The 72,089-nt window shown below is 41.5% G+C and overlaps 1 protein-coding gene across 1 annotated transcript; it reads right to left on the bottom strand.

Moving 5' to 3' along the window:
• Window positions 1–35,107: 35,107 nt before the first annotated feature.
• On the bottom strand, window positions 35,108–68,196 carry SLC25A24 (solute carrier family 25 member 24). The gene is made up of 10 exons (XM_054980194.1): window positions 67,877–68,196; window positions 62,491–62,617; window positions 60,920–61,007; window positions 57,684–57,795; window positions 49,646–49,804; window positions 48,260–48,409; window positions 46,260–46,367; window positions 43,186–43,353; window positions 40,507–40,657; window positions 35,108–38,855 (listed from the first exon to the last, which is right to left on the bottom strand). The coding sequence occupies exons 1-10, from the start codon at window positions 68,057–68,059 to the stop codon at window positions 38,677–38,679; spliced, it is 1,425 nt and encodes a 474-aa protein (XP_054836169.1). The 5' UTR covers window positions 68,060–68,196; the 3' UTR covers window positions 35,108–38,676.
• Between the last annotated feature and the right edge of the window lie 3,893 nt (window positions 68,197–72,089).

Here is a 72,089-nt window from a genome sequence, read left to right as displayed (position 1 = left end):
ATACACCCACTCATCCCACATAAGAATTAAGACAACACTGAATGAGTAATTCAAGCAAGAGCCAATTGGTAACCAGTTGTGGACAGGATAACATGGCATATAGATTGATTGCAGGAAATGGAAAAGCCATATGGTACTGATAAATTGCTTTTCATCACATGGATATGTGTAGTTGTCCCATTTCAGCATGGAAACAGTTAGGTAGACACTGCTGGTTGAGTACAGATAAAGAGGAAATTGTAAGGCAAAAAAGTACTTGATACAGTGGCAACAGTGATGATAAATTCATGACTGCTTCAGTTATAGAGATCCAGTTTGGTGTAGTGGTTAAGAGCATGGGACTCTAATCTGGAGAACCAGTTTTGATTCCCCACTCCTCTGCTTGAAGCCAGCTGGGTGACCTTGGGTCAGTCACAGCTCTCTGGAGCTCTCTCAGCCCCACCCACCTCACAGGATGATTGTTGTTGTGGGGATAATAATGACATATTTTGTAAACCGCTCAGAGAGGGTATTAAGTCATCCTGAAGGGTTGTATATAAATTGAATGTTATTATTGTAAAGGTTACTGTCAGATTAAGATAAGATTAACTGATCTAATGCTAAACCAAGTACTCTAAGCAACCTATACTCTTAAAAAAGCAGTTTAACAACCCATTTTCTTCTCCTCACGAGTGTGAAATTTATCAGGCCTTTTCTGACAAAAATGTAAAGTTCTCCAAAGAAAGAACTTTGTGCATTCTGTGAATATCAGCTTGTTTTCACAAAAAAATGTCAAATTTTGGTTACTATGTTAGATTAGGATATGGAACCTGGTTCAAATCCTCACTGTATCATGGAAGCTTGCTGGATGACCTTAGGTCAATCGCTCTCTCTCTCTCTCTCTGCCTAATGTACCTCACAGAGCTGTTGTAAGGCTAAAATGATGGATGAGAGAATGATATTGTAAGCGACTTTGGGTCTCCATTAGGGAGAAAATTGGATTGTGTATGTATGAATGAATGAAGATTGGCTTATTTCTGTTCTTGTTCTTAGGATGTGAATACATTTTTTTTTTGTAAAATTTTTATTGTTATTATTGTATTCCAAGAAGAAGAAAAAAGAAAACCCGTCACCACAACACCCGTGTAGGGACATCCAGGCAGTAGCTACATAAATATTATTCCATACCATATTGTATCATATTCACAATTTATGGTTGTTGTGGGTTTTCCGGGCTGTATTGCCGTGGTCTTGGCATTGTAGTTCCTGACGTTTTGCCAGCAGCTGTGGCTGGCATCTTCAGAGGTGTAGCACCAAAAGCACCATATGCAAAAGAACCTCCTCAGGATACAGTGAAGCCTCCCGCCATTAGCATTCCACATCCTGGGAAACTCTTACAGGATTACTCAGCTCAACCCCACCCCTCCTGAGTAGATACAAATGACCTGCCAACATCTTTTCCACACTGTGACACTGAGAGATCTCTGTCTTTTGGTGCTACACCTCTGAAGATGCCAGCCACAGCTGCTGGCAAAACGTCAGGAACTACAATGCCAAGACCACGGCAATACAGCCCAGAAAACCCACGACAACCATCGTTCTCCGGCCGTGAAAGCCTTCAACAATACATATTCACAATTACTCCCAATACAACTCTATTGCTCTATAAATCATTCCACTTAACCTTACAATCAAATATACGTCTCAATTTCCTATTAACCGACTAATCATCCCAAATTGTTTAAATGATTCTAAATACCTCGCTATCCTTCTAAACCAATTCTCTTCTTGTTCACTAACTTTTACCCCATTCATTCTACGTATCTTCATCATAAGGTACTCTAAAACTATTATATTGTTCATTTTATCCCTCCAGTGATTAATCATCAATTCCTCAGCTTCTTTCCAATTCCTTGCTATCACCTGTCTTGCTGCTACTAACATCAAATTTATCCACTTAGATTCCTCTCTTGACCTTAACCCTATTCCATCCAGATTAATAAGTGCCATTGCTTTAGATATTCTTACCCTTCCTCCCACTATCCTCGACATTTCTAACCCAATCTGATCCCAGAACTTCTTTACTAAAGGACAATCCCACCACATGTGACTGAACGTTCCCAATTCTCCACACTTCCTCCAACAATTTTTACTCCCCGATTTTGAAATATAATATAACTTGACCGGTGTATAGTGCCATTTCTGTATCATCTTCAAACCTTGCTCCTTCATTAACCTAGAAGTAGTAACAAAGGGAGGTAGCCTAAAGATCTTTTCCCACTCTTCATCCCTAATTTTACTTTGAATATCTGTTTCCCAATACTCCTTCAAATATTCTCTCAGTGATTCCCCTATACCTAATAAGACCTTATACAGTTTTGAAACTATTTTTGCCTTATCTTCTCCATACTCTTTCACCAATTTTTCAAAGGGAGTAGTTTATCTTTTACCAATATTGTTAATTTCTTCCTCCTTCAACAATGAGGAAATTTGGGTTTTTTGCAACCAATTAATCCTATTCAAAATATTCTTCTCTTCTTCCACCCTCCCTTCTGCTCCCCACACCTTTTTCAGCTCTATAATCGTCATCTTCTTTAATTTATCTCCTACCTCCTTTGACATTGATCCCCTCAACAGGGCAAATTTATCATAATACCACATTTTGGTAATAGGTGATATCCCCTGGGCAAGCTCTTTTTTCCACTTCTCCCATACCCAACAGGGTCCCTGAAAGGTTGATAATTTATTCCCTAACTTCTTCCTCTTTTTCCTCCTATCAAACAAACTTTCCTTTCCCCCTACTACTTCAAAATTTTCCCGTTCTATCCAACCAAGATCTTCTCCCGACTCTCCCTCCAACCAAATCATTAGATGCCTTAATTGATATGCATCGTAATAAAGACTAATATTGGGAATCCCTCATCCCCTATCTTTAATTCCATGATATCTATACCTACCAGCTGTCCTTGGTTTATTGGATGCAAACACAAATCTATCTATAGCTCCTTGCCACTTCTTCAATATATGTCCTGGTAGATGCCAAGGTAGTACATAGAAAAGGTAAGTCAACCTAGGAACCAAAAACATTTTAACCATCGCATTCTAATACTAATTGAATCTTTCCTCCTTCCCCAAGTTCTCATTTTATCTTGAATTCCACTCCAAACTCTTTTAAAATTATACTCAAATACTTATTTTATCATTCCTAGGAATGTTAACCCCTAAATACTTCACCATTTTATTTGCTATGGGAATCCCCAAAGTTTTAGAAGCTGCTAATTGTATTTTCAGTTTAACATTAAAACACATCATTGAAGATTTTGAAAAATTCACTTTCAACCCTGACACCTCTTCAAATTTGTTAGGATGTGAATACATTTTTTAAACTGGAGAAACCCAAATGAGTACCGCATATCCACCCTGGTATTCATACATGTTGCCAATTAATAACCCAGGCCAACTCTGCTTAACTTCTGAGATCTGATGAGATCAGGCTTGCCTGGACTATCCAGGTGAGTGCCTCAACCTATTTGCTAGCACCTAAACTGGTGGCACACTGACACCAGTAACCAGTGACCCAGAAGGAAGCCCCATTGGGGTACAAATGCTCCACACGTAGGAGCTGGTACTTGGGCCGAATGCTTTAAACGAAACTCAGGTTCCCAAAACCCAATAGGAATATATGCTTTAGCTACATGTACACATCTTGTTTAAACTGAGCTGACTTGTGTTGGGAGGTACTGAGGGGAGGAATGGAAAGAACAGCAGACCTGTCTTAACTGAGGGTTGTTGAGTCCGTATCAGATCATATCACTAAGGGTGGGAGGAAGTTAGCCCCAGATGAGAGTGAGATAAAATTCTATCATTCCTTCATCTGGCTGCTTTCCGGAGTGTGGTACTCTATTATGAGTTACACCCCTCGAGTCCTTTTCTAGCCCTGCATGTCTGCTAATCCCCCTTCAAGCAATATTGAAGGGAATCCTTCTATCAGCATAGCAACACACCCAGCCATGAATTACTGGGGCATGAAGCCAAGCCAACCCCTGGACCCAGGGAGCACTGCAGAAACTGCAGGGGAAGGGACAGATGTTTTATGCAGCCCAGGTGTTAACACAGAAAAACCAGAGGGAGAAGCAAGCAGTCACCAGTGACGGAAGTAGAGTTGTCTTCCTTTACCTTTGTCCTTCCTTTTAATTTCTCCCCCTCATACAGACATTCCTTCTCATTCTAAACAAGTGACAGAGGTAATGCCTTTTGCATGTTAGGGAGAGCCAGTTAGACCCTGAAGTGCTGGGAATCACTTTCATCCAACAGCAGGAGGCATCCCAGGTTCTCTTCTGCCCCGGGGATTGGGGGAGTCCACTTTTGCCTAGAAGGCACAGTCCAGAGTGGGCTTGCTCATAGGCAACAGTGAATAGCTGTGCCTTTGGATGTCCAGGGTGCACCATCAACTATGGCCACCTTCACCCATTATTTTGAACCAATTATTTTTGCTGCTAGACGTAGCAGGCAGACCAGGCAGATAATCAAGGAGCATGGCCATTTCCACACATCTTACCTTCTGCCAGAACATCGCAGAAGACAGCGTCTTCGCGCACGATATCACACCAGGAAGACACTGTCATCCAGGATTTTTGCAAGAAATTGTGTCTTCCTGGCGCGATTTCGTGCATGAAGATGCTGTCTTCCATGATGTTCCGGCAGAAGGTAAGACATGTGGAAATGGTCCTTGTGTGCTTCTAGTATCTATATTTATGCTCATTTCTCACACACTGCCCTGAACCTCAAAGCCATTTCTCATTGATGGTCACCATGTCAGTGGTTGCAGATACAGGCCTCTCCCACTAAGGAACAACAAGTTCCATTTCCTTTGGTTTTTAGGTCACAACACAGTAGAAAGATTTCCAGCAGTGCACCATCAGCTTTTGCATCACTAGTCAGCCCTCGTGGGCTAGCTGTGCTCAACAAAGATGGATCTTCCTGAAGTCATTGGGCAATGAGTATTTGAAAGATCCTTCCCCAGGGTTCTCTCCAATGATTTGCCCTACTTCTGTGGAGTCAATATATTCTCATAGAATAATACAAGACCATAGGAGTCAAGGAAGAAATCATGACATAAAATGGGATTAAAAAAATACAGAAAGTCACAAGATCAGATGAACTTTGGTCCGGATGGTTTCTCTATCTTTCAGTACTGTAGATTAATGTCACTGTGAGGCCACATCCTTATTGCAACAGAACACTGTAAATGGATATCACAGAGCTGTAAAAAGTACAGAGGAGACTCTTCAGATTATCAAGGACTTGGACCACTTCCCCTGCAAGCGAAGGCTGAAGTGCGTAGGATGATTTTGGCAGGGCCAGCTAATCACCCAAGCAGTGCAAGCAACCACTTGGGTCTCCACAATTAGCACTGTTACTGCCGCCCTGGACTGCTCTCATCCTTCCCTTGTGATTCTTCTCACTTCTGAATCGGCCTGTGTTCTTTCAGCATGCGACTTCTAGTCTTTTTCAGATACCCGGTGGGTATTTCATACATTTGGGGCGCTACTGCATCCTGCTTCAGTTGAAAACAAATGTTTACCTTGTTGCAGACTTCTAGCATCACTCAGACCACGCAATACGTAGTTCCAGTTGGGGAGAGAGGTGTCATAAAGAAAAGCCATGGCAAGCTCTTGAGAGTACCTGAAAATCTAGAACTACCCATCAATGTAGCTGAACATGAGAAGAAATTTTAGAAACTTCAAGTGCTACATGATAGAGCTATCAAAAATTAACCTCCACAGAAACTATCCCACTTTTAAATATATGTTTCAATAGGAACAGCTCTCGGAAGCCCAAAAAAATAAGGAAAAAGGGTACTTTGAAGAGTACTGCATTCCAGAAATAAATGTTATATTTCTTTTGAAAGATTAGAACTTTCATATGAGAAAGCAGAGAGAGAGAAACTACAGAGGGTATTTGTGGCTGATTTCATGTTGCGCAACCAGATGCAGTTATGGATAGTTGACCAGAGTCTATGATAAGAGATCATACTGTTCTTGGTATCAAGAGACACCATGCTAAAGAAAAGATGAGTGATCCCGAGCTGCTTCAGTATCTGCCAGACTTCTGAAGTCAATCTTAAAGGACAACAGGTAAGGAAAAGCCTAAAGTGGATAGGTTTGCAAGGTTGCAACTAGAATAGTACAAAATTAAATCAGAACAAAAAGCATCAGCAGAAAACAAAAGGAAATGCAAAAAGAAAGCCTATGGAATTCCAAGTGATATGGTAGCCATCGTAACAACTTGTGCAAGGCCAGGCATATGGAAAGAGCTAAAGTGAAAGGTTGGCCTGCCTCCCCTCCCCCAACTGTAACAGCTCTTTTTGTAACTTCTGCACAACATACTTCAGCAACAGAATAAAGAGAGAGGGAATATTTTCCATGATAAGAAAGATGACTACGGAAATGATGGTGAAGAACTGTCACTGGGATGATGCAAAAAGAAAATGTAACAGTGAACTGAACTGTGTGCCCTGAAACCCACCTTTATACTAGATCAGGGCTCAAGCTAATGTCATGCCTGATTTCATAGTGCTTAAAAATTAATATGAAACCTGTGCATTTTGATCATAAAGTTGACCTAAAATCTTAAATGGCAAATTCACTCCAACTATTCATGTATGAGTATTAGAAATTAGACATGGGAAATATTGTACATGTGCTCTCTATATTTGTTCCAGAAAAATTAAGAGCTATGATTGGAAAAAGCTCAGTTTAGGACAAAAAGCAGATACTGCTGATCATCAAACATATCACTGGCAACACAGAGGAACAGTTTTCAAGTGAACATCAAACATACCTAATCAAAAGTAAGAGTTCACATCTTGGTACATGTAATTATTCCACAAGGTCAAAACCCCCTTCTGCATGGGCCAATTTTGCCAGTTCAGTTCCCAAATATATATATATATATATATATATATATATATATATATATATATATATATATATATATATATATATATATATATATATATATATATATATATATATATATAATCCGTTTTCCAGCCTGCTATTTCCCCATGCACTCTTTTTCCTGTCTTTAGTGTTCTTCCCCCCTCCCACTCTCTGCCAGCCCACTTCATTGTAATTGGCCACTGTTGTCTATCCAGCCTCTCCCTCCCCCTCCTTTCCATTCCTCCCCGCTCCCCTCTTTCCTCTCCATTTTCCTTTCCACTCATTTTTATTTATTTTTTAAATCCAGAGTAGGATCAATGCACTGATTGGTTGAGAAGGAGAAATCCAGGAAATAGATTGATCCAGTGTTCCAGCGATGCATTGATTAATCATGTGTGCAAAGGAAAGGAAAGGAAAGGAAAGGAAAGGAAAGGAAAGGAAAGGAAAGGAAAGGAAAGGAAAGGAAAGGAAAGGAAAGGAAAGGAAAGGGCTGGTACTGTGACATCACCGATGATGGCATCAGTGAGGAAAGCGCCAGCACTCATCAATTCCAGTGCATTTTGAAATGGTACACCACACTGACAAAACATGAGAGGTGCAAAAGGGCCTAGACAAGCCGATTCCATGTTTTTTGTCTTGACTTCTGGGATGGTGAGGAGTTATGTCCCCAGTGCAAAGGGGCTAAATGCTCAGAAGAAAGAAAAGCAAGAGTGGTTCAAGGGATCTGATTGACCCGCTGCTGGCCAGGACCAAGCCAAGCTTCTACAATGTTGCCAAGGGGGCTCAAGTCAGTTCCAGCCAGCAAAAAATAATACTAGTTGACAGGGCTTTTTTTCAGCAGGAACGCGGTGGAACGGAGTTCAGGAACCTCTTGAAAATGGTCACATGACTGGTGGCCCCACCCCCTGATCTCCAGACAGAGGGGAGTTGAGATTGCCCTCCGCGCCGCCGTCTGGAGATCAGGGGGCGGGGCCACCAGCCATGTGACCGTTTTCTCCGAGGGCAACCCACTGAGTTCCACCACCTCTTTTCCCAGAAAAAAGCCCTGCTAGTTGGCACCATTGCCACTCAACTGACAAGCACAAAAAGCCTAGCTTAAAACTACCCCTTGGAATCCAATTATTATTTCCCTTGCCTTCTTTCTGGTTTACCTACCTCATTTAAGAACTTGCATCTGTTACGACAAATCATAGTAGTTTTTGGAAACCACCAGGTTTGATACATAAGTTACTAGATATGAAGTGCCTCCAGCATTTGTCTCAAATTTATACACACAGGTATAGCACACATTTGTATTGGTATTACGATATTTGGGGAGAAAATTGAGATATAAATGAATGAACCTGACAGAGTTGCTAAGCCCTGTTAGGAGTTATGCATACTCCTTTCTTTCTTCTTTGCTTGTAAACTCTCGAAGACATCCATTGATGACATCAAAAATTTGTGCCTAGGTACACTTTGATTTGAGCCAGTAAAGCTATCCTATCCATAGCAGAAGTTCTCAAAAGTAAGTTGTCCTGGCCATTTCTTCCACTCCACAGAAGCTGAACTCATGCTATTGACAATGTTTAATTCCGTTTAGGCATAGGGTTAAGATAGACCTAATAAAACTTTCAGCAGAAAAGAATAACAGTGAATTCTGGTACAGAGTGGAGTTGAAAGTATTTAAGGTAATCAATCAAGCTGAAGGTTTTATAACTGAATTTCATTCTTTTCAGCATACTTTATACTTCTCCCACTCAAATCTTGGAAATTATTAAGAACAGTGAGAAACCAGCCAACAGCAAAAAGCACAAGACAATCTGACGACAAAATGAAATAAGTGCAACTAGAACACATACAGTATTTATGGCTTAAAATATACTGAAGATGTGCAGATAAGTGTATGCCAGAAAGGTTAAGGAGCTCTTTCATGTATATTTCCATTTATTTAGTTCATAGCTTAAATGGGAAAATCAGGAGGGAAAAGACACAGAAAGGATGAATTTGATCAGGGTAACTCAGTATCACTGGCCTTTTCATAAGTGGACCCACATTCATAAAGAGAATATGTGCCACGGCAAGACTAAAGTTTATGTAGAACAAAACTTATTTTTCACATTATTATTGAAGGATGGAGGACAAGCAGTATGACATAGAAGCCTCCTGCCCAATGGGAGAAGCTTATGCTGTAGCTCATTTACATAACAGCATCATCACTCCCGGAATTTAGCAATCAATCTCTATTCAGGATGGAAACAGACATTAAGAGACACTTCATGACTCTCACACCTTCCTCATAATGTCTAGTTTAATGATTATATGACTTAACCATGCTCTGCATTGCACAATCCCCACCAGCCAATGATGACAGTAGAGGAGAACAGTATAATACATAGCACGATAATGTCATGGCAAGTGTTAGACGTTGGCCAAACTAGATGTGAAGAAAAGTTACAGATTTCCATTCGCCTATGACAAGTAAATTGTGCATATGCATAGCTATCTCAAGACTGTGTGAGAAGAGGGGATTTAGCTACCCTATCCTTGAAACTGGGCTTCGTCTGCTGTTAGAGTTTTAAAACCCTCCCCCCCTTAAAATAATAGTAACAATACAGGAAAATTTGCTTGTACCCTCAGAGCTGTCCATACTATATCTCGTTCTACTTTATAACCCAGAAGTTGCCTCATATTAAGTTCATATCCCAGGATTCAGAGAATTAGTAAATAAAACAGGCAATGATTGTACCAGCAAAATTTTAAAGGATAAATTTGACCATTGCCTCAGACAGAGGTCAATAACCTTTTTATATGTTTGCATCACTGGACAAAGTAAAGTGCTCAATGAATGGACCTTGGGGATATTTTCATTATACCACTTAACGGCCAGTTTCTTAAGAATTAGTATTAAAGCTTCTATCAAATGAAATGCCTAATGACTGACTGGTCCAAAAAGGGATTGAGATCAGGTCCAAATGAGATCAGAACCAAAGGATAGAAATGCAGAGAGTTTAATATATTTTCTTGCTGAAACCAATGCAACCTTTGTAGTGCAATCCTAAACAGTTATACCTTTCTCAGCCCACTGACATCAGTTGACTTAAATGGGTATAACTCTACTTAAGATTGCACTGCTGGTAGCTGTCAGACTTAGGGAACGCTAAGTAGGAAACATGGGGATATGCTATTTCTCACTAACTACCTCATCATCTTTCTTAGCAATACATACTATTTTTGTTCCTTTTGCTTGCATCTGTTTAGTTTCTCAAATTTGCATTTTTAATTTTAAATCAGGTTTTTTTGTCCATCTATCTGCCTACCCACTAGTTCACAAAAGGCCTGAGGCTGGGGATCGGGCAAATCCAGCAACCAATTCTTCTACTATAATTTATAGGGATTTTGATGTGCCTATGGAGAAGGGCAACTGTTTGAACAAAACTCACAGGAGGTTTTTAGTGAACTGATTTATGGCATCTGTCAGGGTTATGCTACACAGAAACGTGACAGTAGTCCAGAAATGCTTCAAGAAAAATCCAGTATGGAAAGTCTCGTCAAAACAAAGAATATTGATCTTTATATCTAGTTCAGAACCTGGCTCAAGTTTGCAGATCAAAATCTCCACACTATGGTGCCAGATGTAACGGACGCCCGACTTACCGGGTGGAAGGTTTGCTGCCGGCGGCTCGGAGTCAGGGACGGTGTCGTCTGCTGGGCCTTCGTCCTCCCCGGCTTGCCTCGGATTGGGCGGCCAATCAGTTTGAACCTGGGCCGCCCAATCACGGGTGGCCGGGGAGGGGTTGGGGGGCGTGGCCAGGCTCTGGACCAGAGGGGCAAAGTCTTCCCTCTGGTCCGCCGGCTGGGCATATATGTGCAAGCCTGCCCGCTTCCCCGCACTTCGCTTCTGGACGCGATTCCCCACCCTCCGCTCCCTGTTCTATGTTGTAATCTGTTCCTTTTGTCACAACTTTGGTGGGTAGCATTGGATCGGATCTCTTGTCGGGGATCCAGGGCCCGGCCCTGGTACCCCGGGAGGGGGTTCCCATATGGAATCTTGGGGGTCAGTTGAGTGGCATGCCCAGCTCGGGGGCTGCCAGGGTTCTGCCACTCCCAGGTGGCAGGGGGATCATACAGGGGTATACACCCATACACCCAATGCCACTCCTTGTTCCCCCCCTTCAGCGGGGGTCCTGTAGGGGGGAGGTCTCTGGGGCTGGCTGGTGGCCCAGCCGAGACCTGAGATCCGATCCTTATGCTTGCCAATGCTCCTTGTTCTGTTCAATAAAGTTGTGGCCGTTTTTCCTCCAGCATGTGTGTGGGTCTGTGTTTGTCAACGCGCTGTCCCCTTCCTCTGTGCCTCAGCATAGGCTGCAAATAGATTGAAGAGAAGTTTCTTCAAATTTGATTAAATTCCCAGGTTTGCAGAAAAATCTTAACCTAACAGGTGGAGGAGAGAAAACAAACAAAATAGTTTTAATTGTGACTATCTCTCAGCAATCATTTTGTTCACCTGGGCAACCAAAGCCAACAATGAAAGATGGTCAATTGGAGGAGAGAAGAAGCGGGCATGCATGAAGCTTAAAAGGGCAAAAATTGGAGGGAGCATAACCAGTAGGAGAAAAAATGGAGCTAAAGGGTAACAAGCATATTGCTTGCAGGTTCCCCTTCTTGTGATTTTCTAAACACCATAACTTAGTAATATAGAAGATCCCTAAAGATCTTCCTATCAGCTAATTCCTCATTTGGATATAGCTGGTAGAACCTAGACCCAGTTCTTAGACACTAAAATTCCCCACAAAGAACAGTTCTATGGCAAAAACCACGTGAAGAAAATGTCATATAATCTGATGTTTTAAGGCAACAAAACTGACTGTGAGGAAGTTGAGAACTTATTCGGTGAAGGATTATTTGAGAATACAGCAATTATTAATGAAACTCCACAAGATAAATTAAACTGACAATTCATCCTAGAAAGCGTGCTTTAGATCTGAGCTCCAAAGTCCCTTTGAACTCACTCAAAATCCACTGAAATAAATTCAAACAATATCCACTCTCTTTATTATTATTATTTTTTAAAGAATCACTGCTGGAACACTCTTGCATCTTCACTCTGACAGGAAGTTATTCCTGATGACCCAGTTTAATCCCATTACTGTAGCTGGGACAACAATATTCTATTTTTTTTCCTTAAAGCAAGTTTTATTTTAAGCTAAAGGAACTAGGGTACCAGCAAAAGATAGAAAAGATCTGTAACCTGAAAAAAAAAGTGGGACAGAGAGAAATAACTTCTGTAACTTAAATATTTTCTGTTGTAAGGAATGTCTTGCATTTTATGCTTTTAATTACCTATTTCGGAAGGAAAACAATATTGAAAGTTAAAAACTAAATTTATGTATTCACTAGAAAGCTCAAATAGAGATATACTGCAAACCTATCAAAACTGCAACAGTTGGATTGTACGCGTTGCATCCATGCCCAGCAGCCTCTCTTGGTTGGTTTTATAGCGCCAGGGCTAAGGGCCATGCATGCAGCCCATTACTTGGGAAAGGGTCCTGCAACTACTGCTTCTCATCATCAGAGAGCAACTGGCACCGGCCCAGGAGGTGTGCACTTTGCCTCCTTGCCTGCAATTCAGTTTTCAGCTGTCTATGGTGCTCTAAGAGTAGAGGTGAAGCTGGAGGACCAGGGCCAGCTAACTGGGTTTCACCTGCTGGATCAGAGCTAGAGGGTGTTGGCTCTGCCCCAGCTGTTGGTTGCATCTGCTGATCAGCTGGAATTCCCTGCCGGTCAGCTTCTGTTAGCTCCCCTTCTCCTAAAGAGTCCTCAGCGTCTGGGAGTTCACGGCTGGCTACACAGGGCTCCTCTTCCCCTGAGGAATCCTCACTATCGCTGAGCCCTGGCTGACTCACGACGGTCTGCCTGGACCCTTTGCACTAGAACCAGTGTATATGTGTGAAGACTCTCTTCGTCTAAGAGTCTTTCTACACAAGACATCTGACACGTGAAGAACACATGTCAGGAGATGCAATGTTAGCCGGGAAGGGTAGTTTAAAAAGAAAGAGCTGGTGGCAGAGCAAAGGCTTTGCTATACACTGGAGGTGTGTGATGGGGCTGTCAAGTGCCAGAAGGGAAACTTCAGCCCATTATAACCTCTCTAGGTACATGCCCAGCTCTGGAAGGCCTCTCCAGCCCATTTCCATTCCTCGATCTGGTTGCAATCCCACACAGTTTAAGACTGGAGAGGTGAAATTGACAGAGCCTTCAGGGGAGACAAAGATAAAATTAACAAATCCTTTGAGGAGTGATATCTGCCAGCTCTGTCTTTTTAAACCATGCTTCTTGGCTAAAATTGCATCTCCCAACATTTGATGAACATGCACTGAGGCATCTCGTGTAGAGAGACTCTTAACTAGAAGCTTTTCTCTGACTCCTCCTCTTTCTATATGTTTTTGCCCTCTTTCTTGCAAGAAACACAGCTCTCCTGTACACACACCCATAATCATACTCTGACACACATACAGCTGGATTAGCTAGGAATAGTGTTATTTAGATTGGGATTTTCATTTTTCCTTTGCTACTACAAAAATGCAAGTGAATGTAAATCAGCTCCAATAAGAGGAAATTTTATCTGTTGCAAGATACACTAGCTTGAAGAGTGTTTCCCCACATGTGATTCCACATTTTCTTGACGGTGCACCTTTGTTTCATCAACTAACAAATATACCCAACAGTTTCCACCTAAGAAACTGTAGCTGGTTAGTTGTGCAGAGAATTCACCCAAACACCAATAACGTACAAAACTGTTTAACTTTCTGTTAGTTCTTTGCTGCTAAATGGAGGTGTGTAATGTATTTACTCTCTTCCGCAGAGATATTGACCAATTAATCCTTACAAATTGTTCTCCAATGATAAAAGCATTACACTGAAGGCCAAAAATTATTAACTAAGACAGGACTAACGCTCTAGATAGAAAACATCCATTTTCATCATTGGTATCCAGGCTAATCCTGGGATTTACGACACAGATGTGTGCAGTCTAGCAAAAAATTAACATGAATGGAAAAACAGAGGAGAGATAAAGTGAGTTCCTTCCCACTGGCTTGTCAGTAAAAGAAAGAAAGAGTGTTGAAGTAGCTGGAATTTGTTTTACCTGCTGAAGCCACTAGCTCATTACTTACTAGGGGGGTTGTGCCCTCTAAATGTAAGGAAGAACTTGAGTAATGAATACTCTCCTGCTCCAATGATGGGAGAAATCATCAGCATCAGAGGAAGTATGATAGCTGAACAGGGAAGAGTTAAGATGACAAACAAGGCTGGCTTAAAGGGCTAACCAACCACACACAGCAAATATCTAAGTGGGTATTATTTAAAGAAAAAAAGCTTTAGGAGGCAGGAATTTGAATGGAGAACTGGTAGGGAAAGGGGGGCTTAACCCTCGCCTTCTCCCACTCCAAGTCATTCCCATTCCTGAGCTATTTGATCTTTTCCGCTGGTTCTGGCCCCATACTGCATCAATTTCTCTCCGAAGTTCTGCATACATGGTTAAAATATCCTGATTCAGTTGCCAAAATGTCTCCCAGCCTTTTTTGAGTTCCACACAGAGAAAGGCTATGTCTGCTGCAGAACTGACCTTTCCTCGGCTTTTCTCCCTGTGCACGACCCATTTCACATGGCACACTTTAAGCGAGCGCTTCTGAGTATTCACACCGATCAGTGCTGAACTGGGTTGGGCTCCTGGCATTCTGCATTGCACAACCTCAAGATGATTTAGTGTTTGCTTTTTTATTCCAGATGAGTTGAGATGTGTCTGTTTGAAACCACTTTTTGTGGGGGCTGGAGCCAACATCACGTTTTAAAAAAAATTCTATGACTATAAGCTGCTTGGCATAATCTTGACAGGAAAACTTAAAAGTATCCTACAGGACATTTATTCACGAAGACCAAAGTGGATGTTTACCTAAGAGGCAGCTGAAGGACAATGTAAGAATAGTATTGGATATTTTGGAGTACTTGGAAAAACATAATGAAAAACAAGCTGCTTTGATCTTCCTAGGTGCCAAGAAGGCCTTTGATAATTTAAATTGGAAATTTTTGTTTAAGATCTTAGAAGATATGGATTTTGGAGACAATTTTATAAAATGGACTAAGTCAATTTATACATCCCAGACAGCATGGAAGTCATTAATGGAGAGTTAATTAAACCATGTAGAATACAAAGAGGTACAAGACAAGGTTGCCCATTGTCACCCTTGTTATTTATACTGGTACTTGAAGTTCTGAACAGGGGCATAAGACAAGATGAGAGGATTCAAGGTTTAAAGGTGAAACAGGAGAATTATAAGTTAAGAGCCTTTGCGGATGATTTGGTGTTGGTTTTGGAGGACGCTTTAAAGGGAATTGAACCCTTAATGACAAGATTGAAAGAATTTGGTGTAGTGGCTGGTTTTAAGGTTAATAAACAGAAGACCAAAGTGTTAACTAAAAATATGAAAATACAGGACCAAATGAAACTGGAGAGCAAAACAGGTTTAAAATTGAGAAAAGGGTAAATTACTTGGGTATTACTTTGTCAAATATGAATTGTATGTTATTCCAAAATAATTATATTAAGACTTGGAATGAAATTAAAAGAGATACGTTAAGATGGGATAAGATGCAATTATCATTGTTGGGAAGAATAGTTACAATTAAAATGAATGTTTTACCTAGAATGTTATTCCTATTTCAGACAATTCCAGTATTGACAACTGAGGCACTATTTAAGCAATGGCAGAAGGATATATCGAGGTTTATATGGCAAGCCAAAAAACTAGGGGTGTGCAGGGCCAGGGTGATTCTTGGCCCAGTAGCTCAGCAGATCGGTGGACAGCAACCTGCAGGGCTCCACAAGGTAGTCCCTGACCACTGCCTCCGCCGAATCCTCTCTCATGTGACTCACGATCTCAGAGGGGCCAAGGGGCTGCCGGAGCATCTCCATGGACATCCTGGCAGTGGCTGCAGTGGGAGCCTGCTCAGAAGGGGCCTGAGAAGGACCCACAGGGCTGGGCCCCTTGCCCATCCCCTCTGATGACAGGCATCCCCTCTTGGCCTGCCTGCGCCTCACCCACACATAGAAGGCATCTCTGGCTTGGGTGAGGTTCCCATCCCCCTCAGCGGAAGTGCCCTTAATGCGCGGGTCGCACATGGTCGCCAACATCTATGACTCCTTCTGCATGAGAGGCGTTAGCCTGGTAGCTATGCTCTGCTGCAGCCTTCTCACGAGTGTGTGCACCGCCAGAACAGTGTCTGCACATGGTGCCTCTGGGTCCACAAAGGAGGCCAGTGAACTCTGGAGTGTGTGCACCAGAGAAATGCCAGACCCAGGGTTGCCATGTCAGACAAGACTGCTGCAGTGAAGTCCTTGAAGAGCTTCAGGACCTCCACTGTCTGGGAGATGGTGAGCCAATACTCCTGGCTGAACTCACCCTCCTGCCTCCAAGTGTCACTCTTTGAGAGCCACGCCTCAAGGGCGGCCTGCTGCTCCACCAAGTACTCCAGCCTGGCACAGGTGGAGTTCCAGTGCGTGACTACATCAGAGATCAGGACATGCTCCAGCACACCTGTCCTGGCCTGCTTCTGGCACAGTTCGTGAGTGGATTTCACATTGCGTGAGAAGTGACCCATGAGCCTCCGACATTTCTGCAGGAGATACTGGAAGTCACAAGAAACACAATGGAAGCTGGCCCAAAGGCCAGTCTCTAATTTAAATCCCCTATTGCATCTCCTTCCAGAGATTCCATTGGCTGGAAGGATAATGCAGCAGTACAATTGGACACTCCTAATTCCCCCCTCCCTTTTCTGATCTCCCTCTCTCCTCTCCCTTGTACTCCTAGTCTAGCCATTCACCCTTCATCACCCCTCCCAACATTGTGTTCCTGCTGGCCTAGAGAGAGACTTTGAAAGAGAGTGCCTGTTTCTCTCTGTCTCTGTGTTGTGGCCTGCCCTGGACTTCTGTGACTGCGAGAATCTGACTGACTCAGCGCTGGACTTCAGGAGACTGGTAGGAGAGTCAGTCAATGACTCACTGGCTTTTCTATTTAGGGGGGAGGTGGTGGGTTTCTGCTTGTCTGGGTGGGGAGGAAGGGAAGGGAATTTAATTTGAAGGTTTTTACCATTAATTACTTTATTTTTTTGTGGGGGTGGATTCATGTGTGTTTGTGGTGGCCTTTTTTTTTGCTTTGAGTGGCTGCTGGCTGGGGCATTTGTTTGGAGGGGGGAGGCTGGTAGTCCTGAGGCAGCTGCTGGAGGGCCACTCCCAACCCAGGTGTCTGAGACAGGGGCTGACACTTGGTGAGGGCCTGATGCTGAGGCTCCCTCTCCTCCAGCGGTTAAGACCCAGCTGCTGGAGGAGGGGCAGCATGTGGTGTCTCCTGGGATGGACGTGGGGCACATGACTTTTCTGTTCCTCATGGTCACCCCAGGGATCCATAGGATGTTGGAGGAACTTCAGGAGGAACCCTCTGCTGGGCGGACCTCCCCTGTTTTCCCTAAGGCCAGCAGCAGGCCTCTCATGGCTGTGCAGGAGGAGAGGGTGCTGGAGGAAGAGGAAGAGACTGTGGTGGAAGAGCCCACATCTCTGCCCTTTCATTCTCATCCATCTCCAACTACCCAGCCAGTCTCTAATTTAAATCCCCTGCTGCATCTCCTTCCAGAGTTCCCATTGGCTGGAAGGAGAATGCAGCAGTGGGATTGGACACTCCTAATTCCCCCCTCCCTTCCCTGATCCCCCTCCCTCCTCCCCCTTGTACTCCTAGTCTAACCACTCACCCTTCCTCACCCCTCCCAACCTGTAAATTAGACAGGAATCTCTGACATTGCTGGCTGCTTGCATTGCATTACATTGCATTGCATTACAATGCAAACAGCCAGCAAAGCAAAGCTTCCTGCCTTTTTTTGCAAGATGAGAGGGGTTAGGAGGAGATAGTGAGTCACTCACTCCTTTTACCCCCTCCCCTCTTCTAAGAAAGTGCGGGAAGCTTTAACTTCCTGCAGAACTTTGCTGGTTGTTTGCAAATGCAAACAGCCAGCAAAGGGCTGCTGCCAGCTGCCCCAAAGCTTTCCAAAGCGATCTGAATCACTTCAGAAAGCATTGCTTCAGTATTTCCGGATTGGGGTATGCTGATTCAGAATCGGGCCTGATTCGGGTTTTTTCCCCAAATCAGATACCTGAAGCACACATCCCTACAAAAAAAACAAGGGTTAAACTTAAAGTTCTACAGGATACAAAGGAAAGAGGAAGTTTGGGTCTACCAAATTTGAGAGTATATTTTGCGGCCAACTGTTTGGTTTGGATGAAGGAATGGATAATGTTAAAAAACAGAAGACTATTGGACCTTGAAGGGTACAGCAGGCGGCCGAGGCGGCACGTGGGGCAACTGAGCAGGAGGGCTGGGAGGCCAACCACACCTGGCCTGCAGCTGCTGCACCCAGCTGGGAGCGTGTGCTGGCAGCAGCAGCATGGGGCAACTGAGCAGGCAGCCTCTCAGCCCTCCCACTCAGTTGCCCCACGCTGCCACCGCCACCAGTGAGTGCTTCCAGCCAGGCACAGCAGCTGCAGGCCAGGCGCTGCAGGCAGCCAGGGCAGCACATGGGGCAACTGAGCAGGACGGCTGCGAGGCCAGCTGCATGCTGCCCCAGCTGCCTGCCATGCTGCTGGGGTGGCTGGCTCACAGCAGCATGCCCTGCGTGATGACGCCACACATAGTGACGTCATTGTGCAGTCTGGGTGCATGCATGCTTCACACACATGCATGAGTGCTCAGGGGGGTGGCAACAGCCCTGGAGCTGCCCCCGAGTGATGGCAATCCTTGCTACGGCCCTGAGGCTGACTCTGCTTAGCTTCTGAGTTTTGATGAGATCAAGCTTACTTGTGCTATTCATGTCAGGGAACTCCAAAATATCTGCTGGATTTATAGCTAAAAGGTAAGATATAGGTTGTGTTTGCACACACACCAGTATGAAATCCTTGGAGGAAAATACATCTTAAAATTATTAGTCTTACAATTGGCGGCCCCTCTAATTGCAAAGACTTGGGTGGAGTGGAATTCCCTTGTCTCACCTCTGGTCCCCTTTGTTCCATTTCCATCATTCCCTTCACTAAGTCCCCTAATTGTTGCCCCTATCTTTCTGGTTATCTTTGCTGCCTGTTCCTCCCACCCTCCCACTCACTTCCTTCAGTTTCATATTGAACTAAATTATGATCCAAACCTCATAAGAGTTCCTCATGAGAATCGTATCTATTGTTTTAGGTTGCCTAGACAATCCAAAATGTTTATCGAAATCTTGCAAGGTAATCTCATGAGAGCTCAACATTTTTTAATTATTTTGTGTTTTAATTTATCACCACCTTTAAAAAATAAATTTAAGATTTTTATGCAAAGTTAGGGATTTACAGAAAAATCTACCTCAGTCCTGGGTATTGAAACTGTGTGAATTTTTTGATCCACAAACTGTGGTCAGCTGTAGCTATTAGATCTCTGACAGGCACAGATATCAAAACACTAAAAATGAACTGTAATACATTTCCATACAGCACCTATAATTACTTAATTAAGTATGGCAGCTGTAGACAGGACTCTGCCATATCAAAACCCTACTTTTTTTGTGTGGATGCATTCAAAAAGCTTACTTCCTAGTCATTTCCGGAAGCAATGCTTCAAGTGAATCCTCAATTGCTCAGCAAAACCAAAATCATAGAAAAGGTAATCTCAATAAATAATTACGATCAGACATACACGATTTCACTGGGAAGGTGTCAGATAGGGCTACTCTTGATAATGTTCATAAATTAGCATTAAGATGTAAGAATCTTTTTCGCTTAAAAATGTGTTAACAATCAGCTCTATTTACATGAAATTTTTCAACATCACTAACAGAATGCTAAACAATATGGATCTACACTTGCATAGCAATCCCCTTATTCTCAGTGGTTCTTTTGATTTAAAATGCAACTCACATTTGCACACAGACCAAATGCAGACATACTATTTAAGAAGCAGTCACAATGGGTTCTTACCCACAGCGCAAGTCTGATGTTGCAATCTGCATTTCAAATTTAGAAAAGCAGGAACACTAGGTCTGTCTGCTTTCTTTGCCCTCTTTTTGTGAATTAAGTGGCTGGTTGTCTTTCTAAAATAGCTGCCAATAGATGTTTATTTGTGTTTATGTTCATTCTCCTTAAGCATTTTAAAATAATATAAAAGTGGAGATGTCGCTCATGGTAGCCAATAAGCAGTTACCACAACTGGATTTTCCCCATACTGAAAAACAGGATCAATTTTTATTGTCTCTAAGAGCTGGCGCAAAAATACATTTATATATTTGTCCAGAGAACAGTGAAATTGCCTCTGCCAATCCGGAAAAGTGCTTCTGTTTTCCCCACAAGTTACTTTATATCATGCCAAACTAACTAGGGCAACACAAGGTTTCTGAATGCTCATAACACTGGTCCATTAAATTTCCTGCTTTTTAAAAAATAATCTAACTTTGTGACATCATCATGGATTTATTTTTCAGACTGTCTGAATTCCATCTCCCCTTGCAAGGAGAATGACAAAGGCTAGAGTTCTCCCTCAAGGCTAGGATGTACATTTCTCAGTGGCTGCTTGACAACAGAAATAATTGCTTTTTCATTTCAGCAGCATATGAAAGGAAGTAGACACAGCTAGATCAATAGCTACCTCCAAGTCTTGGTGAGAGGATGAGGAGAAGTACTTCTTCATGCCTAATACTTCTCATGACCTTGGCAATCAGAAGGAATTTTCACTACAAAGATGTTATTGTGGTCATGTACTCCGCAGAAGAGCCACGTACTAATACCAATACCATATCGATCCCCTTGGCCAAACAGGACCCAGTAGCCAAAACCTCATTTGTGAACATTGCCTGAATCTTCCAAGTGGGAACCATTCAAGGCTGACCCTTTTGAGCAAATGCTGCACCACATCCCCAGAACATCATAACTTCCAGTCATGTCACCAAAGACACAAATGGACTTGTCAGGATGCTATGAAGCAAAACAACTAGCAAGAGGGCTCCTCTGGAATGGATATAGCCACCAACAAGAGGGGAACTCCCACCAGAGGAAATACACAAATTTAACTACACATTTACCGGAATTGTATTAAATATATTATTTTTTACTATTTTCAATTTTTTAAAAAAAGTGTAATGTGCTGAAAGTGCTATATATAAGGTATAATAAATATGATAAAAGTTTATGATCTATACAAACTCCTTTCTATCAATAAATACAAGGTTCTCATACATTAAAGACACAGAAGACACAATGGTCCTAATAGGCACAATGTCCGCAAGTCCAACCAGTGAGGAAATATCAATGAAGAATTCACTGAGGTAAGTATGAGTCACAATCTAATCTTTTCTTCTATTTTCAGATGGATGCTTCACTGTCAGAAGTGGATTCTTCAGTGGGAATGACGAGATTCCCATTGAAGACTCCACTCGAGGATGCTATGAAGCAACAAAAAAGTGCATGTTTCCAGGTTAGGACATGATTAATATTTCCCACTCATCATACCCCGTAAAACATTGCTAGGCACTGTGCAGAAATTAAAATAAGTCATGCCCTGCCTAATCTAAAGGTAAAAACATGGTACATTAGAGAAGTAAGGAAAAGCAAAGCAATAGCAACCAGTCAACTGGGAAGCCAGGGGGGTGTCCCATGCAAATATTCCAGAATGCCTATATTTGGAGATAGGTCACTAGTTCTATATACTGTGCAACTATTGTTATTAAAAATTAAATGGACTTTGGTGTTCAAAAGCACAAAGCCAAAAACAAAATGTAGAACCAGTTGCAAAAAGGGGAATCAATTGATCTGTATCCATAATACTAGCATAATTATCATGAGGTATAAAAATGAACATCATAAATTGTTTTAAAATTGCTTTTTGCATTTTAGTCTAATATTTTAATTTTAAATATGTCTAAGGCTCAACTCTCTGCTATATGAGGTATCTGAAACAGTGTACAAAATAAACCTATAAAACAATTAGTTAAAAAATTGAAAAATAGCTCACACAATAATTAACATCACATATAAAAATGATTAGCAGCTATAGCATTACTCCCTACAGCACAACTGCTTCAGATATCACATCAATCAGCCTTCTGATTCTAGCTCCCTGATTGGTCCACATATCTTACACTGAACCAATATGACAGTCAAGGAATCAGTGAAGTAAATCATCACGCGGTATAACAGAACCTTAAAATCCTTCAAGAATCATTTAAAGGTGTCAAAACTGAGTTTCTAAAGTTCAGTTGCTGCCTCTCCAATCTACATAATCTTAATTTACAACAACTATCCACAGAGCAGTTAGCTTCTGTAACAACACAATCCCCACCACTCACACCCAGGTCTTACTTGGGCCTCCTTTTGCAGTATGAGCTCCCTTTCTGTTCCTTCTCATGAAACAATGGCTAGGACCGTCCACCCCTCCAGGCTCCAAGGAGCCACATTGTGGAGGCCCAATCCCATAGCCAGTGACTGGAGAGGGCTGCCAGGCTGTGAACAGAAATCCACCAGAAACATTGTACACAGTGGATGCTTTTGAAGGTGCTCATCCTTAACTGGTATATTAGGATCCAATGGGAGTCAAAACAGGATAAGCAGGTGTGAATGTGCACAGTGGTCAAAAGATGCAGATGTTGCAGTGAAACAAGCCAGGCTTTCTGTCATGGGTCCTATCTACACCATACTGCTCCCCATGAAGAACTCACATGTAAATTGATGGTTGTTGTGGATTTTCCGGGCTGTATAGCCGTGGTCTTGGCATTGTAGTTCCTGACGTTTCACCAGCAGGTGTGGCTGGCATCTTCAGCACCAAAAGACAGAGACAGACAGCACCAAAAGACAGAGACAGACACATGTAAGTCAGTCACACAAGAAACATGCCGCAATTCTGAACCACTTTCATAATGTTATTACTTACAAGTGAGATTTTTTGTATCTGCAACAAAATTAGAAAGCACTGTTTTGTCCGTCAAAAGTCCTGTCTTCGCCAGTTTTCTGAAAAGCAGCTCTATGGTCATAAATAATCATCCTTGGCTGGTTCTGTAGAGCACACCATTTTGGCTGGAAAACAAAATAGCCTCATATCTGAGATTCACATCTGGCTCTTGAGGATGATTCTCAAAAGAAAGCTTTCTGAAGGAGAAAACAGATGCCATCATGTCCTCCTCCAACAATTCACTGGGACACAGTCCAAAAATCTTCCACTGAAGTTTGCCAAGAACATACAACATGATACATCTACCTTTTCTGGCCAAGTCAACCAGTAGACTGCTGAGCAGAACAGGACAAAGTGAGAGTCCCTTAAACTATGTTCCACTGCTTCAATCGGCAATTTAGATACAGCTCAGATAATTCATTTTGTGTAAAGAGAGACATCTTGTCTGTTCCCTAAAAGGAGTTGACAGCCAGATTTTCCTGTGCTTGCCCTTAAAAACATGTAAACATTTCTGCGCACCACCCAAGATGAAGGTGACTACAACTTGACTCTCCTTGTGAAGGTTAGAATCCTAAATGTGCATAGGGTGGCCAGGGCCAGGTTGGGAAATTCCTGGAGATTTGGAGGGTGGAGACTGGGGAGGGCAGAGTTTGAGGAAGGGAGAGGCCTCAGTGGGGTATAATGCCATAGAGTTCACCCTCCAGAGCAACCATTTTCCCCAGGGGAACTGGTCTCTGTTGCCTGGAGATCAGTTGTAATTCCGGGAGATCTCCAGCTACTACCTGGAGGCTGACAACCCTAAATGTGTAAGATATTTTTGCCTCTTGTAGAAAAAATGAAAAACTTAAGGACATAGGAATGTGTAATAGTAAATTAACAGTGCAATCCTAAACAGAGTTATTCCAGTCTAAGCCCATTGATTTTAATGGACTTAGGAGTAACTCTTTTTAGGATTGCACTGTAAATGTTAACCTCTCATCTTTTGCAACATAAGGAATCAAAGAAAGGGTGTATGTGTGTATTTAAAAATAAAATACATTCTTTGTTTACTTGGAAGGATGTAGCACAAAACCGTTCAAGCTTCATGTGTAGGAGGATTATTACAAGTGCCAGCAGCTGCCTCAGGCTTTGAGTGAAGGCAGACGTCTCATCTTGAATGCAGTCCAGGTTTGTGGCTTTATTCCAAAGCCAGGCCCTTGTCCAGCTGAGCCTCGAAGGAAAAACAAGGAGTGTGGCATGGAAAATCTCAGTCACAAACTAGCAGGACCCAGATGAAGCAAGGGACATTATGCAAGGGATGTGCAGGGCTGCCATCTTGCAACAGAGATCTTTGCCACCTTTCTTCTCCTTTTGCTTGGGGAAGCTTTGACTCTGCAGCAGGTGGGAAAGGAGAGTTGACCAAGAGCCCAGTGGATGAACAGAAGGACAGCAGCTGCTATTTCTTGCAATGCCACAGAATATTAGAAGGGGCAGCCAAGATCACCATGTTGTATTCTGGCTGATTGCCGCTCAAGACAGGGAACTGGGCTACCAGCAACAGTATTTTTAGACACTCTCCATATGAAATGCCATATGAGAACCATTTAGATGGAAGGACTCATCAGGTTGCCAACCAGTCATAATTGTTTGCTTATGGAACAACTTTATGGAACATGGTCTGTAATAATAGCAACTCATTACAGATGGTGCCTGTCTAGATTTTTTGCGAAGACATAATTGTGTGTCCTGTTCAGTTAGTTCCACCTTCAGTTTTGAAAATGCTTTTATCTAGAGGCAGCAAATTGCAATAGAAAGCATCGGTTTTGGGGCCGGGGAAGGATGCCTTTCTATCTTGTTACATGAAGGTAATGAATAGTTAGGCCATCCACAATTTGTTAAATTAAATGGTGGCAACCTTATTAGGAAACAGCCACCCACTCTGTGAAGAAAATATAAGTTTACGATTTCATGTGAGAGGCAAGATAGATATTTCAGGTGTCATGCGAATGAGGTCATGAATTCACCTGCTTCCACCAGCCACTGCTGATATACGTAGGATTATGTGGGAAAGAGCTTTAACTCACCTAAATTGTACTAAATTGAAGCCAAGGCCTTTTCACTGGTATACCTTGTGAAGAAATAACTTTTTATGTTGGGGTTCGGGCTTGAAAAAACCCCTACATTTAGTTTTAATTTTTTTCTCTCTCTCCTAGCAGAAAACATGCAGGAGGGGGAAAGTCAGTTACTCTCAAGCATCACTCAAGTACCACCCATTACACTTTTGGAAATGTTAATGTCTGTCCTGCTCATACCTTAGCTGGAATCTGACACCTAGAAGTTGACACAGAGACTTGGGAGTGTAAGAGGCTAGATTGTATCTTCCTCGAAATTTCAGGAAACGATTCTTTGACCCACAAAGGTGAGGGGAAACAGAGGAGATAAAATCCTTTGGCTTGGAGGGAAAGGGTCTATTTTGAGTGGCTCATTTTGGCCAATTCCATCAGGAAGAAGGATCTCTCACATCTGAGCTCCATCTTCATGGCCATTATTGCCACATGAAGCAAAGGGCTGTCTGTCTGGCCAAAGTCTCCAAGGTAATGAGAAGCTTTTATAACATTAACTTCTAGGCCTGCCTGCCTTAGAATAAGACCAGCTAGGGTATGCATAGAGTGAGGGAAAGGGGAAATGTGTGTTTGCCCCTATTCCTGCACAGTGTATGTGTGTATATTTTTAAATTCTTTACTATTTTAAAACTGGTCATTGTTCTCTGTACCACTTAGACCTCCACTGTTCAAACATGTTATTGCTATTTTCCTAGGAGTGCACAGGAACTGCAACCTTCTCCGTGGTTACCAGACTTTGGATAGCAGGAGATATGGGCACCAGGTGGAGCCTTAGAATGACCACATGGAAGGGGAACTGGGAATACTGGCCTCTTGACAGGCAATTTGTAAAATGATCAGTTGGTGGTAGAATACTGAAAGAGAAGCAAGAGAGAAACCCTTCTGACCCAGGAAAGCAGCACATAGCCAGGCGGAAACTCAGGATGGTCACTAGGTGCCTAAACACCTAGGAAGGCCAAACAGAGCTGTGCTTATGGGTCAGCAGAACTGTCCCACCACATAGAGTGGAACTAAAAGTGACAAAAGGCACAGTTTGGACACTTGTCAGCTTCCCTCAAGTTTTGATGGGAAATGTAGGCATCCTAGTCTTGCAGCTTGGCTCTCTGACTCCTGTCCAATGGACTTTTCAACTGTCACTTGTCCAACATTCCACCAAGCTGCCTACATTTCCCATCAAAACTTGAGGGAAGCTGACAAGTGTTCAGTCTGTGCCTTTTGTCACTTGTAGTTCCGCTCATAGTTCTTTTGAGGACTGGTGTAGCATAGTAGTTTAAGTAGATGGGCTGTAGGGATTCCAGGTTCCCCAGTTTGGGGCCCATATCAGTCAGCTGGGGAGCACGGAAGTGCTTCCAGACCTGTGCGATGTTGTCACTATCCAGAAATATTGTTATTGTGTTGCCCTGGGAGCATGTGTGCATGTGTAGACATGGCAAAAGGTGAATGCCAGGTCCCCCCTCCTGCCAGGAAGGTAAGGGAACCTGGCAACCCTATTGAGCTGTGATGCAGCACTTGGTTCAAAACTCAATACCTCTATGAACTCACCAGGTGGCCTTGGGTAAGCCACTTATCTCCACCCCAGCTCCACAGCTGCATTGTGGGGATAATAACACCAACTTTGTTCACTGCTCTAAGTGGGCACTAATCTGTTGAGAAGAGGGGTATACAAATGAATTGTTGTTATTAAAAATGGGCAAAAAACTGACAAATTCTTTTTTCTTTCAAAGGGCTAAATCAGCACACAGAGGTGGAAAGTAATCACCTCTTCTGTACCCATATAGTCAGTCCCCATCCAAACTATGCAACTGAAAATCAAATCACTTTACTCAGGGCTGCCCTTGAGACTGATCTGGAAGTTACAGCTGGTCCAGAATATGGTGGCACGTATCCATACTGGAACTCTGTTTAGGATGCATTTTCGACCGGTTTTGTGTCAACTGCCCTGGCTCCCAGTCAATTTCCGGGTCAAGTTTAAGGTACGAACAATGAAGTTTAAAGCCCTTAATGGACTGGGACCAACATACCTGTGGCACCGCCTCTCACCATATGTTCCCAAGAGGGCACTTCGTTCTGCTGGCAAACACCTTCTGATGATCCCTGGCCCCAAGGATGATCCCGTAGCCTTGACCAGAGCCAGGGCTTTTTCGGCCCTGGCTCCAGCCTAGTGGAAATCTCTTCCCATAGAGATTATGGTCTTGTCGAATTTGTTACAGTTCCATCAAGCCTGTAAGACGGAGATGTTCCGCCAGGCTTACAGTGGTGGTTGAGGCATGGGCAAACTGCCCAGTTGGCCTCTGTGCTGCGGCCTCTGGTCCACTTGTTTTACATTCTGGCTACCTGTCTGCCTTACTTCTGTGATACTCGTGTGAGGGATGTATTATGGTGAACCATCTCATGCTGCGTTTTAGATAGTGGTTTTAACTTTTGTATTGGAACTATAAAATTGTGTATTTTATCTTTTATTGTATATTGTTGTTTTAATTTATTGTATTACTGTACAATGTTGTAACCCACCCTGAGCCCACTTGTGGGCAGGGCGGCTAAGAAATCTAATAAATTAATTTTTTTCCCAAAAACTAACATCTATCACATCTCATTTAATTCTTGGCTGTTTGTTGTAATGTCTTTCCTGGCTATTTTACATTCTTATTTCTTAATTGTTTTTGGAGTGTTGCTTTATTTTCTTTGTTTTTTTAATTATCAATGATGTTTTCATATTCTCAGAGCGTTTTGTTTTGGATTTTAGGTTGGGAGCCACCTTGGAAGCAGACCTAGACTTAAAAGTCTGTGGAATATCAATCAATCAATTAATCAACTAATTAAACAATGTCCTGCTGAGAAGACAAAGAAAGGTACCGAATGATGGCTCAAATTTATGCAGCGAGTGATGCTAAATGTTACTGATGAGGAGCACATTGGGGGAAAGCTGTACGGAAGAGAGTGATCTCCATGGTAACTGAATCACCTGGCTGGCTAAGTTGTCATTTAATGCTGAGGTTTAGATTCATTACAGAAATACAAGTGGCAGCAAGTCAAGAGTCAGCTCTAGGCCTCACTTTCTTTCCAAAGGTCACATCCTTTTTACATTTCTGCCTTAAAAGCAGCAGACAGAGACACATCTGGTTGACTGCAAGGGGTTTAAAGCGTGCTTTCAAGTGGTTTCAGCAGCCTGTGAACAAGCAGCTAATGGAGCTGGAAAAAATAATCAGTTATCATGTGCACTGAAGCACTGGCCCCAGCTCACTGCACTTGATTTCCATGAATTAACAAACCACATACTGGGAGAACGTTTATAAAGTTCTTTTTCTGTATCTACCAGTGAATCATTTTGCGATAACCACTGGCACAGTCAGTACGCTGGGGTAATAAATCTTGCATTTAATTGCTCCTAGTTCTGGAACAGAGACATTCTTGTGATGTGCTTTCAAACAAGGAATGGTGGAGTAAGTATTTTTGTACCAAGCCAATGGAAAGAAAAGTGATGTGCTGGAAAACAAGAGATCCGCTGCCCCTGTGAGGCTGCATCTGCCCAGATGCGCAGCTTCTGCTTTGAATTAATGACAGGCATTTGCATCAGATGATTTCCCATCTTTTTCTCTGTTTGTATCACATAAAGGTACTTATACTGACTCAGATCTTTGGTCTATCTGGGTCAGTACAGGCTTCTCAGACTGGAAGCAACTTTTCATGGTCTCTAGAGGAGGTCTTTCACACTGTAAGCTGCCTGATCCTTTTACCTGGAGATGCAGGAGATTGGACCTAGGACCTTCTGCATACCATCAGCAAGGCTGCTGCATCATGTGCATTTGGTACATGCCTTGAACTTTGTTGAAAGGTACACACCTAGACATTTCAATTGTTGTCTATATTGTTTCGTACACATGCTTACACAGAACTCACCAAGCATTACTTCTGGGTAAACAAGTTTGAAGTGCCAGACTGAGTTCTGATTAATACTGTTTGACACTGTGTATAGAAGCTATGGCCTTTCCTGCACTCTAGGAAAAATAATGAACAGGTAGATAAATTCACTCCATTTTGTTGCTGAGTGAACCTAGCCCGCTATCTGCCATCTTCTTACCACCATATCTTTTAACTGAATTAGCATGCCGTTAATTGGATTCCTGATGCCACGTAGTGGCTCACGGTTCAGAATTACAGTGTGTAAAATTAACATGTCAGAATTAGAGATGGGCACGATCCACATTACGATCGAAAAAACCCACAATAATGGCGATCGCGCCATTGTGACCTGGCGGATTGTGATCGTCCACGATCAACAATCCAGCGATCGGGAGAGGCCTGGATCATTGCGTTCGGGCTCGGAACAGGGATCCAGACACTCAGGCACCAGCAATCTATTCCCCTGGCAACTGAGCCAGGGGAAAGCCTGAGCTCCGTTTGCCCTCCTTCTGTCGCCCTGGAAATCCGAATGGAAGCCCAGCTTTCCTTGATCAGCAGGTCTTCCTTCCAACCACGGAGCAGCAAAGCAGTCACAAGTTGGGAGAAGACACCCAAGGGAGGGAGGGGGAAGGGGATGTTCTGTAGCCATGGGCACTCCAATCTCATCCCTGCAAACCCTGATAGGCAGCTCTGATGGCCAAACACAGACCTCCTGTGTTGCTGAATGGGACCTGAGGGGAGGCGGCTCGTCGCCATCTCCCCGTGCCCGCCAGGCCCGGCAGCCACCACCACCACCCACCTTCCCACATAGCTGGGAATAGCAGCGCGGCCCGCTTTGGCCTCCACGATCCACGATCCACAGCTTGGGAATGGGAGATGATCGGTGTGGATCGTTAATTCGGGATCGTCGCCGGCGCCGATCCACGATCAGCTAGATTGTTAATTTTTTTTGGATCATGCCCATCTCTAGTCAGAATCCACAGAAGTAAATATATGTGCAGTTCTTTCATTAGCCAGAAGCAAGCCTGACACTGTCTTTGAATTCCACCCCATTCACACAAGTGCTCCAACCTTACGTATTCTGCAGCCTCAACTATGTTCTGCAAAATAACATATTAAACATGAATTGATATTTGGGGCACTTGAAGGATGATTTCCTCCCGTACTTTCCCATCCACAAGTTAAGATCTGACTCCCAAGTCCTGATCTCTGTGCCCACACCTGCAAAGGTGAGACAATGGCAAGGCAGGGCATTTTCAGTGGTTGCACCTTGCCTGTGGCTAATCCTTCCCTTTGAGATTGGTGCTTTCCTTACTGTCTTTTAGGCAACAAGCCAAAACACTTATGCCCTGGAGGAAGAGCAGCATACAAATGTGACAGACAAACCAGTTGCTCTTATCACTTTGTATGGAGCATCATGATAGTTAGAGATCTCTACTTTAATAATAAACTTGGAAATGAGATTTGAGAATGAAGTTAGGCACTAAATGCCATATCTCCTGGTTTCCTTCCATTTTATTCATTATTCTAATGACCTCTTTAATGCCAGACAATTACCACTCTGAATGAAAGTTCTCCAGGTAAGACAGTAATATTAGCCACAGCATTACACAGTAATACAGTATATTAAAAACGAGTGTAGCTTTTAATAAGAAAATTTGGTTTCAGTCATTTTTTTTAATTCCCGTGCACAATGTTCAGAAATGCAATTTAAATTGTGAAGTATGTGGTGCCACCTTAAGGGGGAAAGAAAATCTGAAGGCTAGTAATGAGATGAGCAGGCAAGAAAGAAAGTCTCTGTCTTTACAATTCTCTGTATTAAAGGAAAGCAAGAAATTAAATGAGGATGAAGTGATAGGTTGTTTTCTCTTCATAGGTTCTTTACCAAAACCTAGAGAGCTGGGAGGGAATAATAAGGCTTGAACTAGGTCAGCTCTTATTCCAGTTGCTTCCTCTCTGAATTCTAACTTTGCTGAATTAGAGTGAATACCTACACATTCATATTGCCATGACTGCAGCAGTGTGCTAATTTGCATTACAAGAAGTGGCCTATCTAGAGCATAATCAAAAACTGCAGCTTTCACAGGATTGACATCACCTCATAAATTGCAATTCTTAAATTCAGGTGGGATTTATCAAGTGATCAACATGCCACATACAAATCAGCCTCCAATGATTGCTACCTTCTGTCTGGCATTTGAAAAATCACTTTGCGTTAAATTCCATTTTGTGACACAATATAGTTCTTTTCAAGGTATATACTAGAAGCAACATCCATGAAGATTTCTATGCTAGGGGTATGCATTGAAAATAATTCAACTGATGGTATTTTTTAATTTTAAAAATTTCTGTGTGTTTTGGTTACTATTTGTGTACTATTTTCATCCCCTAAAACTTGGATCCTGTACAGGGTGAGCGTTTCCTGCCATGCTCACATTACCCTTCTGAAAAAATTGTGCCTCTGTGGATCATAAGGTTGCCAAATTGACACAGAAAAAGGGGGAGTGCTTTCTGCAAGTAGACCAGGTACTTAGGAGCCAGACTCTCATATCCACTGATTTTAATGGAAATACATTTAGAACGTAACTTCCTCCTCTTTGTCTACCAGGGATAAAATTGTCAGGAATTGTGCCCCCTCCCAGGTCAACAATTTTTATAATCCTAGTCCTATTTCACTGCTTATTAGATCTCTCATGCTATTTGATTACAGTTCTATACCATATAGTCCATCTTGAGTCTCAGTGAGAAAGGTGGGCTATAAATAATGTGAATAAAACAGGCATTTGGTGCTCAAGAAAGCAAACAGCCTTTATAAATACCAGGATCTTTTGCTTATATACATCTGCCTATTCACGTGAAAAGAATTTCTAAGCAAAATTGAGCATGTTCAAGAGATGATCATGAGATAATCTAATTCCCACCTCTTCCTACAAGTGACCCATTTGGACATGGAACATTTTTTCCCCAATAGCTTGCTCACTTTCCAGTGAAGTGCAGCAAAATATCTGCCTGCCCTAGCAGCAACACTTCCCATCACTAAGGAGGGCATGTTCCATATTTGCCATATTCCCACCCTGTCTTCAAAACTACCATTTCCAATGAGATCATTCCACTTCTTCCCATATCGTTTCAAAGTCACAAAAACTGTTCTTTGTGCTTCCTCCTGTTCTGAGTTTGATGTGCCACCTACTGGACAAATTTAGCTTGATCTAGCACGTCACCATTAATCTCGTGTTTTGTTAATAGGAAAGGATTGCCACGTTTTTTTCCTTTGCTCACTGCCTTTTAAAGAGGACTTGTGTCAGTTAGAACCAGAGAGATAACTGCTACTTTTTCTGTTCTCAGCAGGAAAGTGGTATTTGTTCTTTGTCCTGGCTACTTTTGATGTAACTGCTTTGCACTCAGTACCAACCTAATCCAATTAAGTCTGCAATACAATGTACTTCATTATAAAACTCTATAAGCTGCGTATTTAGTACCATCCCACTATATCCTATGACTGACTATCAAGTCCCTGACAGTATCTTTTTCTCCCCGAGTGGGTTTTCCCCCCCCGTTTTTGTACTGAACATCTAACCTGGAGTGGGCCTTTTTTCACTTTCATTGAGCTATTTATCACAACCGCAAGATCCTGTTCCTGTTTAGTTGCCACCCGTTTAGATCCCATCAGCTTTTATATAAAGTTATGATTATGTTGAACAAACATGCATCACTTTGACTCAGATAAACATGCATTTTCCATGTTGTTGTCCACTTCTAAATTTGGAGAGATCTTGAAGTTCTTCATGTTTGTTTTCACAGTTCTGATTACTGTGGTGTCTTCTACAAACTTGACCACTTTACTACTCACTCGCACTTTTGTAATGCTCTTTGCCTTATAAACTTTAAGCATCTTCCTCAAGTCACCATCTTTTGCACAGGTTTTGCATCCATTTCCTTGCCTGCCATGGATGTATTCAGAGCCCCTGGCACTGGGCTTTTTGTTCCTTATGTTTCTCACCTTATGGAACATGTTCCTAATCAACATTCCTTACTAGGCTCCATATATTAGCTCCTTCCATATGGCAAGCCTCACAACTATCTTTTGTCACAAGAACTAGACTGTAAATATTTTATTACTGGTGCTCTCTGAGCAGCTGGAATATTTATGATCATCCATGACAGCTCATCCAACCAGCGTTGGAAGTTTCACTGCCCTAAACACAATATATATGAATCTCTCTGTAGGAAAATATACTCAAGATAGGACGTGCTGTGGAAGAAAAAAATACAGAAGTTCCGATGAACACCAAGTGCTTCTATTTAAAAAACAAACAAAAAAACCCACACCTTTTCTATTGAGTTTCTGTGGACCAAAAATATTTAACATAGACTGAAGTTGTTTTGGATATCTTTTCTCTGAGGCTTGCATCCTGATTTCCCCTAAATCTTTTCCGTCACACACACACATAGAGAGAGAAAGATGATAGGAAAGAATTGCCTATCTGCAAATACTGCTGTAAACAAACCATGGGTCTGTTGTTGTGGGGCCTATCATCAGCTCGATTTTTAAAAACAGCAAGAAAAGTTACCACCTTACAGTTTCTCAGGTAGCAGCCCTCCTGCTTTTTGCTTCTGAGGCCAATACGCAATACTTTTCCATTTTAACAGCTGGGCCATATACATGCGGAATATTATGGAATGCCACTGACAAGAGCTTGTACAAACTATTCAAATACACCAGCAGATGGTGCTGACGACATTATAGACCTTAACATACAAAAGGATTTTAACTACTATTATTAGTATGGTTAAAATTTGTTAGGATTTCAAAATCATTAGCACTCTTGAAGCCTTTTAAACAGAAGGGCAGTATAACTGTTTATATAAGTAAGTCAATTAAGAGGAGTTAAGAGTGACATTTCCTTGGCAGACTCAAACAAATGACAAATTAAGATGTTAGCTTAACATTGGTAACTTCCCCTTGGATGGCAGAATTCAACTACCCAAGTTAAACACATTTGTCAAGAAAAGTGAAAAAAAATTAACAGCTCTGTCCATAGTTCACTTTAATTGAATTAGAGCAGATTTATGATCTATCTCAGGATGAATTATTAAGTAAACAGGGGCTTCAAGGGAGAATTGCCTGTCTGAGCAGCTGATAAAACTAATTGCAATTCTTTAAGCAGATTATCTTCAAGAGTGATCTGGTTGGGGTTTCTGAATATCCACACAGTTGGTAGCCTGTGGCAAGTATCAATCTAGGCTACAAGGGAAGCTGGAAAATATCCAGTCCTTTTCCCTTTCACTATCTATGACAAACAGCTAGGATAAGCAATGTGTGGGAAGGTGGGTTAGTAAAAAAAATTAAGGGAAGTAACCTCTGTAGCTTTTCGAGACAGATCTAGTCCTATTGAATTGCCATTTCAGTCTATATTCTTTCCACATATGATTACTATATATTTGATGACAGGCAAATAAATATATTAAAAAGTACTGTTTGAGAAGAAAGGATTTATCTGTGGCGACCCATTCATATTAACATCATCACTTGATATGGTTCTGAGTAATGAACATGAATGGCTGAAGCCTGGGCTACTGTCTTAAGCATACATGGGATCTGATCACATATGACTGCAGCATCAGATGATGGTTTCCATGTACGAAATGGGTCATCATGATAAAGTTACCACTTGGTGAATTGTTGGTCTTCTGTTTGCACATTATTGAAGCTCAACAGCTACTGTTAGGTACTGTGAATCTGCTTACAATGCTAATCCTACTCTGCCGTAAAAGACATCAGACCTGACCACTGGTTGTACACTGTAAACGTCAACATGCGTATTCAAATAGAAAAGGAGAGAGAATGAATGCAAGGCTTATGGCGAAAGTAACAGGGAGTCAGAGAACTCCTGCATGAACTTCTGACTGGTTCAGCTGCAGCATACAGCTTGACAAACCATAATATCTGGAAGAATGGTCACATTTCAACACTCGAGCAGGCCCAAACACCCAAGGACAGTCCTGTTAGCCACCGTGGCACAAATGATTCAGTACTTCAAGTACTGGAATCCTAAACTAGCCATGCAACTATCATGATGATCAGAACAGAATGCCTATATGAGAAAGCTCAACTTGCTTTTTTTGTACACAACAGAATTTGTATTCATAGATTTCTAGGTCCAACAAGCCACAAAAGTCACATTACAAAACGTTTATTATAAATTGATACATTTATAGGATTATAAAAAGTAAATGTCTGATTTACTTTCAAGTAACAGACCAAGCACACCTCATTAGAACTCAGCTTTTTTTTGGCATATGGTAATGGACTGAAATCCTCACAGTCTTACTCATTCTTACAACAGACAGGGATAATCACCAACAGAATAATCAATATTCCCCGAAGGTCACTTGTACAAGAAAATGGACTGAGTCTGGTTCACATACAGCTTGGGGCATCTTTGCAATATATAGAAAATAGGCATCTTTCTAGGTTACAGTAAAAAATAGAGAAAATTCATAGTCACATCTACAGATAGGCAAACTCATAATAGAATGGAATACCATGCAATCTTCTTCTTTAAAAAAAAAGAGCAGTGCACTTAACAGTAAGTCTTTATTTGAGCAACTAATTCTTTGGTCTTGGATCAAGTGCAAGGCTGGACATGACAAAATAAAATCAGAAAAGCCTTCCACTCATAACAAGGAATACAATCCAGTGGCCACTACCTATCCCATCCACACTGCAAAGAACAAAACCAGTTGCGCTCGTAATAATTAGTTAAGATAGTGTATAGCCACCAACTGAAGACACTCTGCAACTCAGAAAATGCCCAGATTCTTTTTTGTGCTGTTTGTTTAGGTCAGCTTCCCAAACCAATCAAAAAGGTACTAAGGGATCCATGTCAGTCAATTTGTGGCATGTTTGAGGTTTACAGGAGCTCAGGAATGGTTCGATAATCTGGTTGCTAAAGCAAAAAAAAAAAAAGCAGCAACACAGGTTAGAAACACAGGTAAAATCATTCACATACAGTGCAATCCTCAGAAGAATTATTCCAGTCTAAGCCCACTGATTTCAATGGGTTTAGACTGGAATAATTGTGTTTAGGATTGCACGATAGTCACTTTTATCTTTTTGATCCCCCACCCGAGATTATATAAAAGCAGCTGTTTTTGTCAAAATATTAAAAAGCCATCCAACTCCCATTTTGATACTGGGCTGCTATTCCCAAGGACAGTTCATTCTATCAAGCTCCCCAATACAGGAACTTGAATGTGTCAAGGAAAGCTTATGCACACAGGTGGAGCCAGCAGCCATCTTTATGATGACAGCTACTGGAAAAAAATGCAGCCATGATCATGAAAAGGATTTCCTGCATGTATAATGGCAGCTAACACATCCACATGATTACATATCTAAATGCATAATTGCATGGAGGAATTTGAAAAGGTGAACTGGCTTCTCACAACTGGCTTCTCTACTAACTGTGGAACATTTGCATGAAGTTCAATATATAGAAAGAAGTATTTGTACAACAGGCTGAAAAACAACAAGGTGGGTTTGTTCAACATGGTAGCTGGCCTGTGGAATGTAGTTCCTCTAGAATGCTGTAGTCTTTAGCAACTGAAAAAAGCAACAGATCATACACTCCAGTGCAATTTCCTATGTCATCCCCACATGCAAAAAGCATTACAAAAGATTAACAAGAATGGGCACCTCTTCATGAAGATACAAGAGCTGCACAAGGATCTGCCTCAACATGGTGCTAAGGAGCACTGGATATACCCTTGGTGCTGCGTGCAAACAACTGTAAACAATATTATGGACATTCAGCAGACATTCATGCACAGACAACTCAAAAATTCTCTGTTTTAGAAAATTCATTTGATAATGTGCATACATTAAAAAGTTCTTGCAAAAGTCATGCAGGAAAAGTCTCTTCAACATGATCTTCTCTTGTTATCCAAAAGCTTGTGGCTTGGTTTATATTTACTCAATATTAATTTTAACAATTTCAAGGTACTGGTTGGTTGTGCTCTCTCTCTCTCTCTCTCTCACACACACACACACACACACACACTCTCTCTCTCTCTCTCTCTCAATATACCTAGCAATTTGATATGGGGTGCTAAGGAGGAGTTTTTAAATTATCAACGAGTCTCTGGCACACTGTTATAAAGGACTTAGCTTTTCATCAAGGAGGAAATCCCTGATCTACAGGAAAAATAGAATGGTAGTGCAGAATTGCTATCCTTCCTACTCCACTTCTGAATTGCATTTTCAACCTGCCACAATCAGCCCTTTATGCAGGCATTCCCACAAAGACAGTGAACATAATGTATAATAAAAGATGGATTTTTTTACTCCAAGATTGCAATCTGCACAAGACATATAAAGGCCAGCCTTCTGTGGTGATCAACCAATGAGAAATAAGAGCCATCTCAGTTGACTGGCAGCATGTGCAATTGAATGAAAAGCAGCCCAATGGAATGATCTAGCAAGATCCCTTTGAATGGATCATTTGCAGTGCATTCCTACGCAGCTTTACTCTATACCCACTGATTTCAATGGGTTTAGGCTGGAATAACATAATACATGATGTATTCAGCTCTAATTTGACCTGTGAGTACATCATCAGGAATTCCTTGACCCTACTGCAGCTAAAGATAATCCCAACTAAGCCACTCTGAATGCAATGGAACTGAAATTCTAGGATTTTAGCCTGACTCAGGTTAGTTGTGACTAATTTCAGTTTAAATGAAAGCAATGTATTCCCATGCAGCAGGCAGACATGGTTATGAAGTGGCAGAGCATTTGAAGCAACAAATTGACTGCATCACTTAAAGCAGATTACTTTTCAAAATTCCCCTGCTTGCATCATTCCTTTTAGTGGAAAACTAGCACAGCAAGTGTTTTTTTTTAAAAAAATTTAAAAACCTTGAACGTAGTTTTTATACAAGGCAGCACCAAAAACTGGCATTCCTCCATGCAGCGTGAACTGATGCTACAGTCCATTCAAATACCTCAAAAATCAACCCTCTTACTATACTGCAGGTGTAATCTACATGTCATGTCATAACTATTTTGGGATGATCAGAGGCTCAACCATGCAAGTTTCATTGCAATGGCTGGTAAATGGGCAAAGAGCACCTCTGTCAAAGTCTCACTCATTTCCCCAGGGCACCAATGAGCAGTTTTCTTGGTGGATTGTGCCAATTTTCCCCCTTATATGCTCATAAAAATGTTGAAGGAACTTTTCTGTATCATCTTGTTTTTCTTTGTAATCTTTTTTTCCAAGCCTTATATTTAAAGATACCAAAACATTTTTTTCATCCTTATTAACATCACTTCTCCATTTGAGAATGCAAATACAAAGAACCAGTTGTATGTTTGGTACACCAAAAATGGAACAACCCCCAGAAAGAGCAAATGTGTATCTTAACACAGTACTGTACTTCTCACTTCCAAATACAGTTTATCCTGGTCAAATGTGTGTGTGTTTTTATGGAAGACTTTTGACTCTAGAGATGATTTTTTAAAAAAGATCTTCCAGCCTGTAGATGAATTACCAATGCATTTTTTCTTGATTGTCAAGATACAGAAATTGGCTCACAGCTGTTTTAGGAAGGTGGGATTTCCCATCCCCCAATAGAAGACCAGGAACCCCACAGCATTTTTGCACAGAGGACTGGTCAACTGCAAACATGAATAAATTTAAAGTACACAAAAGGATGGGTGCATATTCCATGATAATCTCTCATGTTGTTCCTCTCTCGCTTTCATGCTATCCCCAAGTTCTCTTTCATCTTTTCATACACCACATAACTGATGCTGACAGCAGGAAGCACCTTCATGAAGTTAGGAGCTATGCCTCTATAAAGTCCAAGGACTCCTTCCTTAGCAATTATCCTTTGGAAGAGACCAACCATGTTCAGCTGAGGACCTCCTTCCACCATAGCTATGGGGAAAAGAGGAGGAAGAGAGAATGAAAATAGTAAAGATGTCACTCAAAATATCAGTATCAAAGTTATTCCAAAATTGACATTTTCTTTAAAATATAACTCCTCTTTATCACATAGGCAGACCTCTTCAAAAAAGAAAGCAGCATGCCTTCCTATGGATAGCCCACATCAGCATTTCTTAATTAGGTATGTAAGCTATTTCCCTATAGAAAGCACATGATTTCTAGTATTCCTTTCTATGAATAGTCTCCTAGATAGTAGTTAGCTTTCAAAAAAAAAAAGATGCTGGCACCCTGTTCTCTTCTTTAAGTGTGCCTCTATCTCAGTGTCTCCCTTATGCTTCACTCAGTACAATGGACTTCACCAACACTCTTATGTATGTCCTTTTAAGACTGCAAATGTCACCAACATGGGAATGATCAATAAATAACTAAGGCCTAGTTCTCACCAAGGCAACAAGTCTCTGTCAAGACTGTACCACTATTTTAGATTGCAAGCAGATGCTCACTTGATTGAATAATTCACCATACAACAAAAATTCCTTGCACACAGAAAGGTGAAACATGTCAGTGAATAAGGTTCCAGCCTAGCCTTTTCCACAACATGCTTAATTACTGTTTGGAGCAAAGGCTCACATGATACTTCTAAGCAATGGTAAATGGTGGGTTGAAAACTCCTATACTTGCACAGACTGGTTATACTGCAATCTTTTGCACATTTTTTTACTTCTTTAGGGTACCCTCTTTTTAGGACTTAAAGCATACAGTTAGCACACCTTCGCCCTTCCAACAACCTCCCCTTCAAAAATGAGAAGTGGGTGAAATTTTAAGAATTTGTAGTCTTGCTTTGAATCAATATATTTGCATAAACTCACTGCATTAACATGTTTGGTCTCATACGCTTACATGTACAAAAACAAGTAACTTGTAAGTACTATGAACATAGTAATAATTTTAAAACCATTGCACAAAAGCAAGTGGTTTCTACCTGCCTTCCCAGATGGTGGACCCATATGCTCAGCTGAACACCAGAATCTACTCCAAGGCCTAATTGGGGGGGGGGGGGCGTTATAATAAGTGAACTGTACCGCTACAGGTGCAAGATTGCATTATTTATTCATTCATTTGATTTTTATCTACTCTTCATCCAAGGAGCTTAAAGTAGTTTATATGGGTCTTCCCTCTCCCTGTTTTATTCTCACAACCAACCTATGCGATACATTAGGCTGAGAGAGCATGTCAGGCTATGAGCTTCACAATAGAGCAAGGATTTGAACAAGCACTCTAACCACTTGAATGCTTCTCCATAGAAAATATAAAAAAAATTACCTGCACATGTAAAATCCTTCTATTGAACATCTGGTTTTTTATTACAGCTAAATTTTGTTGAAATGATACCATCCAGAAGCAGGTTCACCACCTAATCAGCTTTGTGTGAAATAGGCCTTTGTCTGGAACATTTTAAAGGGGCAGTGTAATTCTGACAAAATATGGGGAGCAATGACTGACCAAGTAGTCAAGGAAAGTATCCCCTATTAGAAATGCAAGGCAAGTGGAATAAAACTGCTGAATTATTTTGAATGTTAGGACCTTGCTTACTTGTTCAACATAAGGGTACTGGTCTATGTCCCAAAACACCAAGACTCACCTTGAGCCTGCATTCGAGTTCGGATAAGGGCAAGAGGGTAACTAGCTAACTGGCCACAGGTACTGGACATAGTACCACATCCCAACAACACAAGTACACCAGGGTTGGCAGAGTCTGTTGCATACTTTTCTAGCCACCTCTTCTTCAAAGCCTGCCAAGAAAATATTGCTGCATTTATTCAAGATCTACTTGAAAACTATAAAGGTCTCTTATGTGCCTTAAATACTAATAGACTTATTGCAACATAAGCTTTTGTGGGCTAGAGCCCACTTTATCAGGTGCATAGTATTCTTAAAAGCGACTTGGATGTTTTAGGCAACTTAACTAAAGCCAGTGGTCTGTATATAACTGTGTGTCACAAGAGGAGGCCAAGTAGGATGAAGCTCTGAGGCATCCATACTCTAGGCTCAAGGTTTTATTACATTTAGGATTATGTTGTATTGAAACCTCACGGGGTCCTCTGTAGTTGCCTGCAACCTTTCTAAAACAGCCACTACCTTACACTAGCTTCTCTGTCTTTGAATCACCAACCCACATTCATGAGAACAAGTGACACAAGTTTATGATGAAACTCAGATAGTAGCCTTGCCATCCCCCACCCAGGGAGGGGCATCCCCTGCCCCCACCTGCCATCCCTGACCCTGCTCACCTGGCCAGCGGGGGGAGCATGGGTGTGAGAAGAAGCACTTGCATGCACTACCCCTCCACAGAAAAATGAGCAGGACAGAGGAAGAAGACTGTCCCGCTCATTTTCCAATGGGACGAAGGAAGAAGTCGCAGTGGGCACGTGCTAAAAGTGAAAACTGTCTCCAAAGGGGTGGTTTTCAGTCAGCATGCACCAGGATTCCTCTGCTTGTGGGGAGCACGTGCAAGCACCCCACTGTCCCCACCCCCCAATCCCCTGCACTCCTGCTTGTGTCCTGCTTTCTAGCTTTGACATCTACAGCTTCCTCCCCATGCCCAGCTGGAAAACTCTTTCATCCTACAGCATCCCAATGCCTTCAAATAACTCTCATTCCCAACTAGTGCTTCCTTCTCTCCTTCCCTTACCGTGATAACATCTATATCCCTTTGGTGACTTCCATATACCCTCATCCCTTTCCCCAGGTGGTTTTTCCTTAACTAGCCACAGGCTGAAAACAACTTTTCATAAACACCAGGGAGTTGTAATTTATTATTGCCACTGTATTTTGGAACTGCCTTGAGTAAACTGCTACTGTTATACATGTTAGAACTGTCCTTTTAAGAACTGCCTCTGTAGTTGGAATTGATTTTGCCTTTATATCTAGAATTGCCTGTTTTGCTCTGCTTCTATTCTTTACCTTTAGCTAGGCCAAGACAGACTAAAATTATTTAAGAGCCTGTCTCTCTCCCTACTTCTCCATCTAAAGGAATATTAAGTCTAAGCCACGTCTGAGTATATACAGACTGATCTCTGGAACTAAGAATGCGACTGGTACATATGTATCTTGACACACTATCCTGCTTCACAGCAACCTTTATTAAATAATTACATACCTGCAGTAATACTGTACATACCCAGTAACTGGATAGATTCTTTTATCACCAATTGTAGCTGTTACGCGAATACTCACCATGCTTTGTCTTTCTGAGTTTTGTACAGAAGTGTCATCAGTATAAGTCTTGGTTTTACAACCTTTAAACCATATACTTCACAGTTTTCACTACCTTTTGGTACGCAACAATAAATCTGTTAAGGTGCTACAAAATCCCTTTGTATACGTAATCTTGGTAATCCTTAGAATAACTATTTTACAGCCTGGAGAGTGAGGCTGGGAAACCCATGGCTTGCCTCAAACTGTTGGGTGTCACTTGAAACCAGCACCATTTAAAATAATCTCTGCATCTAACACACAGGGTAGGCTTGACCAGGACCTAACAACATGTCCTGAGGCATTTTTCATTCCCTGAATCCTTTTAAAACTATTTTTGTAGCATCCAACTTGATAAAAGAGTTCTAAAGAGCTGGGAAACTCACGCACTGTTACGTATCGTTTGGTTAGTCCTAAAAGAAGGCTGATTGTGTGCTGGGTTTGGGTCAAGGCTGCCTAGCAATATTATTGAAGTGAGCCTTGAACCAGTAATTTCCACTCACGGTTCACACTTTTAGCAACAATACTGCTCCATAGGACTTCATAAATGTTTTTATCCTCGCCATTTGCCTGCCATGTCAGCACAATGCCACTTTGAAACTCTGCACTTTGACTCTGCGCTTAAAATGCACTTCAGACATAACAAACCATGGCATATGTGCCTAGCACATCCTCAAGCTTGTCTGCTTCTAATATGGATGTGGAAAACCCAGGTTCAATTTCCCTCTTTGCCATGAAGTTCACTAGATGCCCTTATAGTCAAGCCACTCTCTGATCCGCCTACCTTCCAAGGTTTTTGAAACTCAAATGATGCTATGAGCTCCGTGCACGAAGGGCAGAATACAAATGAGATAAACAGAGAGGCTGCGATTCAAGTTAGCAGGGGGTTACTAAAAGCTGAAGTTGATTTCTCTCTATCGCTGCCACGCTCTGAGACTGGAGCCTGAATGAACTATGGCTATCCCAGACAACAATGGCTAGTGTGCAAGCAACCCAGGTCTAACAGTCTATCTGCTAAACCATAGCAGCTTTTTTGGTAATGATGCTGCCAGCAGACTCAACTCACCTCATAAACAGCAAGGTCTATGCCAGCATAGGGAATGATGCCCAAAATATTGGGAATATAACCTTTGTAAAAAGCCTTCACGCCTTCTCTCCTTAAAATCTTCTTAGCACAGTCAAACATGCCATTATATTGTCCTGTTTTGCCCACAGCCAATCTGGTCTTTAACACCTAAAGAGTGAGAAAATATTTGAATTATATTGTTTCCAACAAAATTCTGAAATTTTTGGTTGTTAAAAATGTCAGAACACCAGCACCTGAAGGTGAAGGCAACTTCATTTAAAACAGGCTGGTGAAATAAGCTTCTTTCCCAAAGATTCCTGAATACTACAATGAATAAATAAATTCATCATAGAACTATTTTTAAAAGGTTGAATGTACCATTGCAGACCTATAGGAAAGATAAATCCCTTTAGTGTCTTCTCTTGGGTCCTATCTTGTCCCCTGCCCACTCTCACTCTATTACCAACGGATTACTGCCTCTGCTTATTTCCCCATCATTCTCAGATATAAAATATAATGAGCTGCTTTCTGCTGGGTCAGATGAATGGTTCACCTAGCCCTGTACTGTGTACTTTGACTGGCAGTAGCTCTCCAGAGTCAGAAGCAAAGGTTTTTCCCTTCATTGCTACCCAAGGACCCCTGGTTTTAACTAGAAACTCCAAGGACTGGAACCTTTTGCATACTAAGCATATACTTTACCACTGATGAACAACTCCTTCATAGCAGCAGGTTTTAAATAAAAAAGACTATTCAGTAGTCTAGGCAGCATCAGCATCTTCTGAAGCAAGGCAGCTGCTAGGGCCCATGCCCGAGAAGGGCAGGGAGATGACATGATTAGCACCGGTGAGCAGGAAGCAAGCACACAAATGGAGAGCATGGAAAACAGATATGGGAATGGCAGCAAATGGTGAGGCAGGGGTGCCAGCCCCAGTGAGCATGGCAAGCATACCATGGTAGGCAGACACATGAGAGTGACAAGAACACAAACGGTGGTGGGTAAGCAGGGGGTTTTAACTGAATGGCTACCTCTGTTTGAACCCTGGCCATATCAGGCGATCCTCTGAGCACATCCAGGGTGCAAATTGGGACCACTAGGGTTAATGTTTGTATGGGAATTTTTATACCTAGCTAAACTTCTGTGGGGGCACTGTTGCTTGCTACTAGAGGAAAGCAACTTAAAAAGGGGAAAGGAGACTTCTTGACCTTCCCATGTCTAACCAGTCTTAATGGGGAATTAACAACACCTTACCAATCACAAAGGGGAATTAGCTTAAATGAGGGTTTATTACAGCAAGATAAGCAAATGGGAATAACGATGAATGCAATAATCAAAACAAGAATTTCAAAAACTACAGAACAGAGATTTAGTTCTGCCATACACCAGTGAAGTTTAAGTCTAGTTGATGGTATGAGCTGTTTCCTAGTGTATGCTTAGATGTGGGTCTTGAAGCGGGGGCAGGTGGAACACTAGAACTCTGACAGAGAAGATTGGGCTTCTCTAAAGCAAGCCTTGAAAGGACATGGAAGGCAGATGGATAGACAAATAGCTGTCGTTTCCAACAAAGGTAGAGTTTGACCTTTGTGCAAGGCAAAGGCTATCCTTTTGGGGGTTACCTTTATACTAAGGCAAACTGTACAGCATGTAAATGTACATGACACAACAGCTTACATCAATATGGACATCTGGTATGTGGCTCCATACCAACTGGCAGGGCCAGCACCAGCATTTCTGGCGCCTGAGGCAGCTTCAGGGGTGTTGGTGCACGCTCGTGCATGATGTCACTGCGTGTGACTGCGTGATGATGTCACTGCATGTGACGTCATCATGCGGGGCATGGTAGCGCACAGGTGGCCTCCCAGCCCTCCCGTTCAGTTGCCCCATGCCGCCCTGGCCACCTGCCGCGCCTGGCCTGCAGCTGTGTGCCAGCGGCAGCAGCACAGAGCAACTGAGTGGGAGGGCTGGGAGGCTGCCCGCTCAGCTGCCCCACGCTGCCGCTGCCAGCACGTGCTCCTGGCCGGGCGCAGCAGCTACGGGCCAGGCACAGCAGGCAGCGTGCATCCTTCCTCTGGTTCAGTTGCTCTGCACGCCGCCCCAGCTGCCAGCCGTGCCTGGCCCGCAGCTGTGTGTTGGCAGCAGCGGCAGTGGCAGCAGCAGCACAGAGCTCCAGACCGGGCGCAGCAGCATGGGGCAATAGAGCTCCATGGTGCGCTCCCCCGCCCCCTCTGGTGCCCCCTTGGCGCCCCCGAGGCGGCTGCCAGCCCTGCCAACTGGGCACCATGGATTAATTTGGGCTGAGACCAGAAGTTTGGGGGGGCTGAATATGTAGCAGAAAACAGGGAATCCATGATTGACTGACCGTAAGAACTGAGTGGAGACAGAGGTCTATATACTTGGGGATCAGATTTGGAAGATCCCCTTAATGTAACACCTTAAGTGTGAGTAACAGAACTCTGTTTGGATGTGATATCCTGAATGAGGGAAGGAAGTCCACATCCTAGTAGCTTTGATATACAAGATAAAACCAGTGCCATACATTGTACACTGGTACAAATTAATATGAACTGTGATCTTATTTCTCCATTTGATGTGCTTGTAAGAGCAGCTACTGTGAATGCAGAGACATTTCCTTTCCCTGTGACCGCAAAGCAATTGATGAACTTCCTTATTAATATACTAGCATGGTGGAACCACCAGTTTATTTATGGGTTTGGCAAGGAAACATCTAAGTATTATAAAAATAATGATACTGTCTATCTAATCTAAAGGGTTAATCTCCATGTTCAGAAACAGGAAGAATAAATGGCAACAATGGGCGGGGTGGGGTAGGGCATACACAAATGGCCATGTCCCATGTTGGCAAGCCTGAAAGTCTTTTCCCACTTTGCATACACAAAGGGGGGAGGGTGTTGTTGGAGACTTCCAGCTCCTGGACGCCACCATAACTCCAAGTATAAGTCAGTAAAAATACAGCAATACTTTAAAACCAATGCTGAGCACACTTTCCATCTGATTACTGGAAAGAAGACGGACAGCAGTGTATTTTTGTGAACTTAGCAGGCTCCCCAGCACTTACCTCCATAGGGTAAATAGAAGTCTGAGCAGTTGCACCAGCCAGTGAGCCAGATATAAATCTTTCCACAGTTCCTACCTTCCCGTCTTCATTGAGAAACATTTTCTTATACTGTATATTCAGAATGCATACAAAAGTCATTTTTTCACACTACCACAAACTGCCAGAAGGTCTGTTTTGCAATAACATGCACATGAGCCATGTACCTAGGCACACGGCAAGCACCTGCATACACCGCTCATTTTGTGAAGCGATTGCTACAATGATGTGACAGCTATCTTGAGATTTGATTCCCAAGGTCAACTAATCATGCTTTCTTGACAATCTGGAACATCACCAGGCATGAATATCAAAACTACCATACAGAGGTTACTTTCAGGGCTTACCTACATACTGCAAAGCCCTTGTGTTCTTTGGGGGCCAATATAGAGAGTTTGCATCCAATGTGCAACAGTTCTATCCAAAACAGGCATGGAAAACAGCTTTAGCCTCTTTCCCCCTGCTATTTTCACATTTGCAAATAACCTAGCAGAGCTGCTGTTGGCTTTCTTATTAAAATCACGTTACTTACATTGCTACATGCATGTTTTACACTGGAGCTGTGTGTGGAAGACACAAAACGCACACTGCATGTCTGATGCAAAGTCTTCCCATTGTTTACGAACACACACAAGGCCTTTGCAATATGCAGATTGTCTCTACTCAGTTATCTTAATTTTATCTACTTAGCCCTGCAACTAGAACCATCACCCTTCAGATAAGTGCTTGTTCTGAAATAAAATGGGGACGCAAGAAACATTTGGATTATTTAATTACAACAGTTAATAAAAGTTACTCAAATGTCACTCTTCTCATGTCTTTGAAGGTGAGATTCTACCAAAGCCAAAATCAACACCCCTCCTGAAACAAGGCATGGAGAAAAGACTGATTGTTGAACCAGAAAGAACTAGGACTCACATTATGGCTGAGACACCTCTTTTTATATTCTGGCTTTTCCACTAGCTTCGGCATATTTCTAAAGCAGCACTGGGCAGTGGTACAAGGAGGGAGGAGACTGACTCAGGCAGCCCAGTTCTAGGAACTTGGACATCAGGGTTTAATCAGTTCCTTTTGGCAATTCAAAAGTTATGATGTCTCATATCTTCAGCCATTTACTCCCCTCTTTGGTGTGTCTCCTTTACTGGCCACAAGCTATATTGTATGCAAGATTTAACTTTCTTTTTAAAATAGTTTTTTTAAAAGAGCATATAAAATGCAAGGCAGTGTGATATATTTGACAGAATGCTGCATTCGAGCCAGGAATCCTGGATATAAATGTCTTCTATGTCAGAAAGCTGACTGGGTGCACCCCAGGTAGATCACTTTCTTGTAGCCTAACCTACCTCACAATTTTGCAGCAATGATGATGGGTGCTTATCTTCTGGTACCTCCCTGACCTCCTTTATGAAGGGCAGGATATTAAAAATGATTTTTTAAAACAAAAAACCTTTCACTGCATTAGTTTTCTGAAGTCTCTAAATCTATAGGACATCTGTGTTGGAAAAAATAGATACAGAACTGAAAGTTCTATCTCAAGAGGTCACTTTCTCTTAAAGGAAGATTAAGCTTTCAATAGGTTATGTAAACCTGATCCTGAGGTAAATATAACTCTGAAATCCATTGTGAGGCCCATGTTACCACAGCACAATGAAATTTGACCTTAGAAAACTCCTATATGACTTGCAGACCTGGCCTACCAAGCATGCTCTGCTTTGAATGGGCCACTATACAAAATCCAAATGAAAATAAAATTGAAGGTTATGGGCTCCCAAAACACCACATGCCTTAGCAGATTTAAGTTTCATTTCAGTAACACTTAAAATTGCTCCAATTTTTTCCTTTAAAAAGAGAAAGATGCACAAGTCCAAATGAGAAAAGCGACTTCACACATTTTATGGAATCTTGTTTGTTTACAGCTGGATTCCCTTCACTTAGTGTTCCAATACACTGGCTTAACATCTTACCTGTTCATAAGCCCAGAACTTAATAGCTGTTTCAGGTGCAATTTTAATAACATTGACACCATTTCCCCTCCAAAGAGAACGGATGCCTCCTTCTTTCACCATCTGCTGCAAGCCACCTGCTATGTTCATCTTTGACTTGGAACCATGAACCTATATTTATCACAGAAAGAGAAAATCAAATATAATTGCTGGATGTACACAGAAAGAATAATTAGCAACAGAGCTTCTCTGTGTTTAAAGCATAGGAATAAGTCAGCAAGCCGTTCAAGAAAATAGCCAGAATCATTCCAAGCTCCGCAAGGGACATGATTTTCTCAATTCAACAACAACCCTGTGAGGTAAGTTGGACTGAGTGAGAGAGTGTTCCAATGTCAGCCAGTGAGCGTCCATAGCAAACCTGGGTCTTCTGGTTCCTGTCACAATTCTCTAACCCCCACACCATGCTGGGTCTCTTTTTGAAGAACAGATCTCTCTTTTCATGTCACCTGTACTAATATGGTGCGTTTTATATCAAGTACCAAGCTGTATTTTACAACAGATTTTTTCCCACATTTTTGCCGCTTAAATGAGATGAAATTATAGATGCTTTTTTCTAAAGAATATGCACACACTAATCCAAGCTCTGTTATATTAGTAAAAATACCTATAAGACAGCAAGAAAATAAACACACTTTCAAAATCTTGGCATGTAAGTATCAGAGCACAATCATAAAAATGTGCTGTAGGTATTGTTATTCCTATACATGATTTTTCAGTAGCTGACTGCACTGAACACTGCCAAATATCTACATTTCTCATTATAATGAGCAAACACACCAATTAAACCATTTTAATCAAACAAAGCAAGAAACCAAGTAATCGCTCATTAAAATTACCGCATTTAAATTCTTGGATAACAGCAGTAAGATGTGCCAAGCATACGAACGCAAAAATAGGAGAAATTCTATTGCAAAAGCCAAGCTCCAAATGATTAGATCCCTTAATAGAGCTATTCACGCATTACATAACGAACAGTCTTCTAGCTTCTTTGCATGCCACATTTTCATAACTAGCACCACCATTAGGCTGTCTAAAAATAGATGCCTATAAGTAAGTTTTTTTTCTTATGGAGCTTCTTTCAAAAGCCTCCAACATGCCATGATTTAATTTTATCCCTTGGAGAGAGCAGAGGGAAATTTTACTGAGCCAGGAACCAACCACTAGCTTTACATGGCCTTGGGTTACATTCCTTAAATAACAGCTCTGTGGCAAACTTCTGAAAAGAGCTCTCAAAACAATTTGTGATATAAAACTGGGATCTGCTCTTCAAAAATGCATAATCCTGCTGTGTGTTTCTAAAATATCTCTCTAGAACCCAACACATAGAGCGACTCTGAGACAACCCACCTGCATCATGACCTTAAGTCGGTCTAGAGGTGCTGTGCCTGTTCGGGATACAGCTCCAGCAACTCCACCAGATAAAAGCTGTTTCCACCACTGGCCAGTCTTTTTCTCCTCTTCTGTGAACTCATCTGGGATAGTTAAACTATCTCCTATGTCCAATACCTGTTTAGATGCAAAGGAGAAATTAAGTATCTGTTCCATTCAACCATTCTCAGCAGAAATTATAAACTGTAAAACACACACACACTTGTTTCTGACTATATCTGAAACAATGCTATACAAAACACACCATTTCAAAAACTGCACCATCATCATTAAAAATGATAACAAATTCCCGTCTTGAGCATGGCCCTAATAAAGACATTATACTGAGATATATGAAGCTTTCCAGAGAGTGCTAAAATTCAAATGGTTGCAATGAACTATCAGCCTTTCCTCTAGGTAGGGATTATCTAGATTAACCTCTGGACAACTTCCTAAAGCGATTATGAATTACTAAGTATTTTTAACTTTGTTATTATGCTATTCTTTTTTTAAAAAAATGAAATGGCTATTCAAATGACAACTACTTTGCAACATCATTGTTTCAGGTCTTTTTCTTTTTCCTAACAGAAGCTGAATTATTGTTTTATTATTAGTAGTATTTTACATGTATAAGGACTTCTATGCAATTGGGCAGTTTACATGGTGACCCCGCCTCATATATTACATCATCTCCCTACAAGAAGAGAACAGGAACACTGCTTCTTCGGCACCTGGGCTAGAAGTCGATTAGTAACCTTCCTACCTTAAGAGTGCAATCCTAAACACATCCTTGAATCAAAGGGTTTGAAAGAATGTGACTCTGCTTAGGGTTGCACTAAAAACACTTAAAGATGTCAGATTTTAATATGTTAGATGCTCTACAGTTGCTAAGTATCACTTGAGGAATCACAAAGAATGCTAGCTCAAAGTGGAAATACGATGTGAATGTTTCAAAAGTATTAAAATATAATGTTCTGCTTACTATACCCACGGATCTCCATGCATAAGGGTATTTCCCAAAGAATCACAGGCTGTTGCCAAGGCAAGCCCCTCATCGCCTCCAAAACAGATTTTGACTTCCAAGGATCTGAAAGCCAAATCTTGTATTCCATGGAAGCGTGCTTGGTAACTCTCAATCTAACCTACCTCACAGGATTTGTTGAGAGAATAAAACAGAGGAGAGGAGAATGATTTAAGCCACCTTGGATCAGCATTGGGGAGAAAGGTTGGGTATAAATGAAGTAATAAAATAAATTCATTGTTGGTAGAGATAAATGAGACAACTTTTTCCCCCTTCAAAGTTCTGACAGATCAAAAATATATATGCATGCAAAGGAGAACAGAGCCCCATTTTCTTTCCTATCTGCATACAAGCTAGCAGAGCTGGGGGACACTTTGTATGAATAGGAAATCTGTGATCACCTCTCATATCCCCAGGCAGTCTTCCTCCGCCTCTCAGTGTAGATTACTTATGCTCCAGATTTACATAAGGACACAGGGATCATACAGATACCCATTCATTTTAATGATCTCAAGTTTTGCATACACACATGCAGGTAGGGGATATGCTCTATTGTCCATGCACAGGCACTCTATACACAGAGGGCTAGATCATATTCTTCGTGATAAAATGTGCAATAAACATAGACCACAGTTGGTGACCACATGGTACTTTCAGCACCCAAGAAAGTTAACTCACAGCAGAAAGGCAGGTATAAGAAGTGAACAAAAGAAAAGTCAGACAAATTCATCTGAAGATAAGCAGCTCCAAGGGACACCTGTTGCAGGTGGCAACAGAGAAGGTCCAGACCCAGTATCAAGAGACAGTTTCACAAAAGGATGCAGGGCCTCAAAGTGTTCCCATTAGCCTATACTAGGACAGGCTCTCTCAACAACCACCTATACGGGTTTTTTAAAAGCTCAGTATTTTATACAAAGCTGCTTATCTTCTTCAGTCAAGTTCTTGTTTCTCACCCTTTCCACCTTATTAAATTAGCCACATACACAGAGCCCTTCCTCTGCTGGTTACTAGTTGCCTAGGTTACCAGCTGGTTGCCACCTGGACATTGCATGTTGTGGTCTGTATAGAGTATTCTTGAGGATTCAAATTTCTTAACACACATCCTCAGCCCTCTAAGGTCCCTCTTATCAAAGATGAAAGGCTGAAGAACCAAACATATCACTTATCAAAGGACAATTATTCAATTCATGGCTGAAGTAAATCTTGAAGCAAAGATTTCCCAGTTCATAGCTCATTATCTTAAGCCTTATGCTAATGGTAATCCTGTTTCTTCTCTTTCTTTTCCATCTGCTCAACCATAGAAGAACAGTTGAAGAAAACATTCAAAGTACATATATTATACATCTAGGGAATTTTAGTAAATATGTTCATTATGAGGTGGGGATAGGTACACCACAGCAAAGTTGGGAAAATCTGTAAAACAGCATTCTGTGAAAGCATGTAGCAAGTTTATATTAAAGCCCTGTAATACTTTCAATGCAGTTAAACTAAACTGGCATATGAACATGAGCTGTTTGAAACCATGTGACAGCCAAGTCATTGAGGTGATAAAATAGTAACTTTGGGATAAAAGCATGACATTTGGGGAAATGAAATATTTGGCATGTTGATCAAGAAACTATATACATCAAATATGGCCTCATTTGGCAGGGGTGGCCATTTTCCAAAATTCCTGCTCTGGTCATAGTCTAATCTCAAATAAAATAGTATTAAACTTGCTTAATACTGTGAACTGATTGCAAAGTCTTGTACACAAGTTGGGAATGTGCAAGTAATCAAGGAAAGAGGATAAGAAACAGATTTTTGTCTTCCACTGTGAATGTTAAGCTGGCTGCCATCTTCAACAACTTAAAGGGCCCTTTGATAGTAGATTTATTAGAATCAGAGCTCCCTTTGATCATAACCACCCCCCACCCAAAGGACTACTTCAACTATGAGGGGACAGCTGACTTAATATATTCAAGGATCAAGGTTTAGGGTGAAACTGGGTGGCACACTGCCATGGAATTGCTTTGACTTCAACTTCCCCATCACAAAGATTTTTATTTCAGCTGTGAAGTGACAGTGACTTAACAAAGTAGACTACATATCAGAGTGGAAGTCAGAAGAGAACCCTGGGCTTCCTTCCTTTCAAGAAGCAGCTCCTTCTCACAAGGAGCTGAGGAGCTTCTCTTTTATTTTGGCCATGGCTCAGCAATTCGACAACTGGGAATGCAGTACTTCCACTCTGAAGTCAATGTGGCCAGCAACATTGAGGGGTGGGGAAAGAACTGAAGGGAGTGTAATAAATATAGCAGCAGACCACAACTTCTACTACTACCACACACCTACTGTCCCTTTAATTGGGTTAGGATCAGAACTTCCTTTGATCCTAGTCCCCACCCAAAGAACCATTAAAACAGTGAAGGAACAGCCCTCTTTAAAGGCTCTTAGGGCAGGATTTGAATTGGGGCAGGCAGGCAGACAGTTGATGGTGCCTACCATCTCCACACAACTTCCAACCACTGCCCCACCAGAAGATTGTTAGGTGAAGAGAAACCGATTGAAAGCTGCTTGCTTCCCTTCATCCTAACATCCTAAAGAGGCTGACAGGACCTGGGTGTGTACTTTTGCCATCATACTGGTGGAAGTTTAATTTGAAACCTCATGTTCATGTGCATACCTCAATTTTCCCTAGGTAATCAGAAATCTCTCTCATGGCTGTGTCTGACTCCGTTTTGCTGCCTTAGGGATCTGCACTGGGGCTGGTCAGTTTACAAGCTGGGAGCCCCTGAGGAGTCATAGGGAGGAGCAATCCAAACTCTCTACCCCCAAACCCTCCTTTTTTCTAGGAACCTAAGCAAGCTCAGGGAATTGAGCAGGCTAATTCTCCCCTCCCCCTTTCCCCCTTTTAACTGACTCAACTGCTGCCAATATTCCGTTGTTCTTAGAGTATATTTGGTCCTTGTCAGGCCATTTGGCTGGGAGGAGGTTTTTTTCTTTTGATTATTTTCAAAACTGGCTTTTGCTGCGTACTTGGAATTCTCTGAGTATGTAGTGATTTGGTTTGTGGGTGATCTTGTTTTGCTGTTTTCATGACAGACATGGAAGCCAGCTACAACTACCGACACAGTGCCAAGCAGAGACCCCACAACAAATTGCTGAGGAATTTTATAGAATTTCACATATATTTAAACTCTGCTTAAATTTAGACCCTTTTAACGATTATACAAAACTACCTTCTCAAATCTCAATAGTCACATTGTTAAAGGAACATTTTCACATAGGAAAATACCTTTTAGCCATGCTGTTTTGCGAGAAAGGAATTTATTTACTTCACAAAATTTATATTCTGCCTCTCTATCCTTACAAGGGCCACCAAGACAGCTAACAAATTAAAAGCAAAAAAAGTAAAGACAATATAAGCAGCTCCTCCTCACCACCTCTGTGAGGGAAATTTCCCTTTAGGACTATCAGGATTCAGGAAAACAGCTGTCAGTAGCAGAGATCATCAGCTAAGAAGATTTCAAAGGATATTTCTCCATTGGACTGCTTTTCTTAGAAAGACAAAGCTGGTTACTCTTCCCAGCCCACCCAAAAAATCCTTCCAAAACTGTTAAAGAAGGGGATTCTAAAAGCAGCTGTCTTCTCAAGCTCCCATATTCAAGGAGGACACAAACACATTACAAACTTCTTTTGGCTGCCATGCAGACTTTCAATCAGACATGTGCTAAGAGTTCCCTCCTAGAAACTCCCAGGCTTGCACAGGCCTAACTCAGATTGGGAGTAAAGCATGCCAGGATAAGGGACTTAGGCCTCTCCCCCGTTATTACATTTGCTGAAACAACCCTAGAGAGCTGCTATTTGTCCTTTTGGCAGAAACTTGCATGTTGGCATCCGTACATGTAAATTTCAGCATTTTAAATGGGAAAAATAGCATGTGGTGGGGGAAGGCTTAAAACTCTTTTTCCCCAGAGATTGTTTTGATGTTTTACTTAGTTAGTAATTACTTGAATTTTAATGTTCATCTTTGTATACTGTTGACTGTTCTTGCACATTCTTATAGTTTAAAACAAAATATATATATATTTTTTAAAAAAACTCTTTTTCCCCTACACCAAAGTCCTGATTCAAATGAGACTCACATTTACCAGGAATTAAGTATCCAGTGGGAACTTCCCAGAATACATCTGTCACAAGTCCACATGGAGAACACTTGAAATTTCTAATGTGTGAATGGGCCAGTCAATTTGGCAGTTTTAAAGGGACATTTCTAATAGGGCTGCTGGTTTCAGGAGATGAAATAAGGAACTTACTCCCCATTATAGGGGAAACGTAGCTGCTTTTGCAAAGTTCTGATCTTCAGCGTACCAGTTTTAAAAGGATGTCTACTTCAAAGCCTTCAGAGCCCCAATGAAGACCCTTACAATACTGTGGAGAAATAGCCATATAGTACTTTAGTTTTGAAGAAAACGATTGGAAGCTTTCTCCTATACTCCTCCTAACAACAGTGCTCTGGGGTTAATTCCCCATAGGCCTGCAAAGGACTAGTTCAGTTCTCTGGAGACTCCAGAACCCAAATTCAGTCCTGTGCAAAGTGACAGAGTTACAGCTTTCAGAAAGAAGCGGAATATGCTTGATTGGGTGGACTTTTCCCATTGGTATGCTGAAGGTTCCCTGGCCCAGTTATACTTCTTTCGTTCTCTGCACAGGGGGCAGGATTTTTCTATTAGAGGTTGTGCGCAGTATAGGAGAGAGGGCCACTAAGAACACAGTTAACAAAAGCAGCACAAATTGATTTTAAGGGGCATGCTGCTTTCAGGATGGACAGGTATGTTTGCTTTTTTTAAAGCACACATTCAGTGAAACATAATCATCCACTTCTATGGTTGAATGGACACACTAAAAATGTAATTTTATAACCAAAAGAGGTCTGCGCTTCATACTGTTCATAGCATTTGAAGAGACTCTTGCCCTCATAAGGATGGATGGATGTTAACCAGCAGAAGTGACAGAACCAGGGTCAACTGCTGCATTTTGCCTCTGGACAACCAACCAGCATAGGGTTGAGTCTAATGCTGTAATATTAATAATAACATTCAATGTATATACCGCCCTTCAGGACAACTTAACACTCACTCTGAGCAGTTTACAAAGAGTGTTATTATTATCCTCACAACAATCACCCTGTGAGGTGGGTGGGGCTGAGAGAGCTCTGAGAAGCTGTGGCTGACCCAAGGTCACCCAGCTGGCTTCAAGTGGAGGAGTGGGGAATCAAACCCTCCAGATTAGAGTCCCACCATTCTTAACCACTACACCAAACTGGTTCCCAAGCTGCAGTTGTGCACAACGCTGGCTTAACTGGCCTTCTGAATGCATCCCTGCATTACCAGGCTGATGATACAAATTTTGCATTACATTCTTCAACATATGTTGGTGTTTTTACAAACTTGTTGCTTTGCTGTTTCAATAAACTTCAGCAAATGTAATTCTGGTCCTGGGATTGAGTCAGATATAGCATTTTGTTCAGTCTTGTGGCATATATTACATAGATCTTATAATCAGCAGTTCACATCTTATTCAACAGAATAGGGAACAATTAAGCCTACAAAGTGTTCAGCAAGACTTTTAAATCTAGAAAGTCAGCAGGATGAGCAATAAATGGGTAAGTTGACCCTCTGAGTCTTTTCTATGACTGGAACCTGACAAAGGCATCAACGTTCAGTCTTAATTACAGAGGAAAGCTGCAAAGTTGAAGGACACTAAAGTTCATACAAAACAGTCATCAGATGGCAATTCAGTGGCAGTCAGTGCAATTTATCATCTCAAATGCCTTACAAAAATTCTAGAGTAGTGATAGCCCCAAGGCTTTTCCTTTAGAAGCCCCTGGGATATATGCTACTTCTGCTCAAGATGTTATTTCAGCCTTTTAATCCAGAGATACAAAGCGTCCTCCAAGGGGGTTTCACAGGCTGTCTTGAAATTATAGCATATTACAGTTTTAAACAGCTGGGGGATAGGTTCAATAGCTCCTAAGGAAGAGTCAACTTGAAGCATGTTTGTCATTAATAATCTGTATTGTTTCAGTGCCACACTGCACAGTGGTTAAGAGACTGGCTCAGGGCCTAACGACAGATTAAGTTTTCCTCACATCCTCCCCTGGCCCTGACAAGGAAATATGTGTTACAAGTTCTGTACTTGGCATTCAGTTCCCAAGTGTGTGGGACCAATTCAGATTGTGACCGTGGCGCAGGAGTTCCTCCTCCTCACCATTTTCTTAACCTGAAATGTTCCACAAAAGCCATTTGTCCCTGGAAAAACTTACATGCAGGCCATCAGTGTACGTGGTTTCCCCAACAGGGCAAACAGCACTACATGGAAAGTGATGCTGGGGGTGCACTTAAGCCCCTTCTCCCCCACACATCACTGTTCAGATCTGAAGTGGCCCCATACACACCAAACACAGAACTTGAAGTGCGCACACCTGATCACCAGGACACAGAAAGGTCATAAAGAAAATTCAATGCATAGATAGGCCCTCAGAAATCAAGAAGGCCTCTGTTCAAATCCTGCTTCTGTCATGAACTCAGTAAGTGGTCTTAGGCAAAACATTCGCTTAACTTCATCCCCCATCCTATCACCTGCAGTATATTGAAGTTACATGGTTGTCATAAGACTTAAAACAAAGCAATGTATGTGAAGCACTTTTAATACCTTAAAGAGCTATATAAATAACAATATTGTTTTCGTGCATTGATTTCTAATCTTATTTCCTAGATTTATGCTACCTCTTATTTTTCAAAATGAAAAAAGGTGGAGGAAGTATAATCAAAAGGACTGGGATATTCCTTTGGGGCTTTTGTTTCTTAGAACAGATGCCTTATATGAATAAGATTCTCATTCATTTCCAGATGTCAAAGATAACTAATCAAGGACAACTTCATGATTTATCATCTCCAATGCACAGGTTCACATTTAAATACATACAGTCTGAAATAAAAAGGCAACCATACTCACAGTAGAATGCTTCCAGTAACGGACGATTTCCTGAATATCTGTAGCTGGATTAAACAAGAAGTGGTCTCGCCATTCATTCCAGTCTACTGACATCGTCCCATCAGCATCAATGCTTTAAAAAAGCCAAAATTCAAAATAAAACAATTCACATAGCATACACCACTCAATCACTTTCATTATATTTAATAGCGTATGAAAAACATCACGTGTAACTTGGCATACACATTATTTTTAGGTCCCATTAGGGAAATTTGTTCAACGTCTTGATATTATATATTCACTTTAACGTTCAAAGTACTCAAGAATTTCATTTCTTCCTTGTTTGTGCTCACAAAAACTCTAAGAGGCGAATATTGTTATTCTTTTTTTTCCTGCGAAACAGAGCAATTTTGATCTGGCTATTTCCAAAGAATCATGAGCAAAGTGAAAGTATATTCATTTTGGCACAGTAAGTTTTTACAGAGGTTTTATTTTTCTGACCCAGTACCAATACTGTGGGGAGAAACACAGTCCACACTCAATGACCCTTCATTGTTGGAGCTTCCCTACTTTACCTCCAGGTCTATAACTTTCAGGGGTCCAAAGGTCTTGTGCTTCCTCAGATAACTCACCTCTTTGTCCTTTTCTGCCTCCTTGTGCCTAGAATGTCCTCTCAGAACACCTCTCAGAATACCTTTCCCACTCCCTTCAAATCTCTCCTCAAAAGGCATATTTTCCATAAAAGCTCTGATACCCACACACTCTTCCTGACTAAAACTAAGCCTAAGCAAGGGGTCATTCAAAATAACATATATTCTTCCTGTGTTTATCCCAGCTCTGCCTTCCTCCATTCTCTCTGTTTAATCCCCTTATGACAAATTTTAAACTGCAAGTTTCTTGGAGTGAGAACCTGTCTTTTTGTACTCTGTAAAGCTTCATATTCACTGGTGGCACTATATAAAGCAAAAATTTGCCAACCTAAGCCATGCCCACAGAGAATATGCATAATGTGACACCAACAACATACACTTGTTACCTTGTGATCAGAGAAGCTGGGGAGATGTAGGAACTGCCCTGGTTTGTCGGTTCAGATGCAAAACTTAACTATAAGGGGTGGATCTTGTGCAAGATCTCCACTGACCAAAGGAATTTTCACATGAAGTGTGGGATTTCTCCATCTTCCCTCTCTTGTTGCAACCCAAAATGCAAGAGGGGGCAAAGCTACAGAGGAGGGGATTTGGCGAAAATCTCTCCCCCCATCAGCTGAAATTTTCTGCATGATCCAACCTTATGTGTGGTTTGCAAACCCACTTCAAACCATGAGTCCACGTCCCAGTTTGGAGCCCATCTAGCACCCTGGTTTAATTTTTCAGACTTAAGCATGATTATGCCTGCAGAGCCCACCATGGGAGCATCTTTTCTTTTTGTTTTTTTTTATTGTATCTTGAACTCCATGACACATCAGCTTTATATAAAATAAACAGGTTTTTATTCAGCTCCCACTCTGTCTCAACCTGCATTTCTGGTCAACCTCTCAGTCAAGCCTCAGCAGACACCAATTTGCTACAGGAACTCTGAAGGGCCAAGACTGAAGACACATAAAGCACAAAGCTGTCCCCTGCAGGCTGCTTGTATACTTGACTACATTTTTAACAGTTCATAAACCCATTACAGAATTCCTCTTCCCTCCCCTTAACTTTCAGCAAACTTAAAGAGTGGGTGCAATTCAGTGTTTCTTTTTTAAAAAATAAAACACACAGCTCACAACACTGGAACATACACATAGGAGTAAACAAGAATGTGTTCTGACTCACAAAGAGGACAAAAAGAGATGACAAATGACAAGAGTGCTGGTCTGGATGTCCCAAAGTAGCCAGCACTTAGCAGTCAAATGGTAGTGCAGTTCCACAGGAAGGAAAAATGTTCAGTTTGAAGAACGCAACTGAATACATGAATGCTTCATTTACAAAATGGCTTCACTGCTGGGGTATCCAACCCTAACACCTTCTCCCATAGGACAGCCTTAAGCCTCCAGGCCCTGTCACACCTAGCTTTGGGTGTAAAGCGTTGGCAACTGCAAACCCCAGCTACATTGTGGGACTTGCCCAAGCAGTGGAGACAAAGAGCATATCCATCAGTGTGGCATTTTCATGACACACTGTGGATGTTTCTTGAAAAGCAGTTTCTGGGACATTTTAAAGATTGTAGGCGACCAATGAAATCCAAATTATTTTCAGTGAAACTGAAGAAAAATAGAGCTGTCGGCAGAGGGAACTTCTCTCAATGGCAGTGAAAAGAGAACTGAGGGAATGGGGGCACTCCCCCTCATGACACATGCCATTTTTTCAGGAAACGAACCATGTGTCAGGAGGAGGAAAGGCCCCCCCTCACAGGGCTTTAGTTTGAAAACTCTCTCTACTGCTGTCCTGCACTTGCACAGTCTCAGTGTGGAACTACACAGAAGAAACAACAATGAACAAAAAGAAGTTAAAGGAAACTAATCTAGCCTCCAGTTTTTCAAATCAGACAAGGCCTTTCTGCAGTCAGGCAAGAATATAGAATCTAAGGAAGCAGATGAACTATCAAGATGAAAATTATTTCACTACAGAGATTGAAGCCTTTAGCAATTAATATTTCATGGAGATAGATCAAGATGGGTAGCTATGTTAGTCTGTAGCAGTAGAAAAGAGCAAGACCAACAAAATTAGTGGTAGGGTATGAGCTTTTATGAGCCACAGTGCACTTCTTCAGATACCATAATATTGCATGGTGTGCATATCCCTTCAGATTATTCTGGTTTGTGCATGCGGGTGGCATTTTACAAGGTTATACTGGGCCCAAAAATAATGCTTGGAGCCAGCACAAGGGATCAGGTTTTCACTATTAAGCTTGGATGCACATTCCACTGCAACTCAGAAAGGTATGAGTCTCTTTTTTTTGTAAGACTGCAGACCTTATAGGCAGCCTACTTAATTTTGCTTTGAGGTATCCCACTATCCTCTTAGTGCAGAAGGATGGCCCTGATCCTTCAAGGCAACAGCGAAGCTTCTGGTATTCCCTTGTGTTTATTACCTGTGTCACAAAATCCCCATATATTTTTACATCTTCTCTCTTAGTACTGCCAACAACTCTCATGTTGAGACAGAGAGGAGAATCAGTGTTGCTTTGTTCCAATGGACATACAATATGGTGGCTTAATTTTTTTATGGCACACCACAGCCCTTTTGCAGGACTGGCTAGAAATAACAGTTGCTGACCTTTGTAGAATCTTCTCTGCCTGATGTATTGAAATGTCTATACCCAGTATCTTGAGGGACTGGACAACCTCTGATGCGTCAATTTTTCCTTTAAAAATGAGAAAAACAGACATGAAAAAGTTCTTTAATCCTTGGCAAAAGATATAGATTGCAACAATGATTCTGTTGTAGTAACTACAGATTGTTAAGAGAAGAATACTAGGGGAGGGGAGTTGGACTATGCAGATCATATTCCCAAAGTGTAAGTAGCTATGTTGGAATCACAGTACTACTTCAAGACAAAATCAAAGTCTCAATTTAGTTCTTTTGAAATTAGCAAAGGATCCACATTAGAGATGGGCACAAACTGAAATACGAACCAAAGTTCATCACAAACTGGGCCATTTTTTGGTTCACAAACTGGCAGTTTATCAGACAGCATTTCTGATGACCCGCAATGAACCGCTATGATTTTTAGCCCAGTTCGTTTGGTTCGTTTTTTGGTTTGTCACTGCTGACAGCCTGGCACTGATCAATCAGTTTCATAGGCAATGGGGGGAGGGGCTTTCTGCAGACCTGCTGATATTCTCACAAACCAAATGAACCAGTTTGCGAACCGGGCAATTTCATGTCAGTTCATGGTTTGTGAAACATCACGAACCACAATGAGCTGTCATTTTCCCAGTTCATGTCCATCTCTAGTCCACATACATCTTTGTTAAGTTTAAATTCAGCATCAAAAATTATTTCATCTATGTGGAAGTAAAACAAAAGAAATACTAAATTAATACCTAACCCTTGCTCTACCAATAAATAAATGCTAATGGGAAGCACCATTAAAGAAGAACTTGCTTATCAAGGATATTCTGACCAATGTCTAACAAACCCTTAACAATAGAACAACTACCTGAGAAAGGTCCCCCAAAGCACTTCCCTGTTAGTAGTTCTGCTTCTGGTGAAGGCCTACAGCCAGTCAGCCAATCAAGTGAAAGGGTAAACTCCTTGTCTGAGAAGGAGAATCAACTCATAGAAGCATATTTCTATAGGTTTGCTGCTACAAGTACTCCTCCAGCCAACTGTTCTGTTGTGGTGCCGTACTGGATGCAGAACTGCTGGCAGGAAAAAATTCAGTTTCAAGCAACTGGCTGTTGTCCTTCCCATAACAGAGCCTATCAGTGAGTAAGCATCACATCCTCCTACTTCACATGACCACATGAATGCTTACTCAAAAGTAATTGTTCTGTTCCTTGTGGTTAATAAATTGCACACCCATAAAAAGCAGCAGCAGGATTCTCTCTCCTAGGATAGTGTACACACTCAAAGTAGCGTTGAGTCACATTTTTCTGGCACTATACAGTAATTTCTAATACAGTAAATGACACTGAGAGTTTGTGTCCTTTATTGTAATTAACATTTTAAATGATTTTAATGAGATCTTTGATGGTGATGTGGGATTACTTTTTGGCTTGTTTGGCTGAGTTCGTGCGTTGCTTTGAAGATTCTGATCTGAGAAGTAACTCACAGGAATTGAATGAAGTTTACCTCCCCACCTCCCTTAACATACCAGCTGAGCATACAAAATCAGACCCTACCATCATTGTTTTTGTCTAGACTTTTAAACGCTAGTTTCATTTTCTTCTCATGATCTTTAAGATAGTTCATAAATTCTTCAAAGTCCAGCTTGCCATCTTGGTTAGTATCTCCAGCTTTGAAGATTTTCTGTTAAAAAAGGCATATTGAAGAAATGTTAGCAAATGTTCTTAACAAAATCAATGTCCCTTTCCAAGATGGATGCTTACCACCATCTGCTGCATTGTAGGGATAACAACACAGACCTTGTTCTCTGCTCTGAGGGACCACTAATCTGTCCAGAAGAGCGGTATACAAATATTACCTGTAATAACGGGTGTAAATATTATCTTCAGATAATCTGTTATCTGAAGTGTAGTTGTAATTTCTATAAATTTTCAGTAAGTAAAATTGTTCCATTTCCTGGAAAGCTTAATGGATTAAACAGAGTAACTAGTTTAATCACACAACAGCCTTTTCTTCCTGGATGAAGCCTACAGAATATAAAAATTAAAAGACCTGTATTAGAGGCCATAGCAATGCGCACCTCAGTCCCTTTCTACAGGCTAGATGCCAGTTCAGAAAAGGAAAGTGAATGACACAGACTGTTGTCTATCCTCAGTATCTGATACCCAAGGGTATACTGTCTCAATACAGGGCGACTGATAAGCCAGTGGGGTGTAGCAGTTAGTGTGCTGAAGTAGGATCTGAGTTCTGGATTTAAATCTGCCATTCTGTCACAGAAGCCCCATGATTCTGTTTTTGTTTTTTTAAGCCACCTAAGTTAATATCGAGTACCATAAATTCTGGAAGGAAGTCATTTATATACATACATTTATATTTATTATACTTTTCTTTCAACGGGGACCTGAAGTGGCTCAAAACATAATTCCATTTTATCATCACAAAATAGACTAGGCTGTAACAGGGCACCTGTGAGAGAAGCTAGGCTGTGACAGAGTTCCTAGGCCACGATCACGTAGCAAGCTTCTATGGCCAAGTGGAGATCTGAACCCAGATCTCCCAGTTCCTGGTCCAACACTCTAACCACTATACCACAATGAAATTATGCATTATGTAAAATTCTTTCTTTTGTCTCTGCTGAAATCTCTCTCAATCAATTTTATAGGATAATCCCACTACTAGTATTGTGCAGAATCTCTCTCTGTCGCACTACCATTAATAAATTTATAAAACATAATCCTCCACCAATACAATTTTAAACATAGTTATATTCTTCTAAATCAATGGGCGTAGAAGGGCGTTAATATGTTTACGTTTGCAGTATACACTGAGTGAAAACCCCTCGTGGATTTTTCAGTATACCATTTAAAAAGAGTTACCAGGTTCCTACTAGTTTCAGCATTAAGGATCTGCAGAGATATGAGCAATATTTTCGGCATGCATTCCTCCATTCCAAAAGTACTCTCATTTGGTAAACATATATTTTTGTCAGTAGTTCTCTGTATCCATCTGTTTCTGTCAGATTTCCAGACTTTAAAAAAAATCTACACTGCATCTTTAAAGACTGTTAAAAAAATCTACACTGCATCTTTAAAGTCTGCTATCTTTCTGCATGATAAAAGACTGACTGCTCTCTCATATGTCAAAGGAAAGGCACTTTAAAGCACAGATAGAGACTTGGCCGTGATAACATGCAAACATTCTCTGCCTCTGGATGCTGTTAAAATGCAAGAAAGTAGCTTCTGAGGCTTCGCATTACACACAGGTGTAACCAATATTTCATATCTATTACACTGAAAACTCTACAGAGACTGGAAGTGTGGAATATATGTCTTGCAATTTCAAAATCTTTTTGCATTGCATCATATAATTTTGTTGTGGCTATCAGAAGATTACTTCTGGATTTAGCCCAGGTGGCTATCCCTTATTTAAAATTGTTAAGACTCTTGTGTTTATTTGACTCCATGTGGTTCTATTTCACACAACTTTAAATCAGCAACCAAGCCTGTTGTAAATTTCTCCAATATTCCTTGGAGAAAGAAAGATTCTTTCAATTATTGCTTCAGTATATTCTACTGTTATTTTGATGTAGCTCTGGACCTATTTCTGTGGTGTGGACTGCATGTTAGCAATGTGAGCTCCCACTGTGGTGTTGGGGTTACAGTAGGAGGACCAGGCCATGGAAGCTTGCTGGGTGACCCTGGGTAAGTCTCAGCCTAAACTACCTCACAGGGTTGTTGTGAGGATAAAATGAAGAAGACAACGTAAGCTCCTTTGGGTCCCCAGTGGAGAAAGCCACGGTATAAATGAAGTAAAAAAAAATTTTTTTAATTTTATTTTGCAATTTAATATGTGTATGAGACAACAGCACATTTGGAAACACATGCATCACACAGCCACACTCATCCAAGAACCAGGATTGGTCTTTCAAGTTTACATTATCATAAATTTTGGTCTGCTGGCCTACAATGTGTGGAAGACCCCTACGGGTAAGATAACTAGCCATCATCTGGCTCAAATGTGTTTCCTAATTATGATAAGGGTTTTAATTTTCAAATCAATTTCAAATGTGTTTCCTGATTATGGTAAGAGTTTTAATTTTCAATTTGAACATTTATTTTAAACAAAAAGATAAATCGATAGCTCAGTTTTATGTAGAACAGAATTATATGTGCATACCTCTAAACAGGACTGAGCTACAAGAAATATTATAAATGAAATAAAGCATTCCTGGATATGGTCAGTACTTGAATATGAGTATACTTATGTTAAAATAAATTTTGTTTCTTCAACAATTTCTAGAGAAGCATGGTACATAATATCATGACAATAGTGCTTGGTCCATCCTCCTCTGGCCGCTTCTAGATTCACGAGTCAGTTAAGTTGGTTGCTGCCCTTTTAAAAGATAATTTTAGCTCATGGGATACTGCATTTCTATTGATTCTTTGTTATCCTCCCTGGGATGCTAAAATTAGCCAAAAAAGGTTGTGTAAATATGTTAAATCCCTGACCTGGATAGCACAGGTGAGCCTGATCTCAGAAGCCAAGCAGGGTTGGCCTTGGTTAGTAATTGGATGGGAGACCTCCAACGAAGACCAGGGTTGCAGAGGCAGGCAATGGCAAACTACCCCCACCAGGGGTCGCCATAAGTCAGCAATGACTTGAGCACACTTTCCACCACCACCAAATATGTTAAATAACACATTTAACAAAAAGGCTCACTGTTGTTTACATAGTTAGATAATATATCAAATATGGAGGTGAAGTTCAAAAGTTCAAGACATGCAAAATGAAGTAGCTCTTTACAATATACTTCATTTATAGTATGATCTACCACAAGCTGAGGCAGCAGCTTAAAGTGCTATAACCAGCTAGGCAGAGCTAGTAGTAATATACAGATGCCACCTCCGACACATATGTATAGTTTCTTTGTTCAGATAATAACTTGCTAGTTCAGAAAAATAAGCCTGAGGCCACAATTTTTTTATATATCTAATCATGGAAGCAAGGACTGGAACTAGTTCAAAGGCCAGTGTTTGATATCCAGCGGAGTTGCTTGGGTCACCATAATGGCATTATGTAATTATAGCCATGTCACACAAACCACACCCCAGTTATCTCACAGGCAAGAGACATCTAGTATTTCAGTTCAACAGTTATTTTTTCTGAAGCACATTAACAAAGTGATGGAGGAAAGTAAAGGAGTAGCTAGATGTGAGGAGGGAAGGAGACATCTGTATAAGGAGAATATTCAATTCACCTTTTCAATAAAGTCAGTTGTGAACATCTGTGTCAAATTTTCAGCTTCCAGTTCAGCAACCTAGAACTATACTACGTTATCATATTCCGGTGTGCATTCAAATGGAAACATCTAATCAATGGGCACAGAGATGTGGATGCAACCACTCCCCAAATAAATACGACATACATATGTGCCGTCAGGTCACTACCAACTTAAGGTGACCCCAGCAAGGGGATTTCAAGGCAAGTGAGAAGCAGAGTGGTTTGCCATTGCCTTTCTCAGCAGAATTGTCCTTGGTGGTCCCCCATCCAAATACTGACCCTGCTTAGCTTCCAAGAGCTGAAGGGCTGGGCCATACTGCCTCCTTCCCACACAGAAATTGTCATCCAAAATGTTGCTTGGCATTCCTTGGACCACAAGTTTCATTGCTATTCCTGACTTGAAAGCTAATTAGTATATCTCACAACTCTAGAAGAAAAGAAAATACACCTTATCCAAACACTACACATGTAGGATGTTTGTCATAAAGCAATGCAGTGCAACGGGTTTGGTAAGATCAGGATACAAAGTGCTAGGAATTTAAGATTTCTGTTGATACTAGTTTAAACAATTGTCTTTGCTGAGCAAACATACTGCATTCCCCAGGACCAACAGCAAGCTGTCATTTATTTAATTTATTATTACATTTTTACACTGTGAGGAAAAAATCCATTTGGATTTTCTGCCTCAGGCACCAAAATGCCCTGGGCCATTTCTACTACTGCAACTCCCATAAGCTTCCACTAAAATATGAGGGCATAAAATGTTCTTTTCTTGCACAGAATGTTCTTTCTCTGAGCCGTAATTCATATAGGCTATTTCATATGATGTTTTTCAGATGTATATTTAATACGTTTACAGCATACATGTACAAAGGCTGCACACAAATGTGTTTGTGAACATGTATATATAAGGTACACTTGTGAGGGAACCATAATTCAGGGCAGAACTACATTTTTAGTCAGATGAGGTGGTGCTGAAAATAATCCCACATTTCCGCTTCCTCCTCTCCTCCCACTACATAGAGTAAGAAAGAATACTGAAATGTGGTGTTAAGAAAGAAGAGGCTTAAAAAACACCAAGTCACACATACTCTTTTACTTACTGCAGGCAGGAAAAGAGAGATAGGGTTCCTGTTTCAGGCTTTGGGTGCCCATTCCCACAATATGTAGTTCAGCCATAAATAAAGGGCTGGATCTTATTAAAATATTTTGGTAGCACCACAGTGAACAATTGTGAACTGAGCTTTTAGCCAAACTGGAAGAAGAGTACCTCACTGAGCACCCAACTGCACAAGCCCAGATCCATTCAAGCTCTAAACTGATCACCTAAATCGGCACGTGGTTATTACCACAGGATTAGGAAGTGACAACTGTAAATCAATACTAGCAAACTATGGCCAGAGAGGAAGCTGGGCCGTAAGTTTCACGAAGGATAAGTATGATGCCCCCAATTTAAAAAGTCAACCAGCCCAACCGTTTCTACCAAGTCCACATTTGGATAACTGGATTGCTATACTACTGTTCATGACTGCCATCAAACCAGAATTGGGCTAAGGCGCCTGCCGCTTATCCTCTGCCATCTCTCCCGGAGTCTGCACTGCGCCACTGAAGTTGGCTTCCTGACATCTTCCCCTTCCCTCGGCCCCCAAGCCTGGCACCCACCTTCTCCGCGTCATCTCCCAAGGGGATGCCCAAAGCTTTGAGGCCGGCCTGCAGCTCGGCAATATCCACTCGGCCGTCTTCGTTGAGGTCTAGCTTCTTGAAAAGGTTCTCGTACCTCGAGTTACTTTCGGCCGCCTCACAAGCAGCCTCTGGGAGGACCCAGCCCCTTAGAAAACGACGCATGGTAACAATCTTGGGGGAAGAGGGAAGAGAGACCGGGAACAAAATAAGGACCACAAGCTAGAGAGGCAGAGCAAGACAACGGCAAGCGGACGCAGCGCCAAAAAAGCGCAATTGGGCTCTTTTCCACTACGGGCGGCTTCTGGGAGGAGCGAGACGACGTTAGGCCGGGACGGCGCGCAAGAGCCAACACCCAGGGCGGGAGCAGGAAGGGGAAAAGCAGGTTTCTGCTTCTCATTGGGTTCCTCGGGCTTGCCTGGTCACAGCCTGGGAGGGACTTGCTCCCTCGTCCTCCTTTTTCTCCACCCAGAGTAAGCGAACGTGCTGAAAAGGTTGGCGTGGAGGCTTGATTCCGGTACCGCGATAAGAGGCTAGTGGGCTCAGGCCTCTTGTAGCGAGTTTTTAAAAACTTGCTATATACTTTGAAGCAGTTAATCATCCTCTGTATTTTGCCATTTAGGGCGATCTTGGCCCAGAATGGGGTAATAGCGTCCATGTTATGGGTTTACGGAAAAGCTGTGAAATGGATAATGATTCAGTCCTGTTGCTATCCGGTTTTCTCTCAGAGGACAAACAGCAGAAAAGATACTCGTGAAATACATTTTCCAACGTGTGTAGAATATAATTCCACTGGAGTAAGGGGATCCCGAATTGGAAGATATTTATTACATTGTTTGTTTCCACAGTGTTTCAACACTGTAGCAGACTTCTGCTGGTTTTCTACACCCTATTGTACTGTTTATTGAATATCCCAGCTGTTGATCGTACTGAATTACACACTGTAATCCACCTTCAGTCTTACTGAGAATGGTGGGCTATAAATAGCATAAAATAAATATAAATAAATACCACATGAATACCCTGCCTCCCCCCACCCCGCCCCATTGGGGAACTCTAGGCAGTTCATATGAAGTTCCAAGTCTTCAGTTGGTTCACAGTTTCTAATTCCTTATTTGCAAATCTGACCACAAAATATTAAGGGTACTTTTAAAAGTTTGGAATACCCCAGATCATACATCCCCAATCTTGGGTGAGGCACTGTACCCTGTAAGGGAAACTATGCTTTTTCCCAACCCAATGCCTGGTATTTGTGGTAACTGCTTCTAAAATGGGGGTGAACAGAAGAAATGAAGATTAAGAAAGGAAGGAGCAGCTGTACCACAGAACAAGCTGGGGCCACCTTTTTTCATGCACCCCCAAAACTCTGGGGTTGTGCTCAAGGGGACAGAGATTGTTCCCCAGCTCAGAGCTGGGGGATGTATGAATTGGGTAGTCCCAAGCTTATTTTAGGGTGCAGAGCTTTTTAAGTATCAATATTTGTGACTGAGTTCATGAATGAGGAAGCAACTTCAGCTTCCAAGGCCACTGTAGTATGTCCTTCCAACTATGGCCAGTGCAGCAGTGATATCAATGCAGTATCCCAGCAGTGTGACCCAGACAACTTCACGGTGTTTACTACTTCTGTATTTGACAATCTTTTAAGTTCAATCATTTACTTTCCTAGTATTGCAAGTCTGCTTTGTGAAATGCTCTTATTAAAGCAGCACCACAAGAGAAGAGGAATGGAGTGCAGGCTGCCAAGTACAGTCACCATGAGTCATCCTGCTTGCTCACCTGCAAGCAAGTTTGCTTTGCAATGCTGTTCTCTGCTGCTGTTACAAAAGAAAGCAATTGATGTAGATCCTAAGTCAAACCAACACAAGAATTTCTGTGGAGGGACTACTATGTAAACTAAGATACTTAACTGTGGCTTAGTCCAAAGAGATTTAACAATACTCCGCCACAGTCCAGCGCAGAGTTAAGCACATTGAAATCAGTGTGCTTACTCTGGGAATATGCCCGGTCAAATATCATGGAACTTCTGATTAACAGCATAAGCATAAACTGTAAGTGTACTTGTCTGTTACTGATTGTGTCCCTTAGATAGATAGTACTAAGTTTGTGATTTTGGCCCATCGTGATTGCAGCCAGACAGTGATTTCAGCTCATGAGAACATCTTTATTGTGAATACAATTAACATGCTCCCGAAAGAGCCAGATATATACACCCAAACTACGCCCCTTTTCAGTGACCCACCAATAGGAACGCATACAACTAGGATCCTTCATTTGCATGCCCTGAATACAACGCAACTTGTTCCCCCAACAGCAATTGGCCCGCATCCCAGAGAATCGATTGGCTGCTGCTAATTTGCTACCCAATCGGATTTCAGAAATATTTTCAGGAGCCTAGTTTTACCTGAAGCTAGCCCAATACATAACAGATAGACTATCTACTTACTACAATTTTATTCCACCCTTCCTCTAAGGAATCCATGTTATCCTCACAACCAGTGTATGAAGGGGAGGTCAGACTGTGAGAGAATGACTGACCCAAGGTCATCTAGTGAGCTTCCATGGCAGAGTGGGTCCCCGTTGGGAGAAAGGCAGGGTATAGATGAAGTAAATAAATAAATAAGTATATGCTGACAGTCTATAGTTTCCTAATTGTTTTGAATTCTGGGAGCCAAGCCAGTGTCTAATGTGAGAAATTAATCCATAGTAGTCATGTAGCGCAGATACTTAGCATGCTATAGGTACACATATGATTTTCAGCCCATATTTCTGAAACAGTGTACTACAGATATAGCTAGTTTCATTTGGTTTTACCAGTTTTATATCTTGGATGCTGATACTATAAAATTGGTATATAACTGAAAAGGTAACAACTGCTATCTTTACACAAAGATATGCATTCCTCCTAAGCTTCATAGACATTCTTCTGATATTCTTACAGGACACCACACAGTTTCATAGTATGTGCATCTTTTATAAAGATAAAGATATTGTTCTAGATGTCTTTGAATAATTGTTCCCAGGTGGTGATCTCACTGTAGCTGTATGGAGAGTCCTAAAGGATGGTACCTTAAGGAGGAGGCAGGGGAGTATCCAAATGATGTTAATGTAAGTTTCTTTGGTATTTCCCTATTCTTAAGCACTATGCCTTCCACCTAAAATGAATATGTCCAGATACCTTGCCCCATATGGACTCAGTACTACCTCTTTGACATTGCTTTTTCCTATCTGTGCTTCTAGTTGTCACCAAAAAAGCCAGGGTTTGACCAATGTATGGGAGACTCACATTCAAACCAGTGGATGTTTGATGGTACTTTGGGCCACTTATTCTCTGTCTCACACTCTTATATACCTCACAGGATTGTTGTGGTGATAAAATGGGATAACCAAGTTGTGTGAGCAGCTTTAATTTCCCATTGGGGAGAACAACAGGGTATAAATATCTAAATACATAAATAGGTCTGAGGCAGCTTTGGCTTGAATCCTCACTCTCACACTGGATGACCTAAGGTCTGTCACTTTCTTTCTCAGCCTATCAAAGGTCCCTTTGTCTGTTTTCCTTTGTTCCACTCCACTTTTTAACGACGTCTGTGGATTTTATTTTTTTATTATTTTAATTATTTATTGTATTTTAAATTGTGTTTTTTATGATTTTATGATGTTTTAACCCACTCTGAGCCCGCTTGCGGAGAGAGCAGGATATAAATCTAGGGAGGGTGGGTGGGAGGGAGGGAGGGAAGGAGGATAGTTGCTTATTGGTAAAGGCTAATACTCTAGAGAAGATTGTTTTGCATTTTCCATTTAAATTTTCCTTATAATACTGCAGCCACAAGACCACTGAAACATAGCAATGTAAACTCTGCGAAACCTCAGATTTCAGCATCCAAAGATCAGCTGTCATTTCATTTTGCATTGCATTACTGAAGCTTAAGCTGTTACACTGCTTAAGAGCTATAAGCATAACATAGATGCTGAGCCGAGTCATCTGTTCACTCCATGCCAGCTAATTTCTTCAAGAGCAATAAATTGCAGATAATTCTTAGATGAACTGGTAGGCGTTGCCAGTTTTTAAACTATGTTAAAGCAAACATTACAGTCTTTAAATCAATCACCCGTGACTGTTATCAATGAAAAAATAAAGATCTTTGCATGTTACTATAAGGCATTGCAACTGCTTTTCTGAGAATCTGGAACACTG

Source organism: Eublepharis macularius, chromosome 5, assembly GCF_028583425.1.
Source record: "Eublepharis macularius isolate TG4126 chromosome 5, MPM_Emac_v1.0, whole genome shotgun sequence".
Taxonomy (NCBI): domain Eukaryota; kingdom Metazoa; phylum Chordata; class Lepidosauria; order Squamata; family Eublepharidae; genus Eublepharis; species Eublepharis macularius.
The sequence above is the reverse complement of the archived record's forward strand: the minus strand, read 5'-3'. Positions and strand labels throughout refer to the sequence as shown.

Coding starts and splice junctions, on each gene's coding strand:
- SLC25A24 (XM_054980194.1), bottom strand. CDS start 68,059: ATGCGTCGTTTTCTAAGGGGCTGGGTCCTCCCAGAGGCTGCTTGTGAG. Junction 62,618..67,876: donor TGGGAGATGACGCGGAGAAG/GTGGGTGCCAGG, acceptor CTTTTTTAACAG/AAAATCTTCAAAGCTGGAGA. Junction 49,805..57,683: donor GTTACTGGAAGCATTCTACT/GTGAGTATGGTT, acceptor GCATCTAAACAG/GTATTGGACATAGGAGATAG.